Source organism: Macaca fascicularis, chromosome X, assembly GCF_037993035.2.
Source record: "Macaca fascicularis isolate 582-1 chromosome X, T2T-MFA8v1.1".
NCBI classification, from domain to species: Eukaryota; Metazoa; Chordata; class Mammalia; order Primates; family Cercopithecidae; genus Macaca; species Macaca fascicularis.
Genome location: NC_088395.1, coordinates 74038282 through 74110370, shown reverse-complemented (window position 1 = coordinate 74110370; position 72089 = coordinate 74038282). Strand labels below are relative to the sequence as shown.

Sequence of the window (72089 nt, the reverse complement as noted above, 5' to 3'; positions counted from 1 at the left end):
TCATAAGTCATTAGGAATGTGGAAATCAAAACTACAAGATACTACTTCATATTCATTATGATAGCTATATTTTTTTAAAAGGGAAATTATATGTCTCCTTGAGGATGTGGACAAATTGGAAATTCTAGTGAATTACTGGTGGGAATGTTAAATGTGGCAGTCACTGTTAAAAAGAGTATGGTGATCTTCAAAAATTTAAACAGAGAATTACCATATAATTTCTGTTCCAGTTATACATTCAATGGTACTGGTAGCATGAACTCAAGCATATTCTTGCTCAACAATGTTCATACAACATTGTTCACACTATCCAAAAGATGAAAATAATTTATCTGTCCATCAGCAAATAAATGGGATAAACAAAACATAGTATATAATTACAATGTAATATTTTTCAGCTGTATAAGGGAAGAAAAGTTTGACACATGTGACAAGATGCATAAACCTTGAGAACATTATCTTAAATGAAATAAGATAGTCAGCAAAGAACAAATCATGTAAGATCTCATGTATATGTGGTACCTAGTCAGATTAGTAGAAAGAGAACATAGAATGGTGGTTGCCAGGAGATTGGCGTGGGGAGAATGGAGAGTTATTCTTTAATGGGTACAGGCTTCCTTTTGGGATGATGGGAGCCAAATGATGAGAACACATGGACACATATAAGGGAACAACACACACTGAGGCCTTTCAGAGGGTGGAAGGTGAAAGGAAGGAGAGAATCAGGAAAAATAACTAATGGGTACTAGGCTTAATACCTAGGTGATGAAATAATCTGCACAACGAACCCCTATGACACAAGTTTACCTATGCAATAAACTTGCACTTTTACTCCTCACCTAAAAATAAAAATTAAAAAGATTTCTAGAGATAGTTGTTACAATTGTACAACAACATGAATGTACTTAATGCCACTGAACTGTACACTTAAACATGGATAAATTGGTAAATTTTGTTATATATATTTACCACAATTACAAAGCAAGATTCAGAGCAGCACATATGAAGTTCTGTCACCTGAGTAAAAAGAAATGTGAAAAAATTGAAAACAAATAAATTTTAAAACTTCAAAGAAGTAGAAGATAACTTTCCATGTCTCTGTGATCTATATCTATATTGTGTTTAGATAGATGGATATAGATCACAGAGATATATCAAAAGTTTGCTTCTACTTCTTTAAAATTTTAAGATGCATTTGTTTTAATTAATTTGTCATAATTTATGATAATTATGATATATATTTGTGATACATATGATAAAATAAGAACTTGCAATTAAAGTTATATATATATAACAATCCTGATGTCAGAGTCCAGTTGATGCTTTAGTAAGATGCTTTCTTATTTATCCTTGGCTTGATCAATCTTTTGGCATGCTGTCACTTTGAGAAATGTGGACACGGTATATAGCTATGAAAATACTAATTTTATTTCTCTTTCTCGCAATGTTAGCTCTCTCGATTACCAAGCAATTAAAAAAATACTTTCCTACTGGGGTGGAAACAACTAAGAGCTGCTTTGAAGGAAAGGTTGAGTTTGAGTTAAATGGGCCCGAAGGAAAATGGGTGAGTCCTCAACTCTGGGGGACAGACTGTGAAGCTCTCTGCAATGTCTCTCTTTCTTCATCTCTGTCTCTCGTTTTCTCTCAACTGGCACAAAGAGGGAAAAAACTTTACTCATCTTAAATTTTAAGAAGCTTAATCTTTCGCTTTAAAGTATGTTACTGCCAAGGGTCCCACAGGGCAGTCACTCTTTCCTTTCACTGTCTTCCTATGGCTATAAAAGCAAAGGTCATGGCCATCACTACTCCCAACAATACTGTTGCTGCACATCCCATGTTCACCCATCCCTATATCTGGACTTGTTTGTTTCATTTTTTGTTCGTTATTTATTGTTTTTCATTTTCAAAGAAATGTGTGTTCATTAAGGAAGATTCATAAAGCACAGAAAAATGGAATGTTGCAGAAAAGTCAACTATTATCCTACTAGTTAGAGGTAATCCCTGTCAGCATTTTGACCTTTCATTCTCATTTTGATGGATTTTTTTCATAATTTATATACAGTAATTCTATAACTTGCTTTCTTTGTTTAGAATTATACCATTTTCTCATATTACTAACATTTCAAAATTAACTTCCATCGTATTGATATGCCACAATTTTAACTATTCTCCTAATAATGGATATTTAAGTGGTTTCTTTTTTTCACACTGTTACATATCATTCTGTGAAGAACATCTTTATGGGTTAAGCTTCGTGCACATTTCTGATCATTTCTTTAAAACCGATTTCCAGAAGAAGACGGATGGTGTAATGGTATACCAGAGAGTTAATGGCATGCACTGTGAAAACAGAATGTTTTAAGTACTAATTCTAATTCTACCACTTTACAAGTGTGTAACCTGGGGGAATTTAGAGAGCTCACTGATATCTCAATTTCCTCATGTATAAGATAGAGATAATAATCTCAACTGTATTACAGGACAAATTTTAGAATTAAATGAGATAGTATATGAAAAATTCTTAGTGTTTATCACATAGTAAGTGCTCTATCACAGTGTTTGCTAATACTGTTATCACTGAATCTGAGGTATATTTTTAAGGCCCTTGATTCGTAATGCCAAATTACATTCCAGGATGTTTGCTCCAATTTATGATTACTTTAGTTATGCATAAATCCTGCTTTTTCCATACCCTTACCAGCATTGTGAATAATCACTGCTGGTGATGTTTGCTTGTTTAATAGATACATCAGTATCTTGCCTTAATTTATATTAATTAAAATACCAGAAACATTAAAGATTCTCAGGAACTCATAGAAATTTATATTTTCTCTACTTTGAATTGTATGTTAAACACTTTAATTGCAAGTTTTTATTTTCACAATTACTCAAATAGTAAGATATCATTACAAACATTCAGATAATGCATAAAAAAAGAAGCAGCAAAAATCACCAGTAATTTCCCATTAAGAAATAATCACTCAAGATTTTGGTATATATTCTTCTGTAACATTCTAAGTGCATATACACAAACATTCAAACTTATATAACATATATACAGGTTTATAACTTTTTTCACATATCTACACATTAACATTTTTCTGTAAATGTGCAGACATCTGCATTATAATTTTTAATGCTAGCATAATATTTGATTGTATGAATATGCTATATTTATTCAACTCCTCCCTCACATTTTAACAACAGCTTTATTGAGATATGATTCACAGAATTCAACCTTTAAAAATATACAGTATTTTTTTTTTTAGTATATTTACAGTGTTGTATGAACACAGCCACAGTTAATTGTACAATATTTCCTCACTCCCAAAAGAAGCCCTGTGCTCTTTAGTAGTCACTCCCCATTTCCACCTCGATCAACACTGGTCAATTACTAATCTTTCTGTCTCTATAGACTGACCTATTTTGGATAGTTCATAAAAACGGAAAGTATAATACTGAGTTTTGCATATTGCACAATATGTGGTATTTTGTAATTGGCTTCTTTCACTTAGCACAATATCTCCAAGATTTATTCATGTTATAGCGTGTATCAGCACTTCACTTCTTCCTTTTTTTTTTTTTTTTTTTTCTGAAATGGAGTCTCACTCTGTCACCCAGGCTAGAGTGCAGTGGCGTGATCTGGGCTCACTGCAAGCTCCACCTCCCAAGTTCACGCTATTATCCTGTCTCAGCCTCATGAGTAGCTGGGACTACAGGCGCCCACCACCAAGCCTGGCTAATTTTATATATTTTTGGTAGAGACAGGGTTTCACCTTGTTAGCCAGGATGATCTCGATCTCCAGAACTTGTGATCCGCCTGCCTCGGCCTCCCAAAGTGCTGGGATTACAGGCCTGAGCCACCGCGCCCAGCCTCATTTCTTTTTATTACTGAATAACATTCCATTATTTTATGGTTTTATATCTTCATTAATTGAAGGACATTTGGATTACTTGTAATGTTTATCTATTATAAGTAATGCTGCTATAAACATTTGTGCACAAGCTTTTGTGTAAGCATATGTTTTTTTTTTAAAAATTTATTTATTATTATTATTATACTTTAAGTTGTAGGGTACATGTGCATAACGTGCAGGTTTGTTACATATGTATACTTGTGCCAATTCTCTTGGGTACATAGTAGGAGTGAAATTGCTGGGTCACAAGATAGCTCTATGTTCAACCATTTAAGGAACCGCCAAGCTGTTTACCAAAGTGGCTGCAACATTGTGTATTTTCACCAGAAGTATATGAAGGTTGTTATTTTTCCAGATCCTCAAAAGACTTATTATTTCATTTCTTTATTTTAATCATTCTAGTGAAAGTGAAGTGGTATGTTACTTTGGTATGGAGTTATGTTTTCTTGAGGCTAACGATGTTGTACTATTTCCATGTGCTAATTGGCTATGTTGTATATCTACTTTGTAAAACTCTTTAATAAGAACTTTTTGCCCATTTAAAACAGATTTGTGGGTTTTTTTTAATTATTGAACATAGTAGTACATTCTATATTCTAGAGACAAATTTTATATGAGATATAGGATTTGTAGCATTATCTCCCATTCTGGAAGATGTCTTTTCACTTTATTGACGATATATTTTGAAGAACAACATTTTAAAAATGTTTGTGACTTCCAGTTTAACTATTTTCTTGTTTCTTGCAAACGGTTGTCATAACTAAGAAACCAACGCATGCCTGTGTCAAAATATCTCCTGTAACACATAAATATATACAGGTACTATGTAGCCACAAAAATTTAACAATAATAATAATAAAAAGAAACCAATGGTTAATTCTAGATTATAAACACTTATATTCGTGTTTTCTTTTAAAAGTCTTATGGTTTTAGCTCTGATATCTAGGTTGTAAATGCATTTTCAGTTAATTTTGTATGTAAGCTAGGAGCACAACTTTATTTTTTAACATGCTGTTACCCAGTTGTCACAGCAATATTTGTTGAAAGATGATTCTTTTCTCCTTTAATTGTATTGGTACCTTTGTCTAAAATCAACTGACTAGAATGGTGAAGATTTACTCCTGGTCTCTCAGTTCTATTACATTAATCTATATGTCTGTTCTTATGCCAGCACCACACAGTCTTGATTACCCAGGCCTTGAAATCTATACATGTTAAGATGTTGAGTAAATTTTGTAATTTGAAACCTGGAAGTGTTAAGTTTTCCACACTGTTCTTTTTCAAGATTGTTTTGGTAATCCCGGGTCCCTTGCATTTACGTATAAATTTTCGAACCAGATTTTTAATTTCTGCAACTAAGTCACCTGCATTTTCCATAAAAATTGACTCAAATCTGTACATGAATATGGGGAGCATTGCCGTTCTAGCAATACGGTTTTCTAACCAATGGCCATGAGATGTTTTTCTACTGATGTAGCTCTTTTTAATATTTGTTTTGGATGGGTGCAGGGGCTCATGCCTGTAATCCCAGCACTTAGGGAGGTTGAGGTGGGCAGACCACCTGAGGTCAGGAGTTCAAGACCAGCCTGGCCAACATGGTGAAATCGCGTCTCTACTAAAAATACAAAAATTAGCTGGGTGAGGTTGTGTACACCTATAATCCCAGATACTCAGGAGGTTGAGGCAGGAGAATCGCTTGAACCTGGGAGATGGATGTTGCAGTGAGCTGAGATTGAGCCAGTGCACTCCAGCCTGGACAACAGAGCAAAACTCCGTCTCTAAAAATTTTGTTTTCAACAGTGTCTTGTATTTTTTAGGGTACATAATTTGCATTGCTTTTGTTAAAATTATCTTTAAATATTGTATTCCTTTTGAAGTTATTATAATGGAATTATTTTCTTCATTTAATTATTGATTTTCTCATTGATACTGTATAGAAATACAACTGAGTTTTGTATAGTGATCTTCTATTTCCAGTCTTCATAAACTTGTTTATTAATTCTAAAAGATTTTAGTTAATTCTTTAGAAAATAATGTATTTTAAAATATTTTAAAATGTTTTTGGGTACATAATGGGCATATATATATTTAGGAGCAACATGGAATATTTTGATACAGGCATACAATGCATAATAACCACATCAGAATAAATGGAGTATCCATCACCTCAAGCATTTATCCTTTGTGTTACGAAGAATCCAATTATACTCTTTAAGCTATTTAAAAATACACAATTAGGTTTTTTTCTTCCCCCCTACCCAAGATCATGAGTAGGATGCAGTGCTAGCATGCCTCTCCTACTCGGAAGAACAGAACAGTGTGCGGAGATTCACGCTGTGAACTTTTGTTCCAAGAACCACAGCAGAAACTTACCAGAGAAACTGAAAGAATTCACAGACCTTTTGAAAGAAGCAACATGCCACAGCAAACTCTGTAGGACAGCCTTAAAACTGTGAGTTCCTGGAGTGAAAGAGGGAAAAAGCATTCCCCCAAACACACATTCCCACTGGGAAATATGAAAATCCAGATCATGGGAAGATACTTTAACTTTATATAGAGCTGGAATGGATTTAGAGAATGGTGTGAAATATAAAAGTACAAGCAGCAGTGAGAAGAACCTTGTATGCATTCCCAGTCCCCAGTTTGAGCCCAGGGAGGCCATTTCTGACTATATCTCACAGGGACCCTTGGAGAAGGCAGCCAGCAAACTTAGGGAGGGGCCTCAGGGTGAAAGAAGTGCCCAAGTGAGTTGTGTGATAATTTTGAGTGAAAACAAACTCCCTTGACCAGAATCTGGGAGACAAATGAAAACTGCTGCAAATATGAGCACAGGAGCTGGGCATCTAGCATTGTGGGCAGATGGGGAGGGTCATGGCCTGAAAGCCTTGCTTGCTTTTTCAGTGGGGAAGCTTATGGCCTGGGGCAGGTCTGAGTTTTTTGCACAGGCTGCCTGGATTTGGACTCTGTGCTGTTAGTGGGGGCATTGCAAGATCAAGACCAGCCTCAAAAACTGTGTGAGAGCTAGGTGAGCCCTCTCACTACTAGCTAATCCCCACTCTCCCAGCAAACTACTGCACAGCAGAGACAGCCATATTCCCCTCTGGAACATAACCCCATTGGCCTGAGAACCAGCCTCATCACCCCCTACACTGGATGCAGCAAGCCTTTCCCAGGGTGTCTGAGCTCAGACCTGTCTAACCTTGCCACCACCTGATAGTATTTCTCTGCCCACCTTGGTAGCTTAACACAAAAGACATAAACTCTTAGGAGCTTTATGGTCCCAACCATTGTCTGAGAAACCAGAATACTTTTTGGCCAACTTAGGGCAAACTCAAATCCCACTGTTATTACCACAACTGGTGCTCTGTTGAAAGCACTACCTCTGGCTGGAGGCCAACCAACTAAAGACATTACAGCAACTCATAAGAGAATAGCATTTTTTTTCCCAGGAAGGAGAAAACTCCAGTTAATTTTATTGCCTATAATATCTTGTCTAACCAGTGGTCCTGAGTCTGTCCATGTGACAACTTCACTTCTAGCATAACCAGCATTTGAGAAAGCCAGCAAACTAAACGTATCTACAACCAAGAAATCACACACACTCTACAGCACTCCCCTGCCACCTCCATCAAACCAGGTGCTGGTATCCACAGCTGGGAGAATTAAATACTGGTCACATCACTGGACTCTTTGAAGACATTCCCCAGAACCGTCCTGGAGCCTGGTAGCTCCACAGGGTGACTAGACCCAGAAGAGGAATAATAATCACTGCAGTCCAGCTCTGAGGAAGCCCCATTACTGGAGGAACAGAGAGAGCACCAAATCAAGGCATCAACCCATGAGACAAAAGAATCTGAATGGCAGGTCTGGAGTGCCAGATCTTTCCACTGGTGGGAAGTTTCTAACAGCAGAGGCACAATTGTAGTGCTGGGCAGTGCAGTACGGAAAGTCTACACCTCTACTTCAACAGGATAGAAGCCTCTGTAATTATGAAAGGCCTTGGAAAAGGGGTCCTTGCTTCCCCTTGGCAAAAATCCATTGAAAAACAGCTGGAATTCTCCACAGAAATGCAGTATGGAGGCATCTATAGGCAACCTTCCTGTAACCATCAAGGATGAGTGAAGCCCCATGGAAGGAGCACTCCCCAGACTCATGCCTGCAAAAGAGGCAGAGTTATAGTTCTTCCCTACTTGGAACATCAATATTTCTATGGATAAAGAAGGTGCCTGTCTGACCTGAATAGCTTAAACACAGAGATAGGAGTGAGGCTGTGAGGTGAATAGCATTACTGCTGACCTGGTAGGGAGCTGAGGGAGCTCCAACTCTTCACCTTGATAAAATCTCAGTACATCTAATTGAGAACTCCTCTCATCAAGGGTGGGACATCAGCCCACAATTAGGTGTTACATCTACCCACCTTCCTTAGCTACAGCCAGTACTTACCCAGGGATACCTCACTGATAGGCCTGAAACCTGAATAATCAACTCAGTAAATAAAATACTGGGGAAAAATTAAACCATGAATGCAAACCATGAGAGAATGAGATAATTTTCAAGAGATTCCTGCCATTGCAGGAACTGCAACTCCATAGGAGACAATAAACTCACCCATACGCCAAGCACATAACTACTATAAACAGCATCAGGGAAAGCCAGCACACAATGACTCTATAACTAAGAAGTTTATACAGAGTCTTCATCTCTATGAGCACCAATAATCAAATTAGGCTAAAATAAACATTAAAGTCTGATCCTTAAGGAAGAAAAATATACAATTTTTTCTAAAAGTCCAATTAAAAAAAATTCAAAAACAATTTGAAGAAATATCCTGCCCAAATGAAAAAGAAAAAAACCAGAAAAGTAATTTTGGTAATATGAAAGAAATATTGTTCTATAATGCCCTCAAAAATTCACATTAGATCCCCAGCAATGGATTCAAACCAAGAAAATATCTCTGAAGTGCCAGATAAATAATTCAGAAGATTGATTACTAAACAACTAAAGGAGATACCAGGGAAAGGTGACAACCAACTTAAAAAAATACAGGCTATAGATGAAACAATTTCCAGAGGAATAGATATAAAGATAAAAAACTATCATAACTTCTGGAAATAAAAAGTACACTTAGGGAAATACAAAATGCAGTAGAAACTTTCAACAATAGGCTAGAAGAAGTAGAAGAAAGACCTTCAGCTCTAGAAGACAAGGCTTTCAAATTAACCCAATTAGACAAAGTCAAAGAAAAAATAATAAAAATTTAACAAAGTCTCCAAGAAATACGGAATTATGTTAAAGAGACAAACTTAAGAATAATTGGTGTTTCTGAGAAAGAAGAGACCTTTGAAAATTTTGAAAACTGAGTTGAGGGAATAATTGAGGAAATCTTCCCTGGCCTTGCTAAAGATCTAGATATCTAAATACAAGAAGCCCAAAGAACTCCTTTGAAACTCAACCCAAAATGATCATCATCAATCACACAGTCATCAGCTTATCTAAAGTCAAGATGAAGGAAAGAATCTTAAGAGCTATGAGACAAAAGCATTGGATAACCTATTAAAAATCCCTGTCAGATTAATACTATATTTCTCAGCAGAAACCTTAAAAGCCAGAAGGGATTGGGGTTCTGTCTTTAGCCTCCTTAAACAAAATAATTGCCAATCAATAATTTCATATCTAGCAAAACTGAGCCTCATAGATAAAAAGGGGTTATACATTTTTTTCACACAAACAAATGTTGAGAGAATTTGCAAAATATGAGAAAAGGAATTCTAAATCTTGGAATGATTTTGGGGCTAATAAGGAAATCAGAATGTGAATTAAAAAATTCTGTGAATTGAATGAAAATAGTGACACAACTTATTAAAACTTCAGGGATACAGCAGAAGCAGTGCTACAAGGAAAGTACATGCCATTAAATGTATACATTAGAAAGTCTCAAAGAGCACAAAAAAACAGTCTGAGTTCACACATCAAAGAATTACAGAAAAAAGAACAAACTAAACTCAAACCCAGCAGAAGGAAAAGAAACAAAAAAACAAAAAACAAAGATCTGAGCAGAATGAAATAAAATTGAAAAAATACTACAAAAGATAAATGAAAAAAGCTAGTTCTTTGAGAAGATAAACAAAATTGATAGACCATTAGCAAGATTAACCAAGAAAGGGAGAGAGAAGATGCAAATAAACTCAATTAGAAATGAAATGCGAGATATTACAATCAGTACTTCAGAAATACAAAAGACCATTCAAGGCTACTATGGACACCTTTTCACATTCAAACTATTTCTAGTCTAGAGGAGATGAATAAATTCCTGGAAATATACAACCCTCTTAGATTAAATAAGGAAGAAATAGCAACTTTGAACAGACCAAAAACAAGTAGCAAGATTGAACCAGTAATAGAAAGAAAATTGCCATCAGCAACAACAAAAAAATAAACCCAGGACCAGATGGATTCATAGCTGAATTCTATGAGACATTCAAAGAAGAACTGGTACTAATCCTACTACACCTATTCCAACTGATAGAGAGAAAGCAGGAATCCTCCCTAAATTATTCTATGAAGCGAGCATCACCCTAATGCAAAAACAGGAAAGAACATAACAAAAAAAGAAAACTACAGGACAGCATCCCTGATGAACAAAGATGTAGAAATCCTCAACAAAATACTAGCTAACTGAATCCAACAGCATATAAAAAAGATAATACACCATGATCAAGTGGGTTTCATACCAGGGATACAGGTATGGTTTAATATATGCAAGTCAATAAATGTAATATATCACATAAATTGAATTTTAAAAGTTATATGTTTATCTTAATAGATGCAGAAAAAGCATTTTACAAAATCCAGCATCCTGTTTGATAAAAAGCCTCAACAAAATTAGCATAGAAGAGACATACATCAAAGTAATAAAAATTATCAATGACAAACCCACAGCTAACATTATACTGAATGGGAAAATTAAAACATTTCTCCTGAGAACTGGAACGGCAGAAGGATGCCCACTTTCACCACTTCTATTTAGCATAATACTGGAAGCAGTCAGACAAAAGAAAGATATAACGGACATCTAAACTGGAAAAGAGGAACAAACTTTGCTGTTCACTGATGAAATAATCGTATACTCAGAAAACTCTAAAGATGCATCCAAAAAGGTTCTACATGTGATAAATCAATTCAGTAAAGTGTCAGGATACAAGCAAGAAATTGAATAAAATTCCCATAAAAATACCATTATTATTCTTCACAGAACTAGAAAAAACATCTGAAAATTCATATGGAACCAACAAAGAGCCCACATAGCCAAAGCAATACTAAGCAAAAAGAACAAACCTGGAGGCATCACATTACCTGATTTCAAACTATACAACAAGGTTATAGTCATCATAATAGCAGAGTATTGGTATAAAACAGGCACATATACCAATGATGGAACAGAATAGTGAGACCAGAAATAAAGTTAAATACTTACAGCCAACTGATCTTTGAGAAAGAAAGAAAAAAAAAACTTAAAGTGGAGAAAGGACACCCTATTCAATAAATTTTGCTGGTAAAACTGGTAAGCCACATGTAAAAGAATAAAACTGGATCTTCATCTTTCACCTTATAAAAAATAACTAAAAATGGATAAAAGACTTAAATCTAAGACCGGAAATCATAAAAACTCTAGAAGATAACTTTGGAAAAACTCTTGTAGACATTGGCTTAGGCAAAGAATTCATGACTAAGATCCCAAAAGTAAATGCAACAAAAACAAAAATAATTAAGGTGGACCTAATTTGCTACAAAGCTTCTGCACATCAAAATAAATAATCATCAGAGTAAACAGACAACCCACAAAATGGAAAAAAAAAATCTTTGCAAACTACACAACTGTCAAAGGACTAGTATTGAGAATCTACAAGGAACTCAAGCAAATCAACAAGAAACAAAACAACAAATGATTCCATCAAAATTGGGCAAAAATATGTATAGACAATTCTTAAAAGAAGATGTAAATGCAACAAATACAGGAAAATGCTCAATGTTACTAATTATCAGGGAAATGCAAATTAAAACCACAATAAGACACCTGCTTTCCCCTGAAAGGATTAACATAATTTAAAAATAAAGAATAATAAAAGCTGGTGTGGTATAAATGGAACACTTTTACACTGCTGGTGGGAATGTAAAATAGTACAGCCACTATGGAAAACAGTATGGAGGTTGCTTAAAGGACTAAAAGAAGAACCACTGTTTGATCCAGCAATCCCACTACTTAGTATCTACCCAAGGAAAAGAAGTCATTCTATGTAAGAGCCACATGTATGCTTAATACATTGGTGATAGGTTGATAGGTGCAGCAAACCACCATGGCATACATTTGTCTATTTAAAAAACCTGCACATCCTGCACATGTATCTCAGAAATTAAAATTAAATCAAATTTTAAAAACAAGAAAAGAAAAATCCACAAGCTCATGCATGTTTATAGCAGCACTATTCACAATTGTAAAAATATAGAACCAGCTTAAATGCCCATCAACCAATGAAAATGTGGTATATATACACCAGATAATACTGCTCAGCCATAAAACGGAATGAAATAATGGCCTTTTCAGCAACTTGGATAGAGTTAAGGCCATTATTCTCAGTAAGTTACTCAGGAATGGAAAAACAAGTATTGTATGTTCTCACTTGTAAGTGGGAGCTAGGCTGTGAGAATGCATAGGCATGAGAAAAATAAAATGGACTTTGGGTACTTGGAGGGGAAGTGTAGAAAGAGGGCAATGGATAAAAGACTACATATTGGGTACAGTTTACACTGCTTAGGTGATGGGTGCACCAAAATCTCAGAATCATCACTAAAGAACTTATCCATGTCACCAAAAGCCACCGTACCCCAAAATCTATTGAAATACAATAAAAAATTTTAAAAGTACCATTAAATGATTATTGAATATAGTCACCCTGTTGGGCTATCGAATATAAGATCTTATTCATTCATCCTATTTTTTTTTGTACCTATTAACCATCTCCATTTTTGAACATCTCCCATTACCCTTCTTAGCCTTGGGTAACCATCATTGCTCTATCTCCATAGGTTCAATTGTTTTAATATTGAGCTCCCACAAATAAGTGAGTATATGTGGTTTGTCCTTCTCTGTTTAGTTTATTTCACTTTAAAAGTTGACTTCCAATTGCATCTATGTGGATGCTAATGGCTGGATTTTATTACTTTTTAGGGTTGAAGAGTACTCCATTGTTTATAGGTACCACATTTTATTTATTCATTCATCTGTTGATAGACATTTAGGCTGCTTACAAATCTTGAACATTGTGAATAGTACTGCCATAAATATGAGCATGCAGATATCATTTTGACACACTAATTTTCTTTCTTTTGGGTATATACATAAGAGTAGGATTGCTGGATTATATGGTATCTCTATTTTTTAGTTCCTTGAGAAATCTCCAAACTGTTCTCCATAGTGATTGTACTAATTTACATTTCCACAAACAGAGTCCAAGGGTTTCCTTTCATCACATCCTTGTCAGGATTAGTTACTGCCTATCTTTTGGATAAAAGTCGTTTTAACTGGGGTGAGATGATATCTCGTTGTAGTTTTGATTTGCATTTCTCTGATGATCAATAATGTTGAATACGTTTTTACATATCTATTTGCCATTTGTATGTCTTCTTTTGAGAAATGTCTATTCAGATCTTTTGCCCATTTTAATTAGATTATTACTTTGTTTTCTCCTATAGAGTTGTTTGAACATTTTTATATACTGCTTATCAATCCCTTGTCAGAAGGGTAGTTTGCAAATATTTTCTCCCATTCTGTGGGTTGTCTCTTCACTTTGTTGATTGTATCCTTTGCTGTGTTGAAGCTTTTTAATCTGATGTGATTCTATTTGTCCACGTTCTTTCGGTTGTCTGTGCTTCTGGTATATTACTCAAGAAATCTTTGCTCAGACCAATATCCTGGAGAGTTTTCTCAAAGTTTTATATTGGCAGATCCATAGTTTGACGACCTAGATTTAAGATTATAATTCATTTTCATTTGATATATATTTTTTTCTTCTTCTTCTTATTATTATACTTTAAGTTCTGGGGCACATGTGCAGATCATGCAGATTTGTTACATGCGTATACATGTGCCATGGTGGTTTGCTACACCCATCTACCCATCATCTACATTAGGTATTTCTCCTAATGCTATCCCTTCCCCATCCTCCCACCCCCTGACAGGATCAGGTGTGTGATGTTCCCCTCACTGTGTCCATGTGTTTTCATTGTTCAAATCTCACTTATGAGTGAGAACATGTAGTGTTTGGTTTTCTCTTGTTGAGAATGATGGTTTTTAGCTTCATCCATGTCCCTGCAAAGGACATGAAATCATTTTTTTGTGTGTGTGTGGCTGCATAGTATTCCATGGTGTATATGTGCCACAATTTCTTTCTCCAGCCTATCATTGATGGGCATTTGGGTTGGTTTCAAGTCTTTGCCATTGTGAATATTGCCACAATAAACATACATGTGCATGTGTCTTTATAGTAGGATGATTTATAACCACTTGGGTATATATCCAGTAATGGGATTGCTGGGTCAAATGGTATTTCTAGTTCTAGATCCTTGGGGAATCACCACACTGTCTTCCACAATGGTTGAACTAATTTACACTCCCACCAACAGTGTAAAAGCATTTTTATTTCTCCACATCCTCTCCAGCATCTATTGTTTCTTGACTTTTTAATGATCACCATTCTAACTGGTGTGACATCGTATCTCATTGTGGTTTTGATTTGCATTTCTCTAATGACCAGTGATGATGAGCATTTTTTCATATATTTGTTGGTTGCATAAAAGTCTTCTTTTGAGAATCGTCTGTTCATATACTTTGCCCACTTTTTGATGGGATTGTTTGTTTGTTTTTTCTTGTAAATTTGTTTAATTCCTTTATAGATTCTGGATATTAGCCCTTTGACAGATGGACAGATTACAAAAATTTTCTCCCGTTGTGTAGGTTGCCTGTTCACTTTGATGATAGTTTCTTTACTGTGCAGAGCTCTTTAGTTTAATTAGATCCCATTTGTCTATTTTGGCTTTTGTTGCTATTACTTTTGGTGTTTTAGTCATGAAGTCTTTGCCCATACCTATGACCTGAATGGTATTGCCTAGGTTTTCTCCTTTATGGTTTTAGGTCTCACATTTAAGTCTTTAATCACTCGAGTTAATTTTTGTGTAAGGTGTACGGAAGGGATCCAGTATCAGCTTTCTGCATATGGCTAGCCAGTTTTCCCAACATCGTTTATTAAATAGGGAATCCTTGCCCCATTGCTTGTTTTTGTCAGGCTACTCAAAGATCAGATCGTTGTAGATGTGTGGTATTATTTCTGAGGCCTCTGTTCTCTGTTCCATTGGTCTATACATCTGTTTTGGTACCAGTACCATGCTGTTTTGGTTGCTGTGGCCTTATAGTATAGTTTGGAGTCAGGTAGCATGATGCCTCCAGCTTTGTTCTTTTTGCTTAGGATTGTCTTGGCTATGAGGGCTCTTTTTTGGTAACATATGAACTTTAAAGCAGTTTTTTCCAATTCTCTGAAGAAACTCGTTGGTAGCTTGATGGGGATGGCATTGAATCTATAAATTACCTTGGGCAGTATGGCCATTTTCACGATATTGATTCTTCCTATCCATGAGCATGGTATGTTCTTCCATTTGTTTGTGTCCTCTTTTATTTCACTGAGCAGTGGTTTGTAGTTCTCCTTGAAGAGGTCCTTTATATTTCTTGTATGTTGTATTCCTAGGTATTTTATTATCCTTGTAGCAACTGTGAATGGGAATTCACTCATGATTTGGTTCTCTGTTTGTCTATTATTGATGTATAGGAATGCCTGTCATTTTTGCCCATTGATTTTGTATCCTGAGGCTCTGCTGAAGTTGCTTATCAGCTTAAGGAGATTTCAGGCTGAGGCAATGGGGTTTTCTAAATATACAATCATGTCATCTGCAAACAGGGACAATTTGACTTCCTCTTTTCCTATTTGAATAATCTTTATTTCTTTCTTTTGTCAGATTGCCCTGGTCAGAACTTCCAATACTATGTTGAGTAGGAGTGGTGAGAGAGGGGCTCCTTGTCTTGTGCTGGTTTCTAAAGGCAATGCTTTCAGCTTTTGCCCATTCATTGTGATGTTGGCTATGGGTTTGTCATAAATAGCTCTTATTTTTTGGAGATATGTTCCATCAATACCCAGTTTATTAAGAGCTTTTATCATGAAGGGATGTTGAATTTTATCAAAGGCTTTTTCTGTGTAAATGAGATAATTATGGGTTTTTTGTCATTGGTTCTGTTTACGTGATGGATTAAATTTATTGATTTGCATATGTTGAACAAGCCTTGCATACCAGGGATGAAGCCGAGTTGATCAAGGTAGATAAGCTTTTTGATGTGCTGTTGTTTTAGGTTTGCCTTTGAGGATTTCTGCATTGATGTTCATCAGGGTTTTTGTCCTAAAACTTTGCTTTTTTGTCGTGTCTCTGCCAGGTTTTGGTTTCAGGATGATTCTGGCATCATAAAATGAGTTTTGGAGAATTTTTCTTTTTCTACAGTTTGAAATACTTTCAGAAGGAATGATACCAGATCCTCTTTGTACCTCTGATAGAATTTGGCTGTGAATCCCTTATGTGCTGGGCTTTTTTGGGGTTGGTAGGCTATTAATTACTGCCTCAATTTCAGAACTTGTTTTTGGCCTATTCAGGAATTTCACTTCTTCCTGGTTTAGTCTTGGGAGGGTGTGTGTGTACAGGAATTTATCTATTTCTTCTAGATTTTCTAGTTTATTTTCATAGAGGTGTTTATAATGTTCTCTGAAGGTAGTTTCTATTTCTGTGGGATTGGTGGTGATATCCTCTTTATCATTTTTTATTGCATCTATTTGATTCTTCTCTCTTTTCTTCTTTATTAGTCTGACTAGTGGTTTATCTATTTTGTTGATCTCTGAAAAAAGAAAAAAAAAAACAATTCCTGGATTCACTGATTTTTTGAAGGGTTTTTCGTGTCTCTATTACCTTTGGTTCTGCCCTAATCTTCATTATTTCTTTTCTTATGCTAGCTTATGGCTTCTCTAGTTCTTTTTATTTTGATGTTAAGGTGTTGATTTTAGATCTTTCCGCTTTCTCTTGTGAGCATTAAGTGCTATGAATTTCCATGTACACACTGTTTTAAATGTGTCCCAGAGATTCTGGTATGTTGTGTGTTTGTTCTCATTGGTTTCAAAGAACATCTTTATTTCTGCCTTCATTTCGTTATTTACCCAGTAGTCATTCAGGAGCAGGTTGTACAGTTTCCATGTAATGGTGTGATTTTGAGTGAGTTTCTTACTCCTGAGTTCTACTTTTATTGCACTGTGGTCTGAAAACCTGTTTGTTATTATTTCCATTATTTTGCATTTGCTGGGGAGTGTTTTACTTTCAATTATTCAGTCAATTTTAGAACAAGTCTGATGTAGTGCTGAGAAGAATGTATATTCTATTGATTTGGGGTGGAGAGTTCTGTAGATGTCTATTAGGTCCACTTGGTTTCGAGCTGAGTTCAAGCCCTGGATATCCTTGTTAATTTTCTGTCTCATTGATTTGTCTAATATTGACAGTGGGGTGTTAACGTCTCCTATTATTATTCTGTGGGAGTCTAAGTCTTTTTCTAGGTCTTTAAGAACTGGCTTTATGAAACTGGGTGCTCCTGTATTGGATGCATATATATTTAGGTTTGTTAGCTCTTCTTGTTGCATTGATCTTTTTACCATTATGTATTGTCCTTCATTTTCTCTTTTGATCTTTGTTGGTTTAGTTTGTTTTATGAGAGACTAGGGTTGCAACTCCTGCCTTTTGCTTTCCATTTGCTTGGTAAATCTTCCTCCATCCCTTTATTTTGAACCCATATGTGTCTTTGTACATGAGATGGGTCTCCTGAATACAGCACATCGAAGGGTTTTGACTCTATCCAATTTGCCAGTCTGTGTCTTTTAATTGGGGCATTTATGGGTTAATATTGTTATGTGTGAATTTGATCCTGTCATTATGATGCTAGCTGGTTATTTTGCCCATTAGTTGATGTAGCTTCTTCATAGCCTCGATGGTACAATTTGGAATTTTTGGCTGTGGCTGGTGCTGGTGGTTCCTTTCCATGTTTAGTGTTTCCTTGAGGAGTTCTTGTAAGGCAGGCCTGGTGGTTACAAAATCTTTCAGTGTTTGCTTGTGTGTAAAGGATTTTATTTCTCCTTCGCTTATGTAACTTAGTTTGGCTGAATATAAAATTCTGGGTTGAAAATTCTTTTCTTTAAGGATGTTGAATATTAGCCCCCACTCTCTTCTGGCTTGTAGGGTTTCTCCAGAGATATCTGCTGTTAGGCTGATGGGCTTCTATTTATGGGTAACCCGACCTTCCTCTCTGATTGGGCTTAATATTTTTTCCTTCATTTCAACCTTGGTGAATCTGACGATTATGTGTCCAGGGGTTGTGCATCTTGAGGAATATCTTTGCGGTGTTCTCTGTATTTCCTGAATTTGAATGTTGGCCTGCCCTCCTAGGTTGGGGAAGTTCTCCTGGATAATATCCTGAAGAGTGTTTTCCAACTGGGTTCCATTCTCACCATCACTTTCAGGTACACCGGTCAAACATAGATTTGGTCTTTTCACATAGTCCTATATTTCTTGGAGGCTTTGTTTGTTTCTTTTCACTCTTTTTTTTTTTTTCTCTAATCTTGTCTTCTCACTTCATTTTATTGAGTTGATCTTAAATCTCCAATATCCTTTCTTCCACTTGATTAATTCAGCTATTGATACTTGTGTATGCTTCATGAAGTTCTAGTGCTGTGTTTTTCAGTTCCATCAGGTCATTTATGTTCTTCTCTAAGCTGGTTATTCTAGTTAGCAATTTATCTAACCTCTTTTCATTGTTCTTATCTTCCTTGCATTGGGTTAGAACATGCTTCTTTAGCTCAGAGGAGTTTGTTATTACCCACCTACTGAAGCCAACTTCTGTTAATTCATCAAACTCATTCTCCATCCGTTTTTGTTCCCTTACTGGTGAGGAGTTGTGATCCTTTGGAGGAGAAGAGGGATTCCAGTTTTTGGAATTTTCAGCCTTCTTGTGCTGGCTTCTCCCCATCTTCATGGATTTACTTACCTTTGGTCTTTGATGCTGGTGATGTTGATACTATTCCTTTCTGTTTGTTAGTTTTCTTTTTAACAGTCAGGTCCCTCTGCTGCTGATCTGCTGGAGTTTGCTGGAGGTCCATTCCAGACCCTATTTGCATGGGTTTCACTAGTACAGGCTGCAGAACAACAAAGATTGCTCCCTGTTCCTACCTCTGGAAGCTTCATCCCAGAGGGGCACAGGCCAGATACCAGCCAGAGCTCTCCTGTATGAGGTGTCTGTTTGTCCCTACTGGATTGTGTCTCCCTGTCTGGATACATGAGGGTTCAGGGACCCACTTGAGGAGGTAGTCTGTCCCTTATCAGTGCTCAAACGCTGTGCTGGGAGAAAACCTGCTCTCTTCAGAGCTGTCAGGCAGAGACGTTTAAGTCTCCTGCAGTTGTGCCCACAGCCGCCCCTTCTCCCAGGGGCTCTGTCCCAGAGAGCTGAGGTGGGCTCTGCCCATTTCAAACTTCCCTACCGCTTAGTTTACGCTGTGAGGGTAAAACCGCCTACTTAAGCCTCAGCAATGATGGATGCCCCTTCCCCCACCAACTTGGAGCATCCCAGGTAGACCTCAGACTTCTGTTCTAGCAGCTAGAATTTCAAACCAGTGGATCTTAGCTTGCTGGGCTCTGTGGGGATGATCAAAGATCAGATGGTTGTAGATGTGTCATTATTTCTGAGGCCTCTGTTCTGTTCCATTGGTTTATATATCTGTTTTATTACCAGTACCATGCTGTTTTGGTTACTGTAGCCTTGTAGTATAGTTTGAAGTCAGGTCACATGGTGCCTCCAGCTAGGAAGAATCAATATTGTGAAAATGGCCATACTTCCCAAAGTAATTTATAGATTCAATGCTATCACCATGAAGTTACTCTTGACTTTCTTCACAGAACTAGAAAGAAACTACTTTAAATTTCATATGGAACCAAAAAAGAGCCCATGGTAGCCAAGACAATCCTAAGTATACCATCCTTTCTAAGAAGGCTTTCCAGTTATTTGGAAGGACCTGAGTTTTGTGATCTAAGTTTTTGGTCCCTACAGATGTATCCACATCATGGAGTATCCCAAGTTCAGTAGTGCTGTGGGTCTTGCAGACTCATTGAGATATTACATTGCAGGACTTGGATAAGATCCAGAAGAATTTTCTTGATTTATAGGCAGAGACCCTTATTCTCTTCCCATACTTTTTTTTTTTTTTTTTTGAAATAAATGAAATCTCTCTCTCTCTCTGTGATGAGCTGCCTGGAGCTAGGGATAGACTGACACAAGCAATCCTATAGCCACTGTTACTGGGACTAGTCTGGGTGAAACCTGAACCCCGCATGCACTTGGTCTTGCTCAAGGTCTCCTTTGACCACTACCTGGCTACTGCTTATGTTTGTTCAAGGCACTATGGCTTTATAATCAGTAGGTGCCAGTGCCAGGCAGCCATGTGTCCTCCTCTTCAGAGAAGCAAGTTCTCTTCAGCCCTGGGTGGGTCCAAAGATTCTGTCTAGGAGCCATGGCCTAGAGTCAGAAATTTTAGAAATTTACTTGGTTCTCTAGTCTGTTGTGGCTGACCCCACATGTAAACCCCAGGATGAAGTCCTTTCCATTCTTTATGCTCCTTTATACAGGCAGAAGAGTCTCTTCCCATGGCCACCACCACTTCAGGCTCATGGGAAGTAATCCTAGGCTACCACAAATGTTCACTTAAGGCCCAAGACCTGTTCAGTCAGCTTGTGGTGAATGCTTCCAGGTCTGGAACGTGCCCTTCAGAGCAATGGGCTCCCCTATGGCATAGGGCAAGTTCAGAAATGCTTCCCAAGAGCCAAGGCCTGGAACTGGGAACCCCAAGAGCCTGCTTGATGCTTTACCCCATTGTGTTCAAGTTGTTACCTAAGCTTCAAGACAGAATCTCCTTTAATTTTCTCTCTACTTTTCTCAAGGAAAAGATGTCTCTCCCCATAGCCACCATGATTGGGAATGTGCTGAGTCACACATGAAGCCAGCACATCTCAGAGCCTTACCCAAGGCACATGGCTTATACTACCTGGACCTCACTGTTGATTATTCAGTGAAAAAGGACTATTTTGTCAGCAAGTAATGAATGTTGCCAGCACTTGGTCCTTTCTCAGTTGATTTCCTGGCCTAGAATATGTCTAGAAATGGCATCCAGGAGCCAGTGCCTAAAATGAAGATCTCCCAACTCTTCCTGGTGCCAAATTTTACTGTGGCTGAGCAGGTATATAAGTTGCAAAACAAGCTTTTTTTCAAAACCATTATTTGTAATATTTATAAATTATTTTAAATTATTCCCTCTCCTTTAGCAGAAATGCCCTGACAGATCATGTGCCCCCTCAAGTTCCCTGGCTCTGAGATCAGCACAGCACTAGGATATACCTAGGAATTGCAGTCTTTGTGGCCTAGACTGAATTTCAGGTTTATTTAGGACCTCGAACTACTTTAGCGTGCAGTGGCTAGGCTTGCAGAAACTTAAGGTCTGACTGCTGAGATAGGCCATTTCCCTCTGGCTAGGGGTCCTATAAATGCTCCCTCTGTGGGCACTGGCTGAGTTCTGACTGGTTTCTTTTCACTGCAACAGGATAGCACTGTGTTCCAATGCAAAGTGTCGCTGTTAGTGTGCTCTCCCTCTCTCACATGCACAGATTCTCTCTCTGAGCCACACGGCTACTGCTGAGTGGGGAAGGAGTGGTGTTGGTAATTCAAGATTGACTTTCCTACCCTTCTTTGTGCCTCTTTCAGTGATATGAAGTTAAAATCAGGTACAGATTGCTCACCTGATTTTTGGTTCTAATAGCGGTTCTTTTTGATGTAGATACTTGTTAATTTTGGTGTTCCTGTGGGGAGGATGATTGGCAGATGCTTCTATTTGGCTATCTTGTTCTGTCCCATAAAAAAATAATTTTTCTAATAGAGAAGTTGTTTTGCTAGATACAAGATTATGTCTTCTGCAAAGAGACACAAATATTTTCTTGCCTCATTGCCTTAGCTAGAACTTCTAGTACAATGTTGAATAGAAAGGACAATAGAGGGCATTTTTTTCTTATTCCTGATCTTCTTCAGTCTTTAGCATGTGAGTTAATTTTGTTGGCTATCAGTTTTTCATAGATACATTTTCCCAAGTTGAGAAATTGTATTTCTTTTTTTTTTTTCTAACTTTTAAAACTTAAATTTATTTAAAAAGGAAACGCCACGTTCCTGACATGAATGGAGAAATCCATGCTATTTTTCCTTCTTCTTCTTCCATGAACATCAGTGATTCTTTTTTTTTAATTTTTTTATTTTTTAAATTTATTTATTATTATTATACTTTAAGTTGTAGGGTACATGTGCATAACGTGCAGGTTTGTTACATATGTATACTTGTGCCATATTGGTGTGCTGCACCCATCAACTCGTCATTTACATCAGGTATAACTCCCAATGCAATCCCTCCCCCCTCCCCCCTCCCCATGTTAGGCCCCTGTGTGTGATGTTCCCCTTCCTGAGTCCAAGTGATCTCATTGTTCAGTTCCCACCTATGAGTGAGAACATGCGGTGTTTGGTTTTCTGTTCTTGTGATAGATTGCTAAGAATGATGGTTTCCAGCTGCATCCATGTCCCTACAAAGGACACAAACTCATTCTTTTTGATGGCTGCATAGTATTCCATGGTGTATATGTGCCACATTTTCTTAATCCAATCTGTCACTGATGGACATTTGGGTTGATTCCAAGTCTTTGCTATTGTGAATAGTGCCACAATAAACATACGTGTGCATGTGTCTTTATAGCAGCATAATTTATAATCCTTTGGGTATATACCCAGTAATGGGATGGCTGGGTCATATGGTACATCTAGTTCTAGATCCTTGAGGAATCGCTATACTCTTTTCCATAATGGTTGAACTAGTTTACAACCCCACCAACAGTGTAACAGTGTTCCTATTTCTCCACATCCTCTCCAGCACCTGTTGTTTCCTGACTTTTTAATGATCGCCATTCTAACTGGTGTGAGATGGTATCTCATTGTGGTTTTGATTTGCATTTCTCTGATGGCCAGTGATGATGAGCATTTTTTCATGTGTCTGTTGGCTGTATGAATGTCTTCTTTTGAGAAATATCTGTTCATATCCTTTGCCCACTTTTTGATGGGGTTGTTTGTTTTTTTCTTGTAAATTTGTTTGAGTTCTTTGTAGGTTCTGGATATTAGCCCTTTGTCAGATGAGTAGATTGCAAAAATTTTCTCCCATTCTGTAGGTTGCCTGTTCACTCTGATGGTAGTTTCTTTTGCTGTGCAGAACCTCTTTAGTTTAATGAGATCCCATTTGTCAATTTTGGCTTTTGCTACCATTGCTTTTGGTGTTTTAGACATGAAGTCTTTGCTCATGCCTATGTCCTGAATGGTACTACCTAGGTTTTCCTCTAGGATTTTTATGGTGTTAGGTCTAACATTTAAGTCTCTAATCCATCTTGAATTAAATTTTCGTATAAGGAGTAAGGAAAGGATCCAGTTTCAGCTTTCTACTTATGGCTAGCCAATTTTCCCAGCACCATTTATTAAATAGGGAATCCTTTCCCCATTTCTTGTTTCTCTCAGGTTTGTCAAAGATCAGATGGCTGTAGATGTGTGGTATTATTTCTGAGGACTCTGTTCTGTTCCATTGGTCTATATCTCTGTTTTGGTACCAGTACCATGCTGTTTTGGTTACTGTAGCCTTGTAGTATAGTTTGAAGTCAGGTAGCGTGATGCCTCCAGCTTTGTTCTTTTGACTTAGGATTGTCTTGGAGATGCGGGCTCTTTTTTGGTTCCATATGAACTTTAAAGTAGTTTTTTCCAATTCTGTGAAGAAACTCATTGGTAGCTTGATGGGGATGGCATTGAATCTATAAATTACCTTGGGCAGTATGGCCATTTTCACGATATTGATTCTTCCTATCCATGAGCATGGTATATTCTTCCATTTGTTTGTGTCCTCTTTTATTTCACTGAGCAGTGGTTTGTAGTTCTCCTTGAAGAGGTTCTTTACATCCCTTGTAAGTTGGATTCCTAGGTATTTGATTCTCTTTGAAGCAATTGTGAATGGAAGTTCATTCCTGATTTGGCTCTCTGTTTGTCTGTTACTTGTGTATAAGAATGCTTGTGATTTTTGCACATTAATTTTGTATCCTGAGACTTTGCTGAAGTTGCTTATCAGCTTAAGGAGATTTTGGGCTGAGACAATGGGGTTTTCTAAATATACAATCATGTCATCTGCAAACAGGGACAGTTTGACTTCTTCTTTTCCTAACTGAATACCCTTGATTTCTTTCTCTTGCCTAATTGCCCTAGCCAGAACTTCCAACACTATGTTGAATAGGAGTGGTGAGAGAGGGCATCCCTGTCTTGTGCCAGTTTTCAAAGGGAATTTTTCCAGTTTTTGCCCATTCAGTATGATAATGGCTGTGGGTTTGTCATAAATAGCTCTTATTATTTTGAGGTACGTTCCATCAATACCGAATTTATTGAGCGTTTTTAGCATGAAGGGCTGTTGAATTTTGTCAAAAGCCTTTTCTGCATCTATTGAGATAATCATGAGGTTCTTGTCTTTGGTTCTGTTTATATGCTGGATTATGTTTATTGATTTGCGAATGTTGAACCAGCCTTGCATCCCAGGGATGAAGCCCACTTGATCATGGTGGATAAGCTTTTTGATGTGTTACTGGATCCGGTTTGCCAGTATTTTATTGAGGATTTTTGCATCGATGTTCATCAGGGATATTGGTCTAAAATTCTCTTTTTTTGTTGTGTCTCTGCCAGGCTTTGGTATCAGGATGATGTTGGCCTCATAAAATGAGTTACGGAGGATTCCCTCTTTTTCTATTGATTGGAATAGTTTCAGAAGGAATGGTACCGACCCCTCCTTGTAACTCTGGTAGAATTCAGCTGTGAATCCATCTGGTCCTGGACTTTTATGGTTGGTAGGCTATTAATTATTGCCTCAATTTCAGAGCCTACTATTGGTCTATTCAGGGATTCAACTTCTTCCTGGTTTAGTCTTGGAAGAGTGTAAGTGTCCAGGAAATTATCCATTTCTTCTAGATTTTCCAGTTTATTTGCGTGGAGGTGTTTATAGTATTCTCTGATGGTAGTTTGTATTTCTGTGGGGTCGGTGGTGATATCCCCTTTATCATTTTTAATTGCGTCGATTTGATTCTTCTCTCTTTTCTTCTTTATTAGTCTTGCTAGTGGTCTGTCAATTTTGTTGATCTTTTCAAAAAACCAACTCCTGGATTCATTGATTTTTTGGAGGGTTTTTTGTGTCTCTATCTCCTTCAGTTCTGCTCTGATCTTAGTTATTTCTTGCCTTCTGCTAGCTTTCGAATGTGTTTGCTCTTGCTTCTCTAGTTCTTTTAATTGTGATGTTAGAGTGTCAATTTTAGATCTTTCCTGCTTTCTCTTGTGGGCATTTAGTGCTATAAATTTCCCTCTACACACTGCTTTAAATGTGTCCCAGAGATTCTGGTATGTTGTATCTTTGTTCTCATTGGTTTCAAAGAACATCTTTATTTCTGCCTTCATTTTGTGATGTACCCAGTAGTCATTCAGGAGCAGGTTGTTCAGTTTCCAGGTAGTTGAGCGGTTTTGATTGAGTTTCTTAGTCCTGAGTTCTAGTTTGATTGCACTGTGGTCTGAGAGACAGTTTGTTATAATTTCTGTTCTTGTACATTTGCTGAGGAGTGCTTTACTTCCAATTACGTGGTCGATTTTGGAGTAAGTACGATGTGGTGCTGAGAAGAATGTATATTCTGTTGATTTGGGGTGGAGAGTTCTATAGATGTCTATTAGGTCTGCTTGCTGCAGAGATGAGTTCAATTCCTGGATATTCTTGTTAACTTTCTGTCTCGTTGAACTGTCTAATGTTGACAGTGGAGTGTTGAAGTCTCCCATTATTATTGTATGGGAGTCTAAGTCTCTTTGTAAGTCTCTAAGGACTTGCTTTATGAATCTGGGTGCTCCTGTATTGGGTGCATATATATTTAGGATAGTTAGCTCTTCCTGTTGAATTGATCCCTTTACCATTATGTAATGGCCTTCTTTGTCTCTTTTGATCTTTGATGGTTTAAAGTCTGTTTTATCAGACACTAGTATTGCAACCCCTGCTTTTTTTTGTTCTCCATTTGCTTGGTAAATCTTCCTCCATCCCTTTATTTTGAGCCTATGTATGTCTCTGCGTGTGAGACGGGTCTCCTGAATACAGCAGACTGAAGGGTCTTGACTCTTTATCCAGTTTGCCAGTCTGTGTCTTTTAATTGGAGCATTTAGTCCATTTACATTTAAGGTTAAGATTGTTATGTGTGAACTTGATCCTGCCATTATGATATTAACTGGTTATTTTGCTTGTTCGTTGATGCAGTTTCTTCCTAGCCTCGATGGTCTTTACATTTTGGCATGTTTTTGCAATGGCTAGTACCAGTTGTTCCTTTCCATGTTTAGTGCTTCCTTCAGGGTCTCTTGTAAGGCAGGCCTAGTGGTGACAAAACCTCTAAGCATTTGCTTATCTGTAAAGGATTTTATTTCTCCTTCAGTTATAAAACTTAGTTTGGCTGGATATGAAATTCTGGGTTGAAAATTCTTTTCTTTAAGAATGTTGAATATTGGCCCCCACTCTCTTCTGGCTTGTAGAGTTTCTGCCGAGAGATCTGCTGTTAGTCTGATTGCTTCCGTTTGTGGGTAACCCGACCTTTCTCTCTGGCTGCCCTTAAGATTTTTTCCTTCATTTCAACTTTGGTGAATCTGGCAATTATGTGTCTTGGAGTTGCTCTTCTCGAGGAGTATCTTTGTGGCGTTCTCTGTATTTCCTGGATTTGAATGTTGACCTGCCCTACTAGGTTGGGGAAGTTCTCCTGGATGATATCCTGAAGAGTGTTTTCCAACTTGGTTCCATTTTCCCCCTCACTTTCAGGCACCCCAATCAGACGTAGATTTGGTCTTTTTACGTAATCCCATACGTCTTGCAGGCTTTGTTCATTTCTTTTTCTTCTTTTTTCTTTTGGTTTCTCTTCTCGCTTCATTTCATTCATTTGATCCTCAATCGCAGATACTCTTTCTTCCAGTTGATCGAGTCGGTTACTGAAGCTTGTGCATTTGTCACGTATTTCTCGTGTCATGGTTTTCATCTCTTTCATTTCGTTTATGACCTTCTCTGCATTAATTACTCTAGCCATCAATTCTTCCACTTTTTTTCCAAGATTTTTAGTTTCTTTGCACTGGGTACGTAATTCCTCCTTTAGCTCTGAGAAGTTTGATGGACTGAAGCCTTCTTCTCTCATCTCGTCAAAGTCATTCTCTGTCCAGCTTTGATCCGTTGCTGGCGATGAGCTGCGCTCCTTTGCCAGGGGAGATGCGCTCTTATTTTTTGAATTTCTAGCTTTTCTGCCCTGCTTTTTCCCCATCTTTGTGGTTTTATCTGCCTCTGGTCTTGATGATGGTGATGTACTGATGGGGTTTTGGTGTAGGTGTCCTTCCTGTTTGATAGTTTTGCTTCTAACAGTCAGGACCCTCTGCTGTAGGTCTGTTGGAGATTGCTTGAGGTCCACTCCAGACCCTGTTTGCCTGGTTATCAGCAGCAGAGGCTGCAGAAGATAGAATATTTCTGAACAGCGAGTGTACCTGTCTGATTCTTGCTTTGGAAGCTTCCTCTCAGGGGTGTACTCCACCCTTTGAGGTGTGGGGTGTCAGACTGCCCCTAGTGGGGGATGTCTCCCATTTAGGCTACTCAGGGTTCAGGGACCCACTTGAGCAGGGAGTCTGTCCCTTCTCAGATCTCAACCTCCATGTTGGGAGATCCACTGCTCTCTTCAAAGCTGTCAGACAGAGTCGTTTGCGTCTGCAGAGGTTTCGGCTGCGTTTGTTATTGCCCTGTCCCCAGAGGTGGAGTCTACAGAGACAGGCAGGTTTCCTTGAGCTGCTGTGAGCTCCACCCAGTTCGAGCTTCCCAGCAGCTTTGTTTACCTACTTAAGCCTCAGCAATGTTGGGCGCCCCTTCCCCAGCCTCGCTGCTGCCTTGCTGGTAGATCACAGACTGCTGTGCTAGCAATGAGGGAGGCTCCTTGGGTGTGGGACTCTCCCGGCCAGGTTTGAGATATGATGTCCTGGTGTGCCTGTTTGCTTAAAGCGCAGTATTGGGGTGGGAGTTACCTGATTTTCCAGGTGTTGTGTGTCTCAGTTCCTCTGGCTAGGAAAAGGGATTCCCTTCCTCCTTGCGCTCCCCAGGTGAGGCAATGCCTCGCCCTGCTTCAGCTCTCGCTGGTTGGGCTGCAGCAGCTGACCAGCACCGATCGTCCGGCACTCCCCAGTGAGATGAACCCAGTACCTCAGTTGAAAATGCAGAAATCACCGGTCTTCTGTGTCGCTCGCGCTGGGAGTTGGAGACTGGGGCTGTTCCTATTCGGCCATCTTGCTCCGCCCCGAGAAATTGTATTTCTATTCACAGTTTGAGGTTTTTTAAAAACTATAAATTATGCAGAGGTATTGGTTTTGGTCAGGTATTTTTCTGCATCTATTTAGATGGTTATGTGGTTGTATTCTTTATTCTACTGTTGTAGTGTATTACATTAATTGACTTTTGTATGTTAGTCCAATCTTACCTTCCTAGGATCAACCTCATTTGGCAATGGTGTATAATATTTCAAATAAATTGCTGTATTTAGTTTTGTAATTTAAAATTTTTTTTCCTCTTCATCAGGAATTGAATTCTGGTCTCCTGTATAGCAAGTTTGCTAGTATTTTTTTTGAGGATTTCAGGATTTTGGTGTCTATATTCATAAAATATGTTGGTCCTAAATTAGCTATTCTTGTCATGTCTTTGTCTAGATTTAGGATGTATGTAAGATTGGTCTCATTGGGTAAGTTGAGTGGTGTTCTTCCCTTTCTGTATTATGGAAGAGTTTGTGAAGATTCATATTAATTCTTCAAATATTTAATAATAACTTTTTAGCGAATCCACCTGGTTCTGGACTTTTTTGTGTGGTTAAGGTTTTCTAATCACTAATTCAATCTCCTTACTTGTTTCAAGTCTCTTCATGATTGTCAGTTGCTTCTTGAGTCAGTTTTGATACTTGCACCTTTTTAGAATTTGAGAATTTTATTTAAGTTATATAATATGCTAGTATATAGCTAATAGTATTCCCTTATAATTCATTATATTTTTGTAAAGTTAATGATATGCTAGTTATGTAATTTATAATTTTTATAATTTGAATCTTATCTTTTGTTTTGTGTTTTGGAGTTTCTTTTTGGTAACTCTAGCTAATGATTGCCAATTTTGTTAATCTTTTTGATGAGTTAACTTTTGAATTCACAGATTTTCATTTTTGCTTTTTTATTCTCTATTTTATTAACTTGTGCTCTAATCTATATTGGTTTCTTTCTTCTTGTTATTTTGAGATTAGTTTTCTCTTCTTGTTCTAGTGTCTTAAGGTGAAAATTTAGGTTATTGGCTTGATTTCCTTTCTTGAGGTAGATATTTGCCTATGTAAATTTTCCTTTGAGTGCTAGTTTTGCTGTACCCCATTTTGTTTCCTAAATCTCATGTGTTTTTTTTTTCAACTTTTCTTCTGTTTTCTTTTGCTTTAAGTAAATATATTCTAGTGTAACATGTGCATTCTTTTAATAATTACTTCTCACTATACATTTTAAAAGTTATTTTTTAGTGGTTGCTCTAGAATTACCATATTAATTTTAATTTTTTCATATTGAGCATTTTTATATTAGCTTAATTCTAATGTTATAAAATAATCCTCCTATGAAGATTTGTTTCTTTTTTGTGTTATTATTCTTATACTTTTTATAAATACTGTATTATTTATTTTTATTACTATTATTTTTATTTTAACACATTTTTGTGGGTACATAGTAGATGTATATATTTCTGAGGTACATTAGATGTTTTGATAAAGGCATTCAATGTGAAATAAGGACATCATAGGGAATGTATTCATCCTGCCAAGCATTTCTTTTTTTGTGTTACAAATGATCCAATTACACTTTTCAAGTTAGTTAAAAATGTACAATTTGAGTCATTATTGACTATAGTTGCCCTATTGTGCTATCAAACAGTAGGTCTTATTAAATTTTTCTAGCTTTTTTAATTCTTTATCCCTACCGCCTTCCTGACTCACCACTACCTTTACCAGAGGCTAACAATTCTTCAACTCTCTATATCCATAAGTTCAATTGTTATGATTTTTAGATCCCCAAAATAAGTAAGAACATGTGATGTTTGTCTTTCTGTGACTGGTTTATTTTACTTAACATAATGATCCCCGGTTTCACCCATATTGTTGGAAATGACTGAATCTCATTCCTTTTTATGAATAGTACTCTATTGTGTATATGACCAAACTTTCTCTATTTATCTGTTGACAGACACTTAGGTTGCTACTAAATCTTAGTTTTTGCAAGCAGTGCCGCAACAAACATAGAAGTACACATATCTCTTTGATATACTGATTTAGTTTTTTGGGGGTATATACCGAGTAATAGAATTGCTGGATCACTGGTAGTTCTATTTGTAGTTTGTTGAGGCACCTCCAAACTGTTCTCCATAGTGATTGTATTAATTTACACTTCCATCAATGGTGTACAAGGCTTCCTTTTCTCCACATGCTTTGCCAGCATTTGTTTTTGTCTGTCTTTTGGATGTAAGTCATTTTTACTGGAGAGAGAAGATATTTTGTTGCAGTTTTGGATTTGCATTTCTCTGATGATCAGTGATGTTGAGCACCTTTCCATGTGCCTGTTTGCCATTTGTATACCATCTTTTGAGAAATGTCTGTTTAAATCTTTTTCCCATCTTGTATTACTTTTTTCTTGTTTTTTGTTTATTCTTTAACCATCCCTACCTCTTTCTTGGCTCATCACTACCTTTACCAGAGGTAAAGCTAAAAAAATTTATAAGATTTTAATTTTTTTCTACAGATTTGTTGAATTTCTTTTATATTCTGATTTTTAATCCTTGGTCAGATGGGTACTGTGCAAATGTTTTCTCCCATTCTGTGGATTGTCTCTTCACATTGTTGCTGGAATCCTCTGCTGTGCAGAAGCTTCTTTACTTGATGTGATTCCATTTGCCCATTTTTGCTTTGGTTGTTTTTACTTGTGGAGTATTACTCAAGAAATCTTTATCCAGACCAATGTCCTAGGGGGTTTCATCAATTTTCTTGTAGTAGTTTCATAGTTTGAGGTCTTAGGTTTAAGTATTTAATTCATTTTGATTTTATTTTTGTATATCATGATAGATAGGAGTCTGGTTTTATTCTTCTGCATACAAATATCCGATTTTCCCAGCACCATTTATTGAAGAGACTATCTTTTTCCCAGTGTAAGTTCTATCTTGTTACCTTTGTCAAAAATGAGTTCACTGTGAGTGTGTGAATTTGTTTTTGGGTTATCTATTTTGTTCTGTTTATTTATGTGTCTGGTTTATGCCTGTACCATGCTGTCTTAGTTACTATATCTCTGTAGCATAATTTGATGTCAAGAAATGTGATTCCTCCAGTTTTGTTATTTTTGGTTAGAATAGCCCTGACTATTTTTGGTCTTTTGTGTTTCTATGTATATTTTAGCACTTTTTTTTTTTTGTGAAGAATGTCATTTATATTTGGATAGGTTTGCATTGAATTTGTGGATTTCTTTGGGTAGTATGGACATTTTAACAATATTGATTCTTCCAATTTGTAAATATGGCATATTATTCCATATTCTGGTGTCCTCTTCAATTTTTTATCAGTGTTTTATAATTTTCATTATAGAGATCTTTTATTTCTTTGGTTAAGCTAATTGATAAGTATTTAATTTATATTTGGGAATTGTAAATAGGATTACAATTTTTATTTTTTCACATTGTTCACTATTGTTACATAGAAATGCTACTGATTTTTTTATGTTGATTTTGTGTCTTTCTACTTTATTAAATTTTTTTATCAGTTCTTATAGTTTTCCTGTGGAGTCTTTAGTTTTTTCCAAATATAAGATTATATCACCTACAAAGAATAATTAGACGTTTCCTTTTCTAAATTAATGTCCTTTTTTTTCTCTTCTCCAATTGCTCTAGGTGGAACTTCCAGTACTATGTTGAATAACAGTGGTGAAAGTGGGCATTCTCATGTGTTTTAAATCTTAGAGAAAAACTTTTCAATTTTTCTCCATTTAGTATGATACTAGTTGTGGGTCTGGTGTGTATGTCTTTTATTATCTAAACTTTCTTCTAGGCCAGTTACTTGAGAGTTTGTATAATGAAGAAAAGTTGAATTTTATTCAATGATTTTTTTCAGCTTCAAATGAAATAATCCTATGGTTTATATCCTCATTTTGTTGATATGACGTATCAAATCATTTTATTTGCCTATCGTGAACCATCCTTGCATCCCAGGAATAAATCCCACTTGGTGTGTATGAATGATCTTTCTAATGTATTGTTGAATTCAGATTGCTAATATTGCGTTGAGAATTTATGCATCAATTTTTATCAGATATATTGGTCAGTGGTTTTCTTTCTTTGATGTGTCTATCTGATTTTGGTATCATGTTAATACAGTCTTAATAAGGTGAATTTGGAAGTGTTCCCTCCTCTTCTATTTTGTGAAATAATTTGAGGTGGATGGATATTAATTTTTCTATCGATGGTTGGAAAAATTCAGCAGTAAAGCCATCAGGTCCTGGGCTTTTCTTTACTGGGTGAGATTGATAAGCTTCAATCTCATTACTTGTTATTGGTCTGTTTAGGCTTTGAATTTATTTTTGGTTTAATCTTTGTAGGTTGTGTGTATCTAGGAATTTGTCCATTTCTTCTAGATTTTTCAATTTATTGGCATATTGTTGCTCATGGTAGCCACTAATGATCCTTTGAATTTCTGCAGTATCAGTCATAATATCCCTTTTTATCATTTGTGATTTTATTAATTTGGATCTTATCTCTAGTTTTCTTAGTCTGACTAAAGGTTTGTAAATTTTGTTTAACTTTTCAAAAAAACAACTTCTCATTTTATCAATCTTGTTTTGTTGTTTTCATTTTAATTTCACTGATTTCTGCTCCTACTTACATTATTTGTTTTATTCTAGTAATTTTGAGGTTGGTTTGGTCTTCCTTTTATAGTTCTTTAAGATTCATTGTTAGATTGTTAATTTAAAGTCTTTCTTTTTTGACGTAGGTATTTATAGTTATAAACTTCCATTTTAGTACTTCTTTTCCTGTTTTCCATAGGTTTTGGTATGTCATGTTTCCATTATCATTTGTTTCCAGAAATGTTTCATTTTCCTTCTTAATTTCTTCATAGACCTCCTGGTCATTCAGGAGCATAGTGTTTAATTTCAATATATTTCTACAGTTTTCAAAATTCCTGTTGTTATTAATTTTTAGTTTTACTCCATTGTAGTCATAGAAGATTCTGGATATAATTTCAATTATTTGAATATTTTAAGACTTGCGACCTAATATATGATCTGTCCTTGAGAATAATCCATGTGCCAAGAAAAAAATGTGTATTCTGCAGCTCTTGGATGAAATGTTCTGTAAATATATATTAGATCTATTTGGTATATAGTGCAAATTATATCTGATGACGTAAATTATTTCTTTCTTGATTTTCTGTTTGGAAGATCTGACCAACACTGAAAGCAGAATGTTGAATTCTCCAGCTATTATTGTATTGGGACTCATCTCTCTGTAGCTCTAATAACATTTTCTTTATATATCTGGGTACTCCAGTGTTGGGTGCATACATGTTTGATATTACTATGTCCTCTTGCTGAAGTCATTCATTCATCATTATGTAGTGAGTTTCTTTTTCATTCACCATTATGTAGTGACCTTCTTTTTAGTCTTTTATAGTTTTATCTTGAAAGTTATTTTTCTGATATAAATACAGCAACTCCTGCTATTTTTGGTTTCCATTGGCATGAAGTAAGTTTTTCCATCTTTTTACTTTTCAGTTTCTCTATGTCTTTATTGTGATTTATGTTTCTTGTAGGCAACAGAACTATGAGTCTTGTTTTTTCATGTATTCATTCAGTCTATTTCTTTTGAATGGAGAATTTAATCCATGTACCCTCAATGTTTTTATTGATAAGTAAGGACTTACTTCTGCCATTTTCTTATTATTTTCTGGTTATTTTGCAGCCTTCTCTTTCTTCTTTCTTTCCTGTCTTTCTCTAGTGAAGATGATTTTTCTCTGGTGATATAATTTAGTTTCCTGATTTTTCATTTTTTCTTTAAAATTTTATTTTAGGTTTGGGGGTACATGTGAAGGTTTGTTACATAGATGAACACGTGTCACTTGGGATTGTTGTACATATTACTACATCACTCAGTTATTAAGCTCAGTACTAAATTGTTATGTTGTGGTGTGCTTACATGTGCCCCACATTTATCTGAGGCTGTGTTAACTTGTCTTTATTTTATTATTTCTATGTTTTATGGATTGCATAATAGCTATTAATATATCTTGAATTTTGCTCATTCTCTTGCTTTTTCAAATCTACTGCTGACGTCTTGTAATAAATTTTTAGTTTGGTTGTTGTAATTTTCAACTCCAGAATTTCCATGTTATTCTTTTTCACTTATATTTTATCACTTATATTACATCTTTTCACTTATATATGTGATGAGACCTTCTCTTTATATCTTACTTTTCTTAATTAAGCACAGTTTCCTTTAGTTCTTTAATCATATTTATAATGGTTACATTGAAATTTTTGTTAAATCTGACATCTCTTTCTTCTTACAGATAGTTTCTATTGCCTATGTTTTTTTCCTTTGCATGGGACACATATTTCTGTTTCTTTGCGAGTTTTGAACTTTTGATAGCAACAGGAGGCAGACAAATGTCTAGGCATATAGGGGTGGGTGCCTGGTTAAACCCAACCTCCAAGTCAAAGACAGTTTAAAACTTGAAAGCCAAGCTACAAGTCAAAGACAGTTTAAAACTTGAAAGCCAAGCTACAAGTCAAATCCATGGACGAGATTGAAAACCTGCCTTCCTGTTTTCTGTTTGTTTGTTTGTTTGTTTCCTTTTTTCATGTAGACGTTTATTGCTATAAACTCCTTTTATTATTATTATTATTATACTTTAAGTTCTAGGGTCCATGTGCATATTCCTGTTTTGCATGCTTTTCTTTGATTGATCCCCCTCTTCACCTATTTTACACGTATCTACCCTTTCCTAATTGGTTTTGTACACTGCAATGTCCACCTTATGTGATGACTTTGCTTTAGCCTTTCTTTGCATACTTACAAACCAGTCAGCATGCACACCTGTATTCTGAGCCCATAAAAGCCTCAACGGCAGGGGTGAGGGGACAGCTCTTCATTCCTTCTCAACTGAGAGCTGCTCTGTCAATCAATTTAAATGCTCCTCTGCTCCCTTCACCCTTTGAATTGTCACTGTATCCTCATTCTTCTTGGATACAGGACAAGACATCAGGAACTAATGAACATAGTTCATAGGTACAAGTCATAAAATACCTTCATAGGTACAAGCCGCAATGCAGCCAGGCCAAGTGGGTGGGGTGCCTCCAGTGGCAGGCCCAGGGTTGAGTGAGGCCTGGGGGAGTGGAGTGTGTCACTGGACATGAAGTTCCCCAGTTGGCAAAATGGCTGAGAAAAATTCTGTGTCTTTTTTTTCCCCCTTAAAACCTGGAATTTTTATGTAGTATATTGTAGTAACCTTGGATACTAATTCTCCCATACCTCTTTGTGGCTTATTTTGTTATTCACTTTTTGTTTCTTTGCTAAAGTATTCTAGTAAATTTAGGAAAATCTTTTTGCTCCATATTGAGAAGGAAACAGTGTCATTTTGGTGTCATTTTTCAAATCCTACAATCTTCAGTGTGTTTTGTGTTACCTTAGGATGCCAGTGATATTAGAATGGACTTCTTAGAATCTATTTTCCTAATCTCTCTGTTAAGTTGTATTCTTCATTTGGTAATGCATCCTGCCAGTCAGACCCTGTCAATTACCAGTTGATTGCTCTATTGTTTTTGACAATTCTCTCACTGCATAAACTGCTTAGAAGTCTGATTCAATTAAATTCAGTTGAAGATGTTTTTGAGACTGGTTTTTGATATTTATTCTGACACCAGAAGGACTCTTGACTGTCTCTTTCTCTGGGTCTTTTTGGTGAAATTGCTGGCCTATAGTTTTGCTTCTGCCCTTAACTAAGAATAACTATTTTTTTCTTCAAGAATGGCTTTAAGATTCAACTTCCTCACTATGTGCTTCAAATAAAGTTAATTATGTTTGAGAGAAATTAGGAACTCTCTTTTCTTATAGACTGCTTTTCCCTCAGGACAAACTCTCTAAGCAATAGGTTTGGTGGTATACCCTCTGGTAATCTCAGTTGCATTTATAAATAAGGTCATGCAAGGGAAGTCAAAGCTTTATTATACTGGCCATCCATGCTTCTGGTAGAGCCTCTATCATTTAGATAAGGGCTGGGCGGAGGAAGGGAGACTCCTACCACTTTGCCATACTCACCAAAAATTTAGTGTCTTCTACTTAAAATTGAAGGGAATGAGAAATTTTGGCAGACTTTCCTTCCTGATGATATATGGTAACCACTAATTTTGTTTTCTTAGAAGTTCCATAATGTTGAGTTGGACAAGGTGAGAAAGAATGAATTGTGGCTCAAATTCTTTTGATTCTGGGCATTATTGCTGATTTTTAGTATATTTTCTTGAATAGATGTTTTCTACTTTGCTCTTTGCACTTTAGTCCATTTCCAAACATTTGAAATTGTTCTTCATAATATTTTGACCAGTTTTGCTTGTTTTGCTGGGTATAGGGTTCATGGAATTCCTCAGGCTGTAATCCAAAAGAGGAATACTCTTTGTGGTTTTAATATTAATTTCCCTAACGACTAAAGATGTTGAGCATTCTTATGTCCTTAGTAGCCATTTGTTTATGTATTTTGGAGAAATGTCTATTGATAACCTTTGCCCAACTGAATGAGGTATTTTCTGTTTTTATTTTAATTACAGAGTTGTAAGCATTTCTTATATATTCTGGATACAAATCCCTTACCACATAAATAACCTGGAAATATTTTCCTCCATTCTGTGAATTGTCTTTTTATTTTTTCAGTGCTGTACTTTCAAGTACAAAAGTTTTTAATTTTTTTGCATTTATAATACTTTTGTTAAGTCTGAACTCTCTGATGTTGAGTAGGATGTGAGCAGATATTAATGACTTTTCATATTCTTTATATTTGTAAAGATTTTTTCAAGCACAAATGATCTCCTGTGCAATAAAGTGTGAGCATTGGTTAAAAGTTTTGCCACATTCTTCACACTTGTACAAGTTTTTTTTTGTATGAATTATCTTATGTATAATCAACTGTAACAACCATTTAAAAACTTTGTTACATTCTTCACATTTCTAAGATTTGCTCACCAGTACAATTTCTTTTATGTTTAGAAAAGTTTGAGGTGTTGTCAAAATCACTGTTATATCTTTTAGGTTTGTAGAGTTTCTCACAAATATGAATTTTCTTATGTCCTGCAAGGCTTCAGTATTGGTTAAAATCTTTGACACATTCTTCACATTGGTACGGTTTCTCTCCAGTATGATTTCTCTTATCTAGTAAGGTGTGAGGACTGATTAAAGACTTTACCACATTTCTCACATTGGTAGGATTTCTCTGCAGTATGAATTATCTTATGTGTAGAAAGGTGTGAGAAATGGTTAAAGACTTTGCCACATTCTTCATATGTGTACAGTTTCTCTCCAGTATGAATTTGCTTGTGTTCAGTAAGTTTTCAAGATCGATAAAAAGCTTTGCCATATTTTCAACATTGATAGGGTTTCTCTTTAGTATGAATGCTCTTATGTCTAGTAAAGTGTGAGGACTTGTTAAAGGCTTTGTCACATTCTTCATATTTGCAGGTTTTCTCTCCAGTATGAATTATCTTATGTGTAATAGGGTGTGGGGACTGCCTAAAGGCTGTGCAATATTCTTCACATTTGTAGAGTATCTCTGTAGTATGAATTATCTTATGTCTGGTAAGGTGTGAGGACTGGTCAAAAGCCTCGCCACATTCTACACCCTTGGAGAGTTTCTCTCTAGTATGAATTTTCTCATGTTCACTAATGTATGCGGGTTTGTTAAAATCTTTGCCACATTCTTTATATTTGTTGAATTTTTCTCTGGTATGAATTATCTTGTGTAGTAAGGATTGAGGACTGGTTGAAGACTTTGCCACATTCTTCAAATTTGCAGGGTTTCTCTCCAGTGTGAATTATTTGATGTGTAGTAAAATATGAGGAAAGATCAAATGCTTTGCCACATTTTTCACATTTATAGGGTTTCTCTCTAGTATAAATTACCTTATGTATAGTAAGGTTTGAGAACTGATTAATGGTGTTGCCACATTCTTCACATTTGTACGGTTCCTCTCCAATATGAATTCTTTTATGTTTACTAAAGATTGAGGACGCATTAAAAGCTTTTCCGTAGTCTTCACATTTGTAGAAATTTACTCTAGTATAAATTAGTTTATGTTGAGTTAGGTTTGAAAACATGCAAAATAATTTGTCACATTCTTTACATTTAAAAGGTTTTTTTTTCCAGTATGTCTTATCTTATGTCCATTTAAATTTGAAGATTTATGAAACATTTTCACATATTTATCACATTCAAATACTTCACACTGGGTAGTGAGTAAACATTGATCAAGTCCATTATAACCTCTTTTTGGCACCTTGCAATCATTCACACATTTACCATGTTTTCTTAACTGTAAATTCTCATGTTTGCATTTTCCATATCCTCTCAATGTCACTTTTTGGAAAGAATCTTTTATGATCTGCTCTGGCCAAAAGTCTTGGGAAAAATGAGAACACATAACTGGGGATTTGGCTATCATCTCTTGTCTCTTTGTAGTCCAAGACTCTTTTTCTTGCTCCAGACAGGTAATCAGGTCTGGCTTAGAGACAGCAATACCAAGGAAAACCAGGTTTCTGTAATTCTCTAACATCACATTACTATATAAATTCCACTGTGCAGTGTCCGGGCATTGTGACTCCACCAGAGAGAATTCTATGACCACATCCCTAAATTTCAATTTTTCCTTAGAGTCACATTGGGCACTTTATTAAAATGACATGGATGCTTCTGCCCAGAACATCAAATAGAACAATTCCTAGGCTTCCAGGGGGCCCTGGCATCTTAGCTGTGTATCTCCCAACACTTGCAGGTTAGAGGGTCGCAGAAACTGGACCTCTAGGAGCAGAGAACACAGAGAAATAAAGACAAGACTTGGAGCTACAGCTGCAGAGAGACTAAAAGATTTTAATTTTCATGAAATCCAATTTATTTATTTTATTTTATAGCTTGTGAATTATTATTGTATATTGGAAACAACTGCCTAATGCAAGTGTACAAAGAATTACTGCTATATTTTCTTCTAATAGTTTTATATATTTATCTTATTCATTATGTCTCTGAACCATTTGGAGTTAATTTTTAAATATGGTGAGAGAAAGCAGTCTAACTACATACTTTTTTTTATATAGTCTTATTGAAAAGAGTTTTTATTTCATTGAACAGTTTTGAAACTTTGTAAAAAACTAATTTTGTATAAAAGTTAGAGTTTATTTCAGGATTCACAATTCTGTTTTACTTATGTATATGCTAATCCATATATCACTGTCACATTGTTCAAATGACTGTAGTTTGGTAGTAAGGTTTTGAATTAGGTAGTGTTCTTTTTAAAATTTATTTTTGACTATTCTGAGTTTCTTTAAATTACATATGGATTTTAAATCAGCTTGCCAAATTTCTGAAAATGGGAGTCTGAAATTTTGATAGAAATTGCTTTAAATATGTAGATCAATTTGGAAATTATTGTTATCTTAAAATATCATCTGCCAATCCATGAATATGTTTCTTTCATTTTATTTAAATTTCCTTTTGTTCCTTCAACAATGTTTTTCAATTTACAAGTTTTGCACTACTTTGAAAAGTTCATTTCAATGTTTTTTAGTCTTTTTGATGCATTTTAAATAAATTTTTTTTTTTTTTTTTTTTTGAGATGGAGTCTTGCTCCGTCACCCGGGCTGGAGTACAGTGGCCGGATCTCAGCTCACTGCAGGCTCCGCCTCCCGGGTTTACGCCATTCTCCTGCCTCAGCCTCCGGAGTAGCTGGGACTACAGGCGCCCGCCACCTCGCCCAGCTAGTTTTTTGTATTTTTAGTAGAGACGGGATTTCACCGTGTTAGCCAGGATGGTTTCGATCTCCTGACCTCGTGATCTGCCTGTCTCAGCCTCCCAAAGTGCTGGGATTACAGGCTTGAGCCACTGCACCCGGCCTAAATAATTTTTTTTTTTATTGCTAATGTATGTAAATACAATTGATGTTTGCACGTTGACCTATTATCCTGAAAACTTGTTGAAATCTAGGTGGTATGGTATTATTTATATATATATACAGACACACATATATATTTTCTGCATCTTGTTCTTACCATGATCAAGTTGTGATATTGACATCTTTATTATTGCTTAATTATTTATTTCTTACTTCAATTATGTTCAGTTTTGCCTTATTTATTTTGGGAATTTGTTATTAGGTGCATGTATATTTATAGTTGTTATATTTTTCTGATAACTATTTTTACTATGATAAAAAATTTTGTCTTAAAAACTATTTTGTCTGATATTATTATAGCCACTTTAGCATTCGTTTAGTTATTGCTTTCATGACTTATCTTTTCCATCCTTTATTTTAAACTCTGACAGAATTTGGCACATCTATTGTAGACACTATGAAAAATAAGGATCATCTTTTATTCATTCTGCCACTATTTGCCTTTTTATTGGAGCATTTATGTCAGTTACATTTCATGCAATTTCTGTAAAAGTAGGATTTATTTTGCCATTATGCTATTTGTTTTTGATGCATCTTATGTTATTTTCCTCTTTTTCTCCATTATGCCTTTGTTTTGTAATAAATGTATATTCCCTTATAAATTACTTATTTTAAAATAATTTTTATTTTACTTTATGCAGTTTTAAAATAATTTATTAATGACAATTACAGTAAACCTTTTAAAATAATCTAGTTCAGTTTAATACTAAATAAGCTATATGGAATTAAAAACTTTGCTCCACTATAGGTCAATTTCTTTCTCCCTCTTCAAGTTATTATTGTGAAAATATATCATTACATATTAAAAACCTGTCCAAAAGATTTATGATTATTGCTTTATGCAGTTTCTTTCAAATCAGATCAGACAAAAAAAGTTACAAGAAAAACATTTATACTAATTTTTATATTTACCTCTGTCATTACCTTTATCAATGTAGTTACCTCTACCAATGCACTTTATTACTAATGTGTTTAAAGGTGCTCTTAATTTAATAGCTAAAATATTTCTAGGTCCCATGAGTCCCTGAAGCTGTGCTTATTTTTCTTTATTCTTTTTTTATTCTGTTTCTCAGTCTCAATAATTTAAATTAATTTATTCTCAAGTTTGTGGGTTAGCTTCCTGTTTCATACCTGCTATTCAGCTCATCTAATAGATTTTTAAAATTTAGATTGTTATTTTAATGCTGGATTTCTATTTTGTTCTTTGTAATAATTTATTCCTCTATCTTTGTATTCTCTATTAGGTGAGAAACCATTCTTATAATTTCTTTTACTTTTTATCCATGATTTGTTTCAGTTCTTTGAGAAACTTTGTAATACCTTGTGTAAAGTCTTTGTGTTGTGAGTCCAAAATCTAGGCTACCTCCCAGTGAGTTTCTATTGACTGTTTTTTTCTCTTTGTTTTGCCCATAATTTCCTATTTCATTGCATACTCTTTAGTATTTTAGTTGAAAATCAGATATTTTAAATAATATAATATTGCAAATGTGGAAATCAGATTCTTGTATCCCCAGTATTTTCTTGTTATTTATTTGTTTAGTAACTTTCCTGAATTAGTTCTATACATCCGTATTCCATATCATTTGTATCCACTGAAGTCTGCTTAACTAGCTTAGTTTTCAGCCAACAATTGGACAGAGATTTTCTTAAATGTTTTGAAACAATAAATCTTCAACAATTGGACAGATATCTTCTTAAATATTTTGAAACAATAAATCTTCAATCCTTTGCTAACTATGTGTGTGGCGGGTGGGGAGAGAGAGGAGAGAATATGTGTGTTTTGTGGCATGCACTCAATATGTTAGCAATATACAATTTTGCCTTAAAGTTCACTTTCTTCTTGCATGGAGCCTCAGGTCTAGCTAGAACTAGAAGAGTGGGTCTCTGTCACATCTCTCTTGAGCATGTGCACATGTGCATGGCCTATCAGATTACAAGGAATATGTAGGATCTTTCCCACTCCCCCATGTACATTTTATTAATTTTCTTTTATTTTTTTGCCAGCCTTTTTGTTAACCAAACTTGAATCACCACCTCAGGTAGCTGCAACATTAAATGATTACCAGTGATTATTTTTGCCAAATTCCATGGATGTATGCCTTTTTGTATGAAACAGGCTTTGAGTCAAATCAAATGACAAGACCCATTAAAAGGGACTCTCTAGAGAGTTTCCAGACAAGTCAAATAGTGAAAATTTTATGGGGATGGGTATTTTTGAGATGTTCTTAACCTGGTCTCCACTTCTCAGTGGTTGCTAGGCTGCTGATTTTTACAGTTACTTTAGGTACATATATTTATTGGCAGTGTTGTCAATAATTTTATGGAGGAGAAGGTTTTGGAAAGTCTCCGCCTTTCCTCTTCTTCTATATTAGATTTTCAGAAAATTTTACAGGTAATTTTTCATAAACAAATGCTTAATCAAACAATTTATCATCAATGTCCAAGATACATTCTTCATTTCTGCTTTGTCATCTTCAGTTTCTTTGTTTTTGTCCTTAGGTTGGCCCTCTATGTTCATAAAATGGCTGCAGAAAACCCAAGCATCACATTCTCACACAATAGAAACCAAGGGAAGACAGAAAAAGAAATACCTTTGTGTGTCTTTTTTTGAGTGGGGAAGCTTTTTCCAGAATTCCTCTCTCTCTATGCACACACTGGTAGCTTTTTCCTCACATCTAGTTATCCAGATTGCACTGCTTACCCATTTGTAAACCAATCATTGGCTAGGAGAATGGGATTATTATGAGTTTCTCAGACTAATTAGATTTACCCTCTGCAGCTTGGGAAAAACCCTAAAGTTTTTCCTTTAACTTTTATTTTAAGTTAACTTTTATTTTAAGCCCACCACTACGCCTGGGTAATTTTTGTATTTTTAGTAGAGACGGGGTTTTATCATGTTAGTCAGGCTGGTCTCGAACTCCTGACCTCAGGAGATCCACCCACCTCGGCCTCCCAAAGTGCTGGGATATAGGCGTGAGCCACCGTGCCCAGCCAAAACAGACTATTTTTTCTCTTGAGTCTTATAAATTATATTAGGCAGCTGAAGCAAAAATTATAAAATTGATGTTATTTTCAATGTATTTGGAGGAAATATTTAACTTGGAGAATGTTTCCTGTGCACTTGAGAAAGATGTGCAGTCTGATGTTTTTGAGTGAGTTTCTGTATATGTCTGCTAAACCTAATTGGTTTATGGTGAGTTTTCTATCTGTTATTGAAATTGGTGTATTGAAGTTCCTGGGCAGCAGAGCAAGATGGCTGAATAGGAACAGCTCCAGTTTCCAGCTCCCAGAGCGAGCGACACAGAAGACAGGTGATTTCTGCATTTACAACTGAGACTCCACCTCTGGGGACAGGGCACAGCTAAACAACAACAACAACTACAACAAAAAGCAGCAGAAACCTCTGCAGATGCAAACGACTCTGTCTGACAGCTTTGAAGAGAGAAGTGGATCTCCCAACACGGAGGTTGAGATCTGAAAACGGACAGACTGCCTGCTCAAGTGGGTCCCTGACCCCTGAGTAGCCTAACTGGGAGATATCCCCCACTAGGGGCAGACCGAAACCCCACACCTCACACGGTGGAGTACACCACGAGATGAAGCTTCCAGAGCAAGAATCCGACAGCAACACTCGCTGTTCAGCAATATTCTATCTTCTGCAGCCTCTGCTGCTGATACCCAGGCAAACAGGGTCTGGAGTGGACCTCAAACAATCTCCAACAGACCTAGAGCTGAGGGTCCTGACTGTTAGAAGGAAAACTAACAAACAGGAAGGACAATCACACCAAAACCCCATCAGTACATCATCATCATCAAAGACCAGAGGCAGATAAAACCACAAAGATGGGGAAAAAGCAGTGCAGAAAAGCTGGAAATTCAAAAAATAAGAGCGCATCTCCCCCTGCAAAGGAATGCAGCTCATGGAAACTGCAATAACCTCCTCCTGAATGACTACTGGGTACATAATGAAATGAAAGCGAAAATAAAGATGTTCTTTGAAACCAATGAGAACAAAGATACAACATACCAGAATCTCTGCGACACATTTAAAGCAGTGTGTAGAGGGAAACTTATAGCACTAAATGCCCACAAGAGAAAGCTGGAAAGATCTAAAATTGACACTCTAACGTCACAATTAAAAGAACTAGAGAAGCAAGAGCAAACACATTCGAAAGCTAGCAGAAGGCAAGAAATAACTAAGATCAGAGCAGAACTGAAGGAGATAGAGACACAAAAAACCCTCCAGAAAAATCAATGAATCCAACAGTTGGTTTTTTGAAAAGATCAACAAAATTGACAGACCGCTAGCAAGACCAATAAAGAAGAAAAGAGAGAAGAATCAAATAGATGCAATAAAAAAAGATAAAGGGGATATCACCACGGACCCCACAGAAATACAAACTACCATCAGAGAATACTATAAACACTTCTACGCAAATAAACTAGAAAATCTAGAAGAAATGGATAACTTCCCGGACACTTACACTCTCCCAAGACTAAACCAGGAAGAAGTTGAATTCCTGAATAGACCAATAGCAGGCTCTGCAATTGAGGCAATAATTAATAGCTTACCAAGCAAAAAAAGTCCAGGACCAGATGGATTCACAGCTGAATTCTACCAGAGGTACAAGGAGAAGCTGGTACATTTTCTTCTGAAACTATTCCAATCAATAGAAAAAGAGGGAATCCTCCCTAACTCATTTTATGAGGCCAACATCATCCTGATACCAAAGCCTGGCAGAGACACACACAAAGAAAGAGAATTTTAGACCAATATCCCTGATGAACATCGATGCAAAAATCCTCAATAAAATACTGGCAAACCGGATCCAGCAGCACATCAAAAAGCTTATCCATCATGATCAAGTGGGCGTCATCCCTGGGATGCAAGGCTGGTTCAACATACGCAAATTGATAAACATAATCCAGCATATAAACAGAACCAAAGACAAAAACCACATGATTATCTCAATAGATGCAGAAAAGGCCTTTGACAAAATTCAACAGCCCTTCATGCTAAAAACGCTCAATAAATTCGGTACTGATGGAATGTATCTCAAAATAATAAGAGCTATTTATGACAAATCCACAGCCAATATCATACTGAATGGGCAAAAACTGGAAAAATTCCCTTTGAAAACTGGCACAAGACAGGGATGCCCTCTTTCACCACTCCTATTCAACATAGTGTTGGAAGTTCTGGCTAGGGCAATCAGGCAAGAGAAAGAAATGAAGGATATTCAGTTAGGAAAGGAAGAAGTCAAATTGTCCCTGTTTGCAGATGGCATGATTGTATATTTAGAAAACCCCATAGTTTCAGCCCAAAATCTCCTTAAGCTGATAAGAAACTTCAGCAAAATCTCAGGATACAAAATTAATGTGCAAAAATCACAAGCATTCTTATACACCAGTAACAGACAAACAGAGAGCCAAATCATGAATGAACTTCCATTCACAATTGCTTGAAAGAGAATCAAATACCTAGGAATCCAACTTACAAGGGATGTAAAGGACCTCTTCAAGGAGAACTACAAACCACAGCTCAGTGAAATAAAAGAGGACACAAACAAATGGAAGAACATACCCTGCTCATGGATAGGAAGAATCAATATCGTGAAAATGGCCATACTGCCCAAGGTAATTTACAGATTCAAAGTCATCCCCATCAAGCTACCAATATTTCTTCACAGAATTGGAAAAAACTGCGTTAAAGTTCATATGGAACCAAAAAAGACCCCGCATTGCCAAGACAATCCTAAGTCAAAAGAACAAAACTGGAGGCATCACGCTACCTGACTTCAAACTATACTACAAGGCTACAGTAACCAAAACAGCATGGTACTGGTACCAAAACAGAGATATAGACCAATGGAACAGAACAGAGTCCTCAGAAATAATACCACACATCTACAGCCATCTGATCTTTGACAAACCTGAGAGAAACAAGAAATGGGGAAAGGATTCCCTATTTAATAAATGGTGCTGGGAAAATTGGCTAGCCATAAGTAGAAAGCTGAAACTGGATCCTTTCCTTACTCCTTATACAAAAATTAATTCAAGATGGATTAGAGACTTAAATGTTAGACCTAATACCATAAAAACCCTAGAAGAAAACCTAGGTAATACCACTCAGGACATAGGCATGAGCAAGGACTTCATGTCTAAAACACCAAAAGTAATGGCAACAAAAACCAAAATTGACAAATGGTATCTAATTAAACTAAAGAGCTTCTGCACAGCAAAAGAAACTACCATCAGAGTGAACAGGCAACCTACAGAATGGGAGAAAATGTTTGCAATCTACTCATCTGACAAAAGGCTACTGTCCAGAACCTGCAAAGAATTCAAACAAATTTACAAGAAAAAAACAAACAACCCCATCACAAAGTGGGCAAAGGATGTGAACAGACATTTCTCAAAAGAAGACATTCATACAGCCAACAGACACATGAAAAAATGCTCATCATCACTGGCCATCAGAGAATTGCAAATCAAAACCACAATGAGATACCATTTCACACCAGTTAGAATGACGATCATTAAAATGTCAGGAAACAACAGGTGCTGGAGAGGATGTGGAGAAATAGGAACACTTTTACACTGTTGGTGGGATTGTAAACTAGTTCAACCATTATGGAAAACAGTATGGAGATTCCTCAAGAATCTATTACTAGAAATACCATATGACCCAGCCATCCCATTACTGGATATATACCCAAAGGATTATAAATCATGCTGCTATAAAGACACATGCACACATATGTTTATTGCGGCACTATTCACAATAGCAAAGACTTGGAATCAACCCAAATGTCCATCAGTGACAGACTGGATTAAGAAAATGTGGCACATATACACCATGGAATACTATGCAGCCATAAAAAAGGATGAGTTCTTGTCCTTTGTAGGGACATGGATGCAACTGGAAACCATCATTCTCAGCAAACTATCGCAAGAACAGAAAACCAAACATCGTATGCTCTCACTCATAGGTGGGAACTGCACAATGAGATCACTTGGACTCCAGAAGGGGAACATCACACACCGGGGCCTATCATGGGGAGGGGGGAGGAGGGAGGAGGGAGGGATTGCATTGGGAGTTATACCTGATGTAAATGACGAGTTGATGTGTGCTGATGAGTTGATGGGTGCAGCACAGCAACATGGCACAAGTATACATATGTAACAAACCTGCACATTATGCACATGTACCCTAGAACTTAAAGTATAATAAAAAAAAAAGTGCTGAGTGCTCCAAACTATCAATATATACATGTGTAATAATGAAAATAAATGCTAGATTAAAAAAAAAGAAGAAGAAGAAAAAGTTCCCTACTATTCATGTATAAGTGTATTATTTCCCTCTAATTCTGTCAATTAAAAAATATTTGCCTCATGTTTTGGAACATTAATTTCAATGTGTATGTGTTTATAATTTTCGTATCTACTTAATTAATTGACCTTATTATTGTTATATAATATCAGATTTTTCTATACTAACAGTTTTTTACTCAAAGTCTATTTTGTCTGATATTAGTAAAGGCAACCCAGCTTTCTTTTGATTATTTTTAACATGGATATCTTTTTTCATCCTTTCATTTCAGCCTATTTGTATTATTATATCTAAACTGACACTCTTGTACATCCAACTATACAGGGTTTGTTAATGTCTTCATGTAATTCTCTTTGCGTTTATCCTAGTTTTTGGTAAATTCATGTCTTTGCTCAAATTTGAGAATTTTTTTTCATTATTCTTTCTTCAAACAATCTTTTTGCCTATTTCTCTCTCTCTTCTTCTAGGAGTCCCATTATATGTATGTTTGTCTGCTTGATGGTGTCTCTCAAGTCCTGCAAGTTCTGTTAACTTTTCTATATTCAATTTTTTTCTCTGCTCCTCTGAATTTCTAATTTAAATTTTATTTTCTTCAAGTACACTGATTGTTTTTCTGCCTATTCAAATCTTCTGTTGAAAGACAGAAACTTCACAGCCAGTCAGACTAGGGTTAGAATCCTAGTTTTGTCACTTACTAGAGAATAGTCATTAGGCAAATTACTTCATCTCTTTGAGTTTTAGTTTCCAAATCTGAAAAAAAAACCACCTGTATCAGAGACTGCTAATTATCCTCTTACAGTTATATTCTCTGATTACATGGCAATAAAAATTTTAGCTGGTATGCAGTCACTCAGCGAAATTTTGGATTTTTGATCCTCCATTGGATGTTGGTATGGCTATATGACTAATGATTGGCAAATCGATATGAATAGAAATGACATAAATAGCTTCTCAGCAGCTCCCTCTTTTGCTGGGTAGAATACAGATGACATGGTGCGAACTGGGGCAGTTGCCTTGAACCATGATTAAAGTCCTCACTCTATTGAATACTTGGCAAGTAATTTTCCGTTTCCTTTTCTTTTTTAATTATATATTAAGTTCTGAAATACACGTGAGGAACACGCAGGTTTGTTACATCGGTATACGTGCCATGGTGGTTTGCTGCACCCATCAACCCATCATACATATTAGGTATTTCTCCTAATGCTATCCCTCCCTTTGACCCACCCCTCAGCAGGCCCTGGTGTGTGATGTTCCCCTCCGTGCATCCATACGTTCTCATTGTTCTACTCCCACCTACGAGTGAGTACATGTGGTGTTTGGGTTTCTGTTACTGTGTTAGTTTGCTGAGAATGATGGTTTCCAGCTTCACCCATATCCCTGCAAAGCACATTAACTCAATGTTTTCTCTGGCTGCATAGTATTCCATGGTATACGTGCCACATTTCTTTATCCAGTCTATCATTGATGGGCATTTGGGTTAGCTCCAAGTCTTTGCTATTGTGAATAGTGCTTCAATAAACATATGTGAGCCTGTGTCTTTACAGTAGAATGATGTATAATCCTTTGGGTACGTGCCCAGTAATGGGGTTGCTGGGTTAAATGGAATTTCTGGTTCTACATACTTGAGGAATCGCCACACTGTGTTCCACAATTGTTGGACTAATTTACACTCACAGAAACAGTGTAAAAGTGTTCCTATTTCTCCACATCCTCTCCAGCATCTGTTGTTTCCTGACTTTTTAGTGGTTGCCATTCTAACTGGCGTAATATGGTATCTCATTGAGGTTTTGATTTGCATTTCTCTTACGACCAGGCATGATGAGCTGTTTTTCATGTATTTGTTGGCCACATAAATGTCTTCTTTTGAGAAGTGTCTGCTCATATACTTTACCCACTTTTTGATGGGTTGTTTGTTTTTTTCTTGTAAATTTGTTTAAGTTCCTTGTAAATTCTGAATATTAGCCTTTTGTCAGATAAATCAATTGCAAAAAATTTCTCCCATTCTGTAGATTGCCTGTTCAATCTGATAAGAGTTTCTTCTGCTGTGCAGAAGATCTTTAGTTTAATTAGATCCCATTTATGAATTTTGGCTTTTGTTGCCATTCCTTTTGGTGTTTTAGTCATGAAGTCTTTGTCCATGCTTATGTCATGAATGGTATTGCCTAGGTTTTCCTCTAGGGTTTTCATGGTTTTAATTCTTACATTTAAATATTTAATCTATATTTAGTTAATTTTTGTACAAGATGTAAGGAAGGGGTCCAGTTTCAGTTTTCTGCATATGACTACCCAGTTTTTCCAAAACCATTTATTAAATAGGAAGGCCTTTCACCATTGATTGTTTTTGTCAGTTTTGTCAAAGATTAGATTGTTGTAGATGTTTGGTGTTACTTCTGAGACCTTTGTTCTGTTCTATTGATCCATATATATGTTTGGGTACCAGTACCCTGCTATTTTAGTTACGGTAATTTTGTAGTATGTCTGAAGTCAGGTAGCATGTTGCCTCCAGCTTTGTTCTTTTAGATTAGGATTGTCTTGGCTATACAAACTGTTTGCTGGTCCCATATGAAATTTAAAGTAGATTTTCTAGTTCTGTGAAGAAAGTCAATGGTAGCTTGATGGGAATAGCAGTGAATCTATAAATTACTTTGGGCAGTATGACCATTTTATGATATTGATTTTTCCTATCCATGAGCATGGAATGTTTCTCCATTTCTTTGTGTTCTCTATTATTTCCTTCAGCAATGGTTTGTAGTTCTCCTTGAAGAGGTCCTTCACATACCTTGTATGTTGTATTCCTAGTTATTTTATTCTCTTTGTAGCAATTGTGAATAACAGTTCACTCATGATTTGGCTCTCTGCTTGTCTCTTATTCGTGTATAGGAATGCTTGTAATTTTTTCATATTGATTTTGTATCCTGAGACTTTGCTGAAGTTGCTCATCAGCTTAAGGAGTTTTTGTGCTGAGATGATGGAGTTTTCGAAATATAGAATCATGTCTTCTGCATAAAGAGACAATTTGACTTCCTCTTTTCCTATTTGAATACCCTTTATTTCTTTATCTTGCCAGATTGTCCTGGCCAGAACTTCCAATACTATTTTGAATAGGAGTGGTGAGAGAGGGCATCCTTGTCTTGTGCCAGTTTTCAAAGGGAATGCTTCCAGCTTTTGCCCATTCGGTATGATATTGGCTGTGGGTTTTTCATAAATAGCTCTTATTAATTTGAGATACTTTCCATCAATACCTAGTTCATTGAGTGTTTATAGCATGAAGCGGTGTTGAATTTTATCGAAGGCCTTTTCTGCATCTATTAAGATAATCAAGATGTTTTTATCATTGGTTCTGTTTATGTGATGAATTAAGTTTATTGATTTGTGTATGTTGAACCAGCCTTGCATCACAGGAATGCAGCCACCTTGATCTTGGTGAATAAACTTTATAATGTGCTGCTGGAATTGATTTTCCAGTATTTTGTTGAGGATTTTCACATCAATGTTCATCAGGAATACTGGCGTGAAATTTTTTGTTGTCGATGTGGTGTGTCTGTTAGGTTTTGATATCAGGATGATGCTGGCCTTGTCAAATGATTTAGGAAAAATCTCCTCTTTTTCTATTGTTTAAAATAGTTTTAGAAGAAAAGGTTTCAGCTCTTCTTTGTACCTCTGGTAGAATTTGGCTGTGAATCTGTCTTATCCTGGGATTTTTTTGGTTGGTAGTCTATTAATTACTGACTCAATATCAGAACTTGTTTTTGGTCTATTCAGGGATTCGACTTCTTCCTGGTTTAGTCTTTGGAGGGTGTATTTTTCCCAGAATTTATCTATTTCTTCTACATTTTCTGGTTTATTTGCATAGAGGTGTTTATAGTATTCTCTGATGGTCGTTTGTATTTCTGTGTGATCAGTGGTGATATTTCCTTTATCATTTTTTGTTGTGTCTATTTGATTCTTCTCTCTTGTCTTCTTTATTATTCTGGCTAGCAGTCTATGTATCTTGTTAATGTTTTCAAAAAACCAGCTCCTGGATTCCTTGATTTTGGAAGGGTGTGTGTGTGTGTGTGTGTGTGTGTGTGTGTGTGTGTGTGTGTGTATCTTCTTCAGTTATGCTCTGATCTTAGTTATTTCTTGTCTTCTGCTAGCTTTTGAATTTGTTTGCTCTTGCTTTTCTAGTTCTTTTAATTGTGATGTCAGGGTGCCAATTTTAGATCTTTCCTGCTTTCTCATGTGGGCAGTTAGTGTTATCAATTTCCCTTTAAACACTGCTTTACCTGTGTCCCAGCGATTCTGGCACATTGTGTTTTTGTTCTCATTGGTTTCAAAGAACTTATTTATTTCAACCTTAATTTCATTTTTTACCCAGTAGTCATTCAAGAGCAGGTTGCTCAGTTTCCTTGTAGTTGTGCAATTTTGAGTGAGATTTTTTCCTTTTTTTCCCCAGCAATCTAATACTTCATTTATTTATTTATGTTATACTTTAAGTTCTGGGATACATGTACAGAACGTGCAGGTTTGTTACATAGGTATACACGTTCCATGGCGGTTTACTGTACCCATCAACATGTCCAATATATATTAGGCATTTCTCCTAACACTTTCCCTCCCCTAGTCCCACACCCCCTAACAGTCCCTGGTGTGAGATGGTCCCCTCCCTGGGTCCATGTGTTCTCATTGTTCAACTCCCACTTATGAGTGAGAACATGTGGTGTTTGGTTTTCTGTCCTTGTGATATTTTGCTGAGAATGATGGTTTCCAGCTTCATCCATGTCCCTGCAAGAACATAAACACATCCTTTTTTATGGCTGCATAGTATTCCATGGTGTATATGTGCCACATTTTCTTTATCCAGTCTATCATTGATGGACATTTAGGTTGGTCCCAAGTCTTTGCCATTGTGAACAGTGCCACAATGCATGTGTCTTTAGAGTAGAATGGTTTATAATCCCTTGGGTATATACCCAGTAATGGGATTTCTGGGTCAAATAGTATTCCTGGTTCTAGATCCTTGAGGAATTGCCACACTGTCTTCCACAATGGTTGAACTAATTTGCACTCCCCTCAACAATGTAAAAGCATTCCTATTTCTTCACATGCTCTATAGCCTCTGTTGTTTTCTGACTTTTTAATGATCACCATTCTAACTGGAACGAGATGCTATCTCAGTGTGGTTTTGATGTACGTTTCTCTAATGATCAGTAATGATGAGCTTTTTATTAAATGGTTGTTGGCTGCATAAATGTCTTCTTTTGAGAAGTCTCTGTTCATATACTGCACCCACTTTTTGATGGAGTTGGTGTTTTTTGTAAATTTGTTTAAGCTCTTTGTAGATTCTGGATATTAGCCCTTTGTCATATGAATAGATTGCAAAAATTTTCTCCCATTCTGTAGGTTGCCCGTTCAATCTGATGATAGTTTCTTCTGCTTTGCAGAAGCTCTTTAGTTTAAATAGATGCCATTTGTCAATTTTGGCTTTTGTAGCCATGGCTTTTGGTGTTTTTGTCATGAAGTCTTTGCCCCTGCCTATTTCCTGAATGATATTGCCTAGGTTTTCTTCTAGAGTTTTGTGGTTTTATGTCTTACATTTAAATCTTTAAATTAGCTTGAGTTAATTTTTGTATAAGGTGTAAGGAAGGGGTCCAGTTTAAGTGAGTTTCCTAATCCTGAGTTCTAATTTGATTGCACTGTGGTCTGAGAGACTGTTTGCTACAATTTCCATTCTTTTGCATTTGATGAGGAGTATTTTACTTCCAATTGTGCCATCAATTTTAGAATAAATGCTATGTGATGCTGCAAAAAAAATGTATATTCTGTTGATTTTGGGTGGATATTTCTGTAAATCTCTATTAAGTTTGCTTGGTCTAGAGCTGAGATCAAGTCCTGAATATCCTTAATTTTCTATCTCTTTGATCTGTCTAATATTGACAGTGGGGTGTTAAAATCTCCTACTCTTGTTGTGCTGGAGTCTAAGTCTCTTGGTAGGTCTCTAAGAACTTGCTTTATCAATCTGGGTGCTCCTGTATTGGGTGTATATATATTTAGATTACTTAACTCTTCTTGTTGTATTGATCCCTTTACCATTATGTAATGCTCTTCTTTGTCTTTTTTGATTTTTGTTGGGTTAAAGTCTGTTTTATCAGAGACTAGGATTGCAACCTCTGCTGTTTTTTGCTTTTCATTTGCTTGGTTAATCTTCTTCTATCCCTTTATTTTGAGCCTATGTGTGTCTTTGTATGTGAGATGGGTCTCCTGAATACCACACACCGATGGATCTTAACTGTTTATCCAATTTGCTAGTGTGTGCCTTTTTATTGGGGGCATTTAATCCATTTATATTTAAGGTTAATATTGTTATGTGTAAATTTTATGTTGTCATTATGATTCTAGCTGGTTATTTTGCCTATTAGTTGATGTTCTTTCTTCATAGTATCAATGGTTTTTACATTTTGGTATCTTCTTGCAGTGGCTACTACAGGTTTTTCCTTTCCATATTTGGTGCTTCCTTCAGGAACTCTTGTAAGGTAGGCCTGGTGGTGACACAATTCCTCAGCATTTTCTAGTCTGTAAAAGGTTTTATTTCTCCTTCACTTATGAAACTTAGCTTGGCTGGGTATGACAGTTGGTGTTGAAAATTCTTTTCTTTAAGGTTGAATATTGACCCTCACCCTCTTCTGGCTCGTAGGCTTTCTGCAGAGAGATCTGCTGTTATTCTGATGGGCTTCCCTTTTTGGTTAACCAGAGTTTTCTCTCTGGCTGCCTTTAACATTTTTTCCTTCCTTTCAACCTTGGTGAATCTGACAATTATGTGTCTTGGAGTTGCTCTTCTCGAGGAGTATCTTTGTGGTGTCCTCTGTATTTCCTGAACTTGAATGTTGGCCTTTCTTGCTAGGTTGGGGAAGTTCTCCTGGATAATATCCTGAAGTGTTTTTTCCAACTTGGTTCTATCCTCCTCATCACTTTCAGGTACACCAATCAAATGTAGGTTTGGTCTTTTCACGTAGTCACATATTTCTCAGAGGCTTTGTTCTTTTCTTTTCATTCCTTTTCCTCTAATCTTGTCTTCATGCTTTATTTCATTAAGTTGATCTTCAATCTCTGATACCCTTTCTTCTTCTTGATTGATTTAGCTATTGGCACTTGTGTATGCTTCACAAAGTTCTCGTGCTGTGTTTTTCAGCTCCATCAGGTCATTTACATTCTTCTCTATACTGGTTATTCTAGTTAGCATTTCCTATAACCCTTTATCAAGGTTCTTTGCTTCCTTGTATTGGGTTAGAACATGCTCCTTTAACTCAGAGGATTTTGCTATTACCCACCTTCCAAAGCCTACTTCTGTCAATTCGTCAAACTCATTCTTCATCCAGTTTTTTTTTTTTTTTTTTTTTTTTTTTTTCCCCTTGCTGGTGAGGAGTTGTGTTCCTTTAGAGGAAAAGAGGCATTATGATTTTTGAAATTTTCAGCCTTTTTGTACTGTTTTTTCCTCATCTTCGTGGGTTTATCTAACTTTGGTCTTTGATGTTGGTGATCTTCAAATGGGTTTTTGCCTCATCATCCTATGTTTTTATGCTGATGCTATTGCTTTCTCTTTGCTAATTTTCCTTTAATAGTTGGGCCCCTCTTCTGCAGGTCTGCTGGAGTTTGCTGGAGGTCCATTGTAGACCCTGTTTGCCTGGGTATCACCAGCAGAGGCTGCAGAACAGCAAATATTGCTGCCTGCTCCTTTCTCTGGAAGCTTCATCCCAGAGAGGCACCCACTAGACGCCAGTTGGAGCTCTATATGAGATGTCTGTCAACCCCTGCTGGGAGGTGTCTCCTGGTCAGGAGGCTCAAGGTCCAGCAACCCACTTGAGGAGGCAGTCTATCCCTTAGCAGAGCTCAAGCACTGTGCTGGAAGATCTGCTGCTCTCTACAGAGCCAGCAAACAGGAATGTTTAAGTCTGCTGCAGCTATGCCCACAGCCACCCCTTCCCCCAAGTGCTCTTTCCCAGGAAGTTTGAAATTTTATCTATAAGCCTCTCACTGGGGCTGTTGCCTTTCTTTCAGAGATGCCCTGCCCAGAGAGGAGGAATCTAGAGACACAGTCTGGCTACAGAGGCTTTGCTGTGCTGTGTTGGGCTCCGCCCAGTTCGAAATTCCTGGTTGCTTTGTTTACACTGTGAGGGGAAAACTGCCTACTCAAGCTTCAAAAGTGGTGGATGCCCCTCCCCCGACTAACCTCGAGCATCCCAGGTTGACTTCAGACTGCTGTGCTGGCAGCGAGAATTTCAAGCAAGTGGATCTTGGTTTGCTGGGATCCTAGAGGGGTGGCATCCACTGAGCAAGACCACTCAGCTCCCTGGCTTCAGCCCTCTTTCCAGAGAAGTGAACAGTTTTGTCTCACTGGCATTCCAGGTGCCACTGGGGTATGAGAAAAAACTCCTGCATCTGCCCAAACAGCCACCCAGTTTTGTGCTTGAAGTCCAGGGCCCTGGTGGTATAGGCCCCCAAGAGAATCTCCTGGTCTGTGGGTTGTGAAGATTGTGGGAAAAGCATAGTATCTGGGTCGGATAGCACTATCCCCCATGGCACAGTCCCTCACAGCTTCCCTTGGCTAGGGGAGGGAGTTCCCTGACTCCTTGCACGTTTTGGGTGAGATGACACCTTACCCTGCTTCTGCTCACCCTCCATGGGCTGCACTCACTGTCTAACCAGTCCCAATGAGATGAACTGGGTACCTCAGTTGGAAATGCAGAAATCACTTGCCTTCTGCATTGGTCTCACCTGGATCTGCAAACCAGAGCTGTTCATATTCAACCATCTTGCCTAGGAATCAATTTTCCATTTTCTGCACGTGTAAAATGGCAACAATATTGACCTTTTAGAGATGTTGGTAATGTTCAGTGAGAGAAGGATTTCAAACATACATTGGAGATGGTCAAGTAATTATGATTATTTTTAGGAATAAAATACGACCTGAATATATGGAAGGAGATTTCAGATTTAAAAATCATTAGGGTCTAATTTCATCTCAGTCACTTATAAATTGTGTCATACTATGTAGAGTCCATAAAATTTCTCAGCATCATTTTTTCAACTGTAAGATGGGAAAAATCATACTTCCTCTTAAAGATACAGAAATAAGTCATTGACATAGTTTCTGTGAAAGTGTTTGGCACATAGTAAGTGCTCTGTATTATTTTTTGTTTTTCCTTCTTTTCTTTTATAGACATCTACTGTACACAACCCTGTCTGGGTAAAGACACTCATGGACATCATGAAGACAATTAGGTCCTGGTGGAGAAGTGAGAAATTTGGTAACATTGGAAGATGAACGAAAAGCAATTTGAACATTGGCCCATTCTGTTTTATTTTGTATAATTCCCCTTGAGCATTTGTTTTGTTCTCCTTAGCATGAACTGAGCATTAACGTAGTAGGTCATTACTGCAGTTACTTTGCAACATAGACACTTTTGGCAGTCTGATAAAGTGTACTGACCTTTCTTAGAATAATACTTTGAATGGATAAAATAAAATATAGAAGATTACAATGAAAACAAATTGTGTTTAAAAGTACTTATCAAATTATACAAAACAAAGTTTGTGATAAATAAACATATATATTTCTTTATTAGTACACTAAATAGCAATATCTAATTACAGGTTTAATAACCACCATAATTTCAAAGTAGTGATGAGCATACATGATATTCCAAGATATGCAACAACAGTTGTGTGATGTGAGCATTTTGTGATGTCTACTGGTTGTAGAACTCAGACATTATCAAAACTACTCTGGTTTGTTGTGTACATTCATAATTGAAGGGAAAGCTAAGTTTCAGTTAAACGTTAGTGAAAGTAAAAATGTACATGTTTTCATTTATGTTTACAGATATCTGCCTTAACCTCCACATGAGAGAGCCTTTACGACAAATATTTTATAATATGGAAAAATACGACTGACAGGTAAAATTAAAAATGAAAAAAATCCCTTGAACATATTTGGTACTACATATACCAAACTGATTGATAGAAAGCAGAATTAAACTTGTAGGAGATCTTAGAAGCTATTTATTATATCTACTCTATTTCATAGCTTATGGATGCAGAAGTGAAATGAGTTGTTTATGGTTGCACAATTAGATAGTGGTAACAAACCAGAACACAGATCTCTTCAGTCCCAGATCAATGTTTTAATTACATGAAATTAATTTTGAAGTATAGATATGTGACAGTTTTGCAATCTCAGAATGGTAAGTGATCAACAACACGAGGCAGCAATGTACTCTCTATGCATTTTATACTGGACTTAAGTCACTGATTTTATTACTCAGACTACCAGACTAAAAGTTTAATATAATCACTTGCTTAGAAGGTATCTCAATTTTGGCCTAGTGTTTGGCAAAGTATCTAAGGATATTTCTATTGATATGATTGAGAAAAAAATGCACTTGACAGTGCAGTGAAGATTTGTGAATGGCTAAAGCCTCATAACCAAGTAGAGTCAATTCAGTCAACCCAGTTGGAGTTTTTTAAAGTGTGCTGCAGGTGTCGGTCCTTAACTCCGACTCAAAAATTTTTAAATAACTTTTGTTGAGGACTTTAATAGCATATAACAATTGCAGATGATAAAAAGCTGGGTCAGGGAGTGTAGAATAAATGAATTAGGAGATAAAGTCAGGATCCTAGAAGATGTCCACAGGCTACACAATGACAGATTAGGTAGAACCAGAAGGAATTGAAGAGAGGTTTGTGCGAAGCTGCCATTTGGTCTTGAAAATTGCACAGACACAGAAAGGGAAATTCTGGGGTGGCATTGGTATGTGAGGAAAAGTAAGAGAAGGTGTTTCAGCAAAGCTCAGCAGTGGAAAGTGTAGCTATAAAAGCTATTGTGTGTGTGTTTAGCTAAGGTAACAAAACTGCTTTGAATAATAATTCTAAAACCTCAGTCACTTAACACAGTGATTTTTTTCACCAATAGAAAGTTTAATAAGTGGCAACAGAGAAAGGTACTGATCTTCACGCAGTTACTGATCTTCATTCAGACTGACTGGAGGTTCTGCCATGTTCAAAGTGTGACTCTCAAGATCTTTAATGGGAGTTAATACCCAGCTGGGAGTTTAGAAAAAAAGTATAGAAGTATTTACATGCCAGGGCTAGAAGTGGTGAGTATCACTTCTACCTATATTCCATTTCCTAGTATTCAGTTAAATGGCTACACGCGGCAACAAGAGCGGTTAGAAAATGTAGTTAAATGTGTGACAAGCAGTAAAGTAAAACATGTTAAATGAACATCCAGTCTGTCTTTGCCTTAGGCCAAAATGGCTAAAAGTGGGTTATGATGGTTCTGATCTCTTCTACCCTGACTGTGAACTTTAAAGGAGAAACAGACTAACTGTATAGGAGTAAGTAGGCTGGGGACAAAGCTGAATTTCAGATTCCAGAAATAGTGGTTGAAAGGAGCTGGGGCAGCATGTCTAGAGAAGAGAAGGTTCAGAAATGTGGTCTCTGTCTTCAGACCTCTGAAGAGCTGTCATTGTAAAGAAGAAGATGAGGTCTGCTGTGGCCTGAATGTGTCCTTCCGAATTCATGTGCTAAAACATAATGGCCAATGTGATAGTATTCAAAGGTGGAGCTTTTAGGGGATAAAATTAAGTCATGAGGGCAGAACTCTCATGGCTGAGATTAGGGATCTTAAGGAAGGAAGGCCTTGGGAGAGCAGGTTTGTTCTCCTCTGCTCTTCACTATGTGAGAGCACAGCATTTATCCCCCTTTTGCCTTAAAAAAATTATTTCCACCATATGGGGATGCAGCAAGAATGCCGTCACTAGGCACTAAATGCCAGCAACTTGATATTTGACTTCCCAGGTTCCACAGCTGTAAGAAATAAATTTCTTTTGTTTATAAATTACCCATTCTATGGTATTTTGTGATAGCAGCATGAATGGACTAAGACAGGAACTGTGTGATTACAGGTTGTAGAGCTCGGACTTGTGGGTGAAAGCCACAGGGAGGTTGGTTTCAGCTCAATAGGCGGAAGAATTGTCATCAGATGAAAGAAGCTGCTTTTGGAAATAGTGAGCTGTTCAACACCAGAGATATGCAAAGGTTGGATGATGCATCTCACAGGGATAATGTTGAAATGATTCCGATATTGTGTGGAAGATTGCACTACTAGATCTAAGACTCTTTACACTTCTGAGATGCTGTAATTGTACATTTTTCCCTTCTGTAGTTTTAGGCTTATTTGTCTCTTTCTAGTATGTGAAGAAGAATACTAGCTGAAGAAAATGAATAAAAATAAAAGTTTATGAAAAAAAATCAAGACAAAAGGCAGTATTAGCTCACTGTCAAACTATGGATGAATTGCACTTATCAACTATGACTAACAATAGAAAAATTGTGTCTTTTAAAGCAGAGCTTCATTGCAAATTTTAAGATAGAAATATCCAAGTGACTAATCTTTGAACAATTTGCTAATTTCAGGTCTATATTCATACCAAGTGGCTACTGGAGGATGTAACTAATTCTGAGTGCCAGATCTGAGATATCTATTGGATTTAAGCTGGCAGTTTCTAGTATACTTTATCCAGAAAAATTCAGTGATTGCAGAAGCTTACCCTAAGCAATAATATTAGAGAAATGAGTCCCTATCACATTACCAAAAGAAATAGTAAAATGGCTGCAGTAAAATGATTAGTAGAAGCCTCTGAAGTTGCATTTTATGGCATGTTGGGACTGCATACAAGTTCAGACAGTCATGCAAGGAATCCAACCCCTTAAACATAAACATAAAGACTCAAAGGGAGATGACTTTTGGCAGGAGAATCAGGGGCACCTTTATAGAAAGGGTGACATTTAGCTTCAGTATAAAAGATGGGTATAATTTTCTCAGGTAATAAGAAGGCATATTTATTCAGTTCTTTATTCATTTAATAATACAACAAACATTTATCCACCAGACATTGGTAGGCTCCAGGGACACAGCTTGTCTTTGTCCTTGTGAAGCTTACATTGTAGAGAAGTAGATAGGTGAGAAATAAACAAAGAATTTCCAATGGTAATACATGCTTTGAAAAAGAATAAGGTAGAGTAATGCGTCAGGGACTATATCAGGTGGGATTTTGTAGACCACAGAAAAGAACTTAGTTATTGCTCTAAATGGGAAGGTATTGAAGGATTTTAAGAAATATTACACTTAACTGCTATTTTAAAATGTATGTTGGAGAAGGGCAAATTACAAGTGGAGGGACCAGTTGGAATACTGCAGGAGTAGGCCTGGGAGGTGGACTAATTCTGAATACAGAAATTTCTATCACTCCAGCTCTTTTTAGAATAGCCACTCAGCTCCCCAAGAGGTAGCTGAATTCAGTTTCTTAACTGTTGGAGCTCTCCAGTTTATGTAATCTATGTGACACTAAGGGCACAACCTAGCAGCTATCGTCCCAGATGTCAACTCAGGAAATACACTCAAATAAGCGTATTTGGTTTATTTCAAAGAATTCAGGGTGTAGCTGGGAGAAAACTTGCCTCAGATTACTTGGTCATTAGCAGGGAAGCATATGTGAATAAGGAGAAATGCAAGTATTAGGGCTCTGCAAGTCTCTGTGGGCTCCCACAGTTCCCGGACCTCCCCTCTGAGGACATTGATCACACCATTTGGTTTTTGAATGGTTTTTAGCCTGCCTTGCCTCACTAAAGGGTAAGCCTCCCCTCAGCAGGAACTAATTTGCACATATTTGTTGAGGGAATGCATACAACTATAAAAGAACCTTGAAATTTAACTTGCCACTTCTGCTTTGTATTATATCTACACCAGCATGATTTGTTTTTTTTTTTTTAATTTATTTATTATTATTATACTTTAAGTTGTAGGGTACATGTGCATAACGTGCAGATTTGTTACATATGTATACTTGTGCCATGTTGCTGTGCTGCACCCATCAACTCGTCATTTACATCAGGTATAACTCCCAATGCAATCCCTCCCCCCTCCCCTCTCCCCATGATAGGCCCCGGTGTGTGATGTTCCCCTTCCCGAGTCCAAGTGATCTCATTGTTCAGTTCCCACCTATGAGTGAGAACATGCGGTGTTTGGTTTTCTGTTCTTGTGATAGTTTGCTAAGAATGATGGATTCCAACTGCATCCAAGTCCCTACAAAGGACACAAACTCATCCTTTTTTATGGCTGCATAGTATTCCATGGTGTATATGTGCCACATTTTCTTAATCCAATCTGTCACTGATGGACATTTCGGTTGATTCCAAGTCTTTGCTATTGTGAATAGTGCTGCAATAAACATACGTGTGCATGTGTCTTTATAGCAGCATAATTTATAATCCTTTGGGTATATACCCAGTAATGGGATGGCTGGGTCATATGGTACATCCAGTTCTAGATCCTTGAGGAATCGCCATACTGTTTTCCATAATGGTTGAACTAGTTTAAAATCCCACCAAAAGTGTAAAACTGTTCCTATTTCTCCACATCCTCTCCAGCACCTGTTGTTTCCTGACTTTTTAATGATTGCCATTCTAACTGGTGTGAGATGGTATCTCATTGTGGTTTTGATTTGCATTTCTCTGATGGCCAGTGATGATGAGCATTTTTTCATGTGTCTGTTGGCTGTATGAATGTCTTCTTTTGAGAAATGTCTGTTGATATCCTTTGCCCACTTTTTGATGGGGTTGTTTGTTTTTTTCTTGTAAATTTGTTTGAGTTCTTTGTAGGTTCTGGATATTAGCCCTTTGTCAGATGAGTAGATTGCAAAAATTTTCTCCCATTCTGTAGGTTGCCTGTTCACTCTGATGGTAGTTTCTTTTGCTGTGCAGAAGCTCTTTAGTTTAATGAGATCCCATTTGTCAATTTTGGCTTTTGCTACCGTTGCTTTTGGTGTTTTAGACATGAAGTCTTTGCCCATGCCTATGTCCTGAATGGTACTACCTAGGTTTTCCTCTAGGATTTTTATGGTATTAGGTCTAACATTTAAGTCTCTAATCCATCTTGAATTAATTTTCGTATAAGGAGTAAGGAAAGGATCCAGTTTCAGCTTTCTACTTATGGCTAGCCAATTTTCCCAGCACCATTTATTAAATAGGGAATCCTTTCCCCATTTCTTGTTTCTCTCAGGTTTGTCAAAGATCAAATGGCTGTAGATGTGTGGTATTATTTCTGAGGACTCTGTTCTGTTCCATTGGTCTATATCTCTGTTTTGGTACCAGTACCATGCTGTTTTGGTTACTGTAGCCTTGTAGTATAGTTTGAAGTCAGGTAGCGTGATGCCTCCAGCTTTGTTCTTTTGACTTAGGATTGTCTTGGAGATGCGGGCTCTTTTTTGGTTCCATACGAACTTTAAAGTAGTTTTTTCCAATTCTGTGAAGAAACTCATTGGTAGCTTGATGGGGATGGCATTGAATCTATAAATTACCTTGGGCAGTATGGCCATTTTCACGATATTGATTCTTTCTATCCATGAGCATGGTATGTTCTTCCATTTGTTTGTGTCCTCTTTTATTTCACGGAGCAGTGGTTTGTAGTTCTCCTTGAAGAGGTCCTTTACATCCCTTGTAAGTTGGATTCCTAGGTATTTTATTCTCTTTGAAGCAATTGTGAATGGAAGTTCATTCTTGATTTGGCTCTCTGTTTGTCTGTTACTGGTGTATAAGAATGCTTGTGATTTTTGCACATTAATTTTGTATCCTGAGACTTTGCTGAAGTTGCTTATCAGCTTAAGGAGATTTTGGGCTGAGACAATGGGGTTTTCTAAATATACAATCATGTCATCTGCAAACAGGGACAATTTGACTTCTTCTTTTCCTAACTGAATACCCTTGATTTCTTTCTCTTGCCTGATTGCCCTAGCCAGAACTTCCAACACTATGTTGAATAGGAGTGGTGAGAGAGGGCATCCCTGTCTTGTGCCAGTTTTCAAAGGGAATTTTTCCAGTTTTTGCCCATTCAGTATGATATTGGCTGTGGGTTTGTCATAAATAGCTCTTATTATTTTGAGGTACGTTCCATCAATACCGAATTTATTGAGCGTTTTTAGCATGAAGGGCTGTTGAATTTTGTCAAAAGCCTTTTCTGCATCAATTGAGATAATCATGTGGTTCTTGTCTTTGGTTCTGTTTATATGCTGGATTATGTTTATTGATTTGCGAATGTTGAACCAGCCTTGCATCCCAGGGATGAATCCCACTTGATCATGGTGGATAAGCTTTTTGATGTGTTGCTGAATCCGGTTTGCCAGTATTTTATTGAGGATTTTTGCATCGATATTCATCAGGGATATTGGTCTAAAATTCTCTTTTTTTGTGTGTGTCTCTGCCAGGCTTTGGTATCAGGATGATGTTGGCCTCATAAAATGAGTTAGGGAGGATTCCCTCTTTTTCTATTGATTGGAATAGTTTCAGAAGGAATGGTACCAGCTCCTCCTTGTACCTCTGGTAGAATTCAGCTGTGAATCCATCTGGTCCTGGACTTTTTTTGGTTGGTAGGCTATTAATTGTTGCCTCAATTTCAGAGCCTGCTATTGGTCTATTCACGGATTCAACTTCTTCCTGGTTTAGTCTTGGAAGAGTGTAAGTGTCCAGGAAATTATCCATTTCTTCTAGATTTTCTAGTTTATTTGCATAGAGGTGTTTATAGTATTCTCTGATGGTAGTTTGTATTTCTGTGGGGTCGGTGGTGATATCCCCTTTATCATTTTTAATTGCGTCGATTTGATTCTTCTCTCTTTTCTTCTTTATTAGTCTGGCTAGTGGTCTGTCAATTTTGTTGATCTTTTCAAAAAACCAACTCGTGGATTCATTGATTTTTTGGAGGGTTTTTGTGTCTCTATCTCCTTCAGTTCTGCTCTGATCTTAGTTATTTCTTGCCTTCTGCTAGCTTTCGAATGTGTTTGCTCTTGCTTCTCTAGTTCTTTTAATTGCGATGTTAGAGTGTCAATTTTAGATCTTTCCTGCTTTCTCTTGTGGGCATTTAGTGCTATAAATTTCCCTCTACACACTGCTTTAAATGTGTCCCAGAGATTCTGGTATGTTGTATCTTTGTTCTGATTGGTTCAAAGAACATCTTTATTTCTGCCTTCATTTCGTTATGTACCCAGTAGTCACTCAGGAGCAGGTTGTTCAGTTTCCATGTAGTTGAGCGGTTTTGATTGAGTTTCTTAGTCCTGAGTTCTAGTTTGATTGCACTGTGGTCTGAGAGACAGTTTGTTATAATTTCTGTTCTTATACATTTGCTGAGGAGTGCTTTACTTCCAATTATGTGGTCAATTTTGGAGTAAGTATGATGTGGTGCTGAGAAGAATGTATATTCTGTTGATTTGGGGTGGAGAGTTCTATAGATGTCTATTAGGTCTGCTTGCTGCAGAGATGAGTTCAATTCCTGGATATCCTTGTTAACTTTCTGTCTCGTTGATCTGTCTAATGTTGACAGTGGAGTGTTGAAGTCTCCCATTATTATTGTATGGGAGTCTAAGTCTCTTTGTAAGTCTCTAAGGACTTGCTTTATGAATCTGGGTGCTCCTGTATTGGGTGCATATATATTTAGGATAGATAGCTCTTCCTGTTGAATTGATCCCTTTACCATTATGTAATGGCCTTCTTTGTCTCTTTTGATCTTTGATGGTTTAAAGTCTGTTTTATCAGACACTAGTATTGCAACCCCTGCTTTTTTTTGTTCTCCATTTGCTTGGTAAATCTTCCTCCATCCCTTTATTTTGAGCCTATGTATGTCTCTGCGTGTGAGACGGGTCTCCTGAATACAGCAGACTGAAGGGTCTTGACTCTTTATCCAGTTTGCCAGTCTGTGTCTTTTAATTGGAGCATTTAGTCCATTTACATTTAAGGTTAAGATTGTTATGTGTGAACTTGATCCTGCCATTATGATATTAACTGGTTATTTTGCTCGTTAGTTGATGCAGTTTCTTCCTAGCCTCAATGGTCTTTACATTTTGGCATGTTTTTGCAATGGCTGGTACCGGTTTTTCCTTTCCATGTTTAGTGCTTCCTTCAGGGTCTCTTGTAAGGCAGGCCTAGTGGTGACAAAATCTCTAAGCATTTGCTTATCTGTAAAGGATTTTATTTCTCCTTCACTTATGAAACTTAGTTTGGCTGGATATGAAATTCTGGGTTTAAAATTCTTTTCTTTAAGAATGTTGAATATTGGCCCCCACTCTCTTCTGGCTTGTAGAGTTTCTGCCGAGAGATCTGCTGGTAGTCTGATGGGCTTCCGTTTGTGGGTAACCCGACCTTTCTCTCTGGCTGCCCTTAAGATTTTTTCCTTCATTTCAACTTTGGTGAATCTGGCAATTATGTGTCTTGGAGTTGCTCTTCTCGAGGAGTATCTTTGTGGCGTTCTCTGTATTTCCTGGATTTGAATGTTGACCTGCCCTACTAGGTTGGGGAAGTTCTCCTGGATGATATCCTGAAGAGTGTTTTCCAACTTGGTTCCATTTTCCCCCTCACTTTCAGGCACCCCAATCAGACGTAGATTTGGTCTTTTTACATAATCCCATACTTCTTGCAGGCTTTGTTCATTTCTTTTTCTTCTTTGTTCTTTTGGTTTCTCTTCTCGCTTCATTTCATTCATTTGATCCTCAATCGCTGATACTCTTTCTTCCAGTTGATCGAGTCAGTTACTGAAGCTTGTGCATTTGTCACGTATTTCTCATGTCATGGTTTTCATCTCTTTCATTTCATTTAGGACCTTCTCTGCATTAATTACTCTAGCCATCAATTCTTCCACTTATTTTTCAAGATTTTTAGTTTCTTTGCTCTGGGTACGTAATTCCTCCTTTAGCTCTGAGAAATTTGATGGACTGAAGCCTTCTTCTCTCATCTCGTCAAAGTCATTCTCCGTCCAGCTTTGATCCATTGCTGGCGATGAGCTGCACTCCTTTGCCGGGGGAGATGCGCTCTTATTTTTTGAATTTCCAGCTTTTCTGCCCTGCTTTTTCCCCATCTTTGTGGTTGTATCTGCCTCTGGTCTTTGATGATGGTGACGTACTGATGGGGTTTTGGTGTAGGTGTCCTTCCTGTTTGTTAGTTTTCCTTCTAACAGTCAGGACCCTCAGCTGTAGGTCTGTTGGAGATTGCTTGAGGTCCACTCCAGACCCTGTTTGCCTGGTTATCAGCAGCAGAGGCTGCAGAAGATAGAATATTTCTGAACAGCGAGTGTACCTGTCTGATTCTTGCTTTGGAAGCTTCCTCTCAGGGGTGTACTCCTCCCTGTGAGGTGTGGGGTGTCAGACTGCCCCTAGTGGGGGATGTCTCCCAGTTAGGCTACTCAGGGATCAGGGACCCACTTGAGCAGGGAGTCTGTCCCTTCCCAGATCTCAACCTCCGTGTTGGGAGATCCACTGCTCTCTTCAAAGCTGTCAGACAGAGTCGTTTGCGTCTGCAGAGGTGTCTGCTGCGTTTGTTTAGTTTACTGTGCCCTGTCCCCAGAGGTGGAGTCTACAGAGACAGGCAGGTTTCCTTGAGCTGCTGTGAGCTCCACCCAGTTCGAGCTTCCCAGCAGCTTTGTTTACCTACTTAAGCCTCAGCAATGGCGGGCGCCCCTCCCCCAGCCTCGCTGCTGCCTTGCCGGTAGATCACAGACTGCTGTGCTAGCAATGAGGGAGGCTCCGTGGGTGTGGGACCCTCCCGGCCAGGTGTGGGATATGATCTCCTGGTGTGCCTGTTTGCTTAAAGCGCAGTATTGGGGTGGGAGTTACCCGATTTTCCAGGTGTTGTGTGTCTCAGTTCCCCTGGCTAGGAAAAGGGACTCCCTTCCCCCTTGCGCTTCCCAGGTGAGGCAATGCCTCACCCTGCTTCAGCTCTTGCTGGTCGGGCTGCAGCAGCTGACCGGCACTCTCCAGTGAGATGAACCCAGTACCTCAGTTGAAAATGCAGAAATCACCGTTCTTCTGTGTCACTCGTGCTGGGAGTTGGAGACTGGAGCTGCTCCTATTCGACCATCTTGCTCCGCCCACACCAGCATGATTTGTAAAGTTGTGTAACAACTTTGCAAATTTGGCCATTCAGTGTTCTATCATACTACAACTGTTTCCTCAGCTTCCCAACTCTTTAGCAAAATGTCAAATATATTATCTTTTTACTAATCAGCATTGCCTTGCTAGAGTAGCCTATTTACAAACCAACTCATTTCCCTTTTCCTCCTGCTTATCCCCATTAAAACATTCATTAGCCTCTACTGTAATTGTCTAGTTATTTGTTATTTTTACTGCTTGACTTGTGAGAACTTGTAGACTTTCCATTCTGCTTGAGATCTGGGATCACACCATTCATTTGCACATCTCTAAAGGCTTAATGGCCTAGAGAAGATAAGGCATGTTTGAACATTCTCATACCATGCTGAGCTATATCTTCTGATATTCACCCCCATTTCCTCCAGTGTCATCACATTTTCTCCTCACAATAACACTTAGTTCTCTGTCTTCACTATGGTTACCTCCTCTATGTTAGGCAGACATCATAGTTCCTCTTTTTGTTGCCTAACTTCAAGGAGAAGCCTTAACTTGATGCCTCTATTTTCCATTACTGTGCTTTTCCTGTTATACAGTCTAGCTTTGAACTCCACCAGTGCACTGAACCTCCATCCTTGAAGACTGTGTTTAAATATTTCTTGTTAAGCCCAGTGTCCTGTTTTGATCACCCTTTTCTCCTAGTCTTTTGCAGTACTTGACAGTGTTAATAACCCTTGTTCCTTAAAATCTCCTGTAATATAAAAATTTAACATGACTTAGTAAACCTTAGCCACACTGAATGTTTGGTTATAAGGCTTAAATTAAATCATATATGTGCACAGTCACTGACAGAAAAGATTCATTTTCTCTAACAGCATTAGGGCCTAGGGCAAGGATAACAAATAGAGGCCCACAAATTATTTGCTTAAATATTTAGAAGTCAATCAAGTCGACTAACTGTTAAATAAGATGTTAGCTTCCTACCTTGACAAATACATTTTTCTAACAACTTTGAAGACCATATTTAAATGTAGAATTCTTGGACGCATTTGAGTGCCATGCCAAAATGTGTTGGTATGTGGGAAAGCTATCCCTTAGCCTGCAGTTCATCCATGTTCTCTTCCCATGACTGGCTCTGCCCAAGACGAGAGAAATTTTCCATAGACATGTGTAGATCCCTGCAATGTGGCCTGAAAACAGAAGTGTAGACTCTTAATGGGCATGTTCCTAGGGTTTATGAACTCTTCACCCTATGGATAGAAGCACAGTTAGAGGAGGGTTAGGATAGGGCTTCAAAACTTGGATAATCTTGTCTGACTCATTGTAGATATTCAGTACATGGTTGTTTACTTTTAATGCAGCACACATATTAGTCATCTTTTCTCCCTATCTGTTCTCCCTCCAAGTTTCTTTATTTTTGACAATAACAGCACCACTCTATCATTTAGACTAGAAATTCTGGAGTTTGTTGGGAATCATTCATTTTCTTCATTGTCTGTATCTTTTCAGTCTTTAAGTCCAGTCCATTGTATCTTCTACCTGTAGATTCTTGTTTGGCCATCTTACTCTTAGCCTTCTCATCCAGCTGATTCATTGCCTCAAATCAGAATTATTTTAATGAGTGTACCTAGAATTTTCTGTTTATTTGGCATCCCTTCCACTTGGCTGGGAACCACTTGAGATGAAGAGCCATGACATTCATGTCAATATTCTTAGAAGTTGTCTGGACACCTTTAGCCTATTCGGATATATTTTGAAGTATCCAGAGTGCTGGTGGAGTTTCTTGACAAGGGTCTCATTCCAAGAAAAATTAAGAAGCTTTATGAAAAGCAAAAGTGACTGACTACTTCTGGGGCTGATAGCCAGACCTCGTGGATAAGAACTTTCAAATATCAGGTTCATAGGTCACCCCTGTGTCTTCCCCTGGCCCCATACCTCCTCCCAAGCTAAGACCTTGGCATAAAAGTAATTTACCTTTTTGAGAAGGTGAAGTACACAAGTTAGGGATTGAAAGATCATATACTGCAATAGAGAGAAGGTACTATTGGCTATTTCATGTTGAACTGTTCCTTTTGAATCAGTTTCAGTTCCCTCAAGAAAGAGGGTACTGAACATCAGCAAATGACGTAAAAGATGCCTCATTTAATTATCTACATGAAACAGAAAGGATGCTGCTGTTGTTTGTCGCCTCAAAAATTTATGTTGAAATTTAATTGCCATTGTAACAATAATAACAGGTGGGACTTTTGAGAGGGGATTAGTCCATGAGGACTCTGCCTTTATGGGTGGAATTAATGCCATCATGACAGGATTAGTTACTTCTGCCATTTTTTCCCTCTTGCCTTCTCTTGCCCTTCTGCTATGTTAGGACACAGCAACAAGGTGCCATCTTGGAACAAGGTGACATCTTGGTACTGATCAAGGAATCAGCAGCTTCAATGTCTGAAGAGAAGATTCAGACATTGAAGCTGATGATTTCTTGATCTTGGACTTTTCAGCTCTCAGAACTGTGAGGAATCATTTGCTTTTTTTAATAGGTTACCCAATCTCAAGTATTCTATTATATTAACAGAAACAGACAAGACAGATGGCAGGCATGGTTTTATGGTTGGATGTCAAGTGTTCGATTTCAGCGTTGGAGCTGTTAAAGGGGAAAGAAAGGCCTATGAATTGTATACAAAAATAACATTTTTCCATATTATGTGGCTTCTTTCAGTACTGGACGGGGTGCTAGATTGGCAACAATAGCAGCATGTCATGCTACTGAATACCTAAATATCTTGCAGGCCATGTAAGGACCTGAAGAAAGAAAGTGTCTTGTCAGACTAGGTAAGAAGTATGATAATTTAGCTTCAAGTAGTAGAAAGCAAAATGAAAGAGACTTAATTAAATACTTCTATTGGTTTGTACCAATATAAACCCTAGTCCTTTCAGCAGAAATATAATAAGGTTGGCTTCTGGATTGGCTGTATCCAATCTTTGGTAGTGCCCTTAAACCAATATATTAACTTAATTTAGATAATAATTATTTATTCAAATTCAACCTATCCCAAGTCCTATTGACCATCCTTTGTTCAAACCTATCCAACTTCTACTATTCCCATTTTTGCAACTGACAACACCAATCACCCCACCACTTCAGTTGAAAACTTTGGAGTCTTCTTGGAATCTTTTCTGTTTCTGTATTTCTGCAGGTTCCTTGGTTGTTTCACCTCTGCATGTTGATATTTCCTTCAGTCTGGATTTTTTTGTGGAAGCAAAATGGTTGTAGCACTTCCAGGCCCATAATGTCCACAAAAAGAAAGGGTATAGCCATTGTTTGATTTTTTTTTTTCCTACAAAAGTCTCCATCAAAACTTTTCTCACATTGTGTTGACATGAATTGAGTCACATGATCATTCCTGAGCCAACTGTTAATGGTTAGGAGAATGCCACTCATTTGTCTTCCTAAGCCTGGAGCTCTGAACTGACTATTGGTGCAAGGGGGATAACACCCACAGACTAGTTTACCCTGGCCCTAGTACTGAGGTTAAGGCTGAGGGGAGAACTCAGGTTGGACTAAATTTCCCCGAAGCACAGGAATGCTTAGAGGGAGAGGTGGATACTGAAAGAACATCAGAGGCATAGAAAGTGAGAAAAAGATGCCAGGTAGACAACCAACAATGTTTGCTACAGGCCCGTTGATCCAGAGAAACAGTTGTCAACAGAATGGGTTTTCTAGAGATCTGGATCTAGATCAGTTGCTTTGTTATGGGTTTCTTTGTGTGTGTGCATGTGATAAGTTTGTTCTCAAGTGTAAAAGTCTTTAAAGCTAGCAGAAGGTTGTCTAAGAAGGTGGGACTCCTGGCCTTCCAAGACTCTATACCACTACAGAATAATTTCTCTGCAAATTCATGGGCTTTTCCTCCAAAATTATCTCTGCTAGCTTGAATCATGTATTTTCTCCTTTAGAATCGTATTTTGGTTTCTTCCTAATTCTTGTTCAGAATTGGGCTTTTGCCTCATGACTTGATGCCTAATCTCAGCTCTTCTCTTGTTTCTGCTCTCACTCAGCTGGCTAAGATTTGCCATCTTGACTATTGTCTTCTGATATCTGGCTGGGCTCAGTTTACCTCATATTTACCATCTCATTACTATTGTCATGGCCTTGAGCTCCATGGAACCCCATCCTGCTATATATCGTAATAAATGCCACAGGGTTGGGCCAGTTTGAGTGAAGGGAACAATTACTGTGAACTCAATTTCAGCTTCTTAAATAACAAATAACAGCCACATCTGTCTGAAATGCATATTAAACTTTTAAAATATTTTCAGGTCTTAAG

The 72089-nt window shown here is 37.2% G+C and overlaps 1 pseudogene; it reads right to left on the bottom strand.

Moving 5' to 3' along the window:
- Positions 1-37345: 37345 nt before the first annotated feature.
- Positions 37346-56605, bottom strand: LOC141409401 (uncharacterized; annotated as a pseudogene).
- Between the last annotated feature and the right edge of the window lie 15484 nt (positions 56606-72089).